The sequence below is a fragment of the Monodon monoceros genome, unplaced genomic scaffold, assembly GCF_005190385.1.
Source record: "Monodon monoceros isolate NGI ecotype Baffin Bay Population unplaced genomic scaffold, NGI_Narwhal_1 Super_Scaffold_21, whole genome shotgun sequence".
In the NCBI taxonomy this organism is placed as follows: domain Eukaryota; kingdom Metazoa; phylum Chordata; class Mammalia; order Artiodactyla; family Monodontidae; genus Monodon; species Monodon monoceros.
The window spans coordinates 172,922,437-172,989,871 of NW_021703778.1; the positions used below are offsets into that span (position 1 = coordinate 172,922,437).

Sequence of the window (67,435 nt, forward strand, 5' to 3'; positions counted from 1 at the left end):
TTTTCCAGCCGCCCTCTGCTCTGGCTCCGCTCCTTCTCGCCCCCCTCCCCCGGCGCGCCTCTTCGCCCCGGACGTGTGGCGCGAGGCCTCTTCCGAGCCTCGCGGCGGCGGGTGCGCGGAGGCCAGCAGGGGGCGCTCGCGTCGCGAGAAACCGGGTGGCCGCGCCCGCGGAGCCCGACCCTGGATTTCTGGCTGACCCAGAGCCGGACCCGGATCCGCCTGCCGCCTCGGATAGCGAAGACACTTAGGGCTGAGCTGGAGCGGGAGCAACTGGTCGCCGGAGAAGGGGGGCGACCTCCCAGCCGGAGACTAACAGGCAATTAATTCCGGAGCTAAGTTCCCATCTGCCCGGCCGGCTGACAACAGGTCCCGCGCACACCCCCAGGGCCACCTCCTCCCTCTTCCCGGGCGCACGGCGCGCACACCGGCCTTCTTGCACACGCGCGGCTGCAAAGACTCGCGTGCCGTTTGCAGACACGCCTAGGCACAGATAGACTGGCATGGGCGCAGCACGTTCCGAGGCGCAGAGCCCGGCGATGCTCACCCATGCGTGACAGTTAGACCCAAAGTGTGGACACCGACACGCGGAGTGCGCTGGATTTTCAGGAAAAAGCGATCGGGAGCCTGGGGGCCGGGGTTCCCTTCCACTTTGTTGTGTGACCTTGGGCAAGGCCTTCCCCTCCGCGGCCTCAGTTTTCTCGCCTGTAAAGTGACGAGTGGGTTGGGGCCTCCCAGGAGACCCCAGTGTTCCAGGAGAGATGCAGGAAGGCGCATACGCGCGCGTGTACGGGGTATCTCACCGCGGCCCCCAGCGCCCCTCCCTCGGGCTGGGACTCGCCTAACAGGTTGGGGGCCTCGGAGTGGGTGCGGCCGCGCGGCGCTGCGGGACCCCCTCCCCCACACACTGCAGAGCGAGGGCTTGGGCGGGGCGGGACAGCTCTCCCGGAGCCCCGCCCCTCCCCGCCCCCGGAGTCCCCGGCCCCGCCCTCGTTTCCGAGCGCGCTCGCCGCCACAGCCATCGCGCTCTCCGCCACTTGCCTGCTCCGCGAACTTCGGAGCGGCCGGCCTCGCCATGGGGGCGTCCTCAGGCCGGATCACGTAGCCGCGGCGACCCCGGAGAGCCCTCGTGGCCCCGAAGCGACGGCCCAGCCCTTCCTGCGTCCCGGCCATGGGCAGCCGCGGCGCCCCCCTGTGTGCGGCGCAGCCCGCGGTACGCGCAGCGGGGCACGAGAGGGAGGCGGGCGACTGGGGGCCGGCGGATGGCCCGGGACCGAGCCCGGGACGGAGCACACTGGCAGGGTGCGCGGCGCCCCCTGGGGGCCGGGCCTGGAGCGGAGCGCGGGTGGCGACGGCCTCCCGCTGTGGTGGGGGGGGCCGGGCAGTGAAGCTCTCCCGGGATGGAAGAACACGTTGCGCTGCAGGTTCGTGCCCAGCGCTCGTAACTTTGTCGAGTGAGTCACTCGGCCTGGGTCGTTCTGAGGTCTGGAGTCTCCGGTGCTGGGTACCGGGGTGGCGCCGCCCAGCGGCCCAAGCTCACTGTCCCCTTCTGCCCCCCCCCCCCACCAGGTGACAGAGGGCGGCCCGGGCCGCGAGACGTTGCAGCTGCTGGAGGTGCCCCCCCGCAAGAGGCTGACCGCCGGGCCCGAGCAGGATCCATGCGGCAGCCGCCCTGCGCCCGAGGGCGCCGGGGCGGGCGCGGAGCAGGGCCACTCGGCTGGTGGAGGCGGCTGGTGCCGCCACTGCCACACGAAGCTCGCCGAGCTCAAGCGACAGGCGTGGAAGCTGGTCGGCGGGCCCGGGACACCCCTACGGGTAAGTGACCCTTCCTCAGGCCGTCCCCTGGGACGGGTCCTATGCTGGAACTTGGGAGTCTTCGGGGCCCGGAGGGAGGCAAGGTTCCACCGTGGATTTTGGGCCAGTCCCTTCTCTTCTCTGGGCCTCGGTTTCCCGTCTGTTAACACCTTGTGTGTGAGTTGGGGCATTTCATCCTAAGAGGGTCCCACTGTCTGATGGGAGGGGCTGGGTGGGCGTTTCTGCTGCAGATGTCCCACAGCTGGAAGCCTAGTGTGTGTTTGGGAGAGGGAGAAGAGGGGGAGATGGCGGGGCCTCCACCCCGGGCGGGACAGCTCCTGCCTTGCCAGCGGCAAGAGGTTATTTGGTGCGTTGTCGCCCTTGGAGCACCTGGGCCCCCAGCCAAGTGTCTGGAAACTGCACACCTGGGGCAGGAGGGCTTGGAGGGCCAGAGGGTGGGCCAGCTGCTGTGAGGGGGGGCCCCCTCCCTGTCCCCTCCCAGGGCCATGGCTAAGAGTTGCGTGTGGCCCACAACCTGGGGCTCTGCCACTTTAGGCAGTGGCCACCCATCTGGCCCCCCAGGCTCCAGACCCAGCTGCCAAGGTGTTGGCCAGGGGATGGCGCTCTGCCGAATTCTGTCGCCAGCGGGCTTGCCCTGGTCTTGGAAGGAGCAGGGACCATTGTTCCAGGAACAATGCGCTCTGGAAGTTTGCACAGCCTGGGAAGCTGGGGGCTGGGGGCGGGGGGGGGGGTTCTCCAGAGGAAGCCCTTCCCGCCTGACCTGCAGCCTTTCTGAAAGCTGTCCTGGGAAGTAAGCCTGCATAATCCCCATTGAATCTAAATATAGTTCTCCGAGGAGGCCCTGTTGTCTGGGCGAGACCCTGGCCTCCTGGGGTCCAGCGGTGTTCCCCATGGCATTGGGAGTGGGGATGTGAGTCTGGTTTGTGTCCTGGGCACCCTCGCTCTGCGGTCAGGGGAGGGGGCCTGTGGCCCGTCCTGGGGTGGAGCTGCACGCTCCCGCATCTGCTGCCCTGAGCAGGGTGCAGCCTTGCCACGCTCTGTGCCCCGCATGGCCTGAATCTGGTTGAAAAGACGTGAGAAGACCTTCACGGCCCCAGGAGAGGGTGTTCTGGGCTAGACTCCTGGGGGCCTGACAGGGCCACAGGGCCATCTTACTACCCCGTTAGGGGAAATTGAGACCAGAGAGAGGAGAGGCTTTAGTGACTGAACTGGGCTTTGCCTGGTGGTGCTGGACATGTGGCCAGTGGGTCGCAGGTGGGCAGGGGATCCTGGTGGAGAGAGCTGCAGGTCACACCAGTCACTGGTGGATTCGGGGTCCCTCATCTGGAGGGCTCAGTGGTCGTTTCCTGCAGACAGCTCATCAGGGAAGGCCCTGGACCACCCACAGTGCTCACCTTCCACCTCCCCTGGCCTCCCCGAGTTTGGCGTTTGACACTGGGTACCCTTCAGTGCCAGGTGAGGGCTTACCCCCTTCCCTAGCTGTCCCTGGCACCCAGCGGCCTGTTCACGCAGCAGACCAGGGTCTCTGGCTTTGTTGATCTCTTTGGCCCCTTCCCCCGCTGCATTTCCTCCTTTGTCAGATGGGGGTAGCCTCCAGGGGCCCTTCTGGGGCGCTGTCCAACCTGTAGGGTGCTGTGCCTGAGGAAGGGAGGGCCCCGTCATCCACTGTTTCTCCAGAGAGGGTGGGAATGGGCCCAAGGGGGCTTCAGGCCCTTGGGCTGAGCCACCTGGGCCGTGGGACATGGGACAAGGTGGCTGGGGCCTTGGCGGGTGTCATTGTCCTGTGTGACCCAGGCTGATTCGCGCACAGCCTGCAGCCTCACCCGGCCTGCCCCAGAGCTTCCTGCAGGGCAGGCTGGGGAGATGGTGCCCGGGATGGGCTTGTGCAGCTGCTTCTGCTTTTAGTTTGCGAAGGAGGCTGGGGCAGCCGGGGGGACCCGCGTGTGCCTGGCTCTGGGTGAGCCCCAGGGGGTCCTCCCAGGAGTCTGGCCCGATGGTCCAGGGGCACTGGGCTCTGCTCTGAGGCTGACAAGGCACTGGAATGTAGAGTTTGTGGTCTAGAATTTTCCCTAGGGGGCCCTTTCTCGTTTCTCATCGTGAGGAGATGAGCTTTGTGAGAACGGCACTTCACGGTTTACAGAGAAATTTGCTGGCTGTCATCTCACTTAGTCCCATGCTTGGGGCATCTGGGGAGGCCCCTGTCCGGAGGTGGCTTGCTGGGCTCCCATGGCCTGGGATGAGGGTGGAGCTGGGACCCCAGCCTGGCTGAGAGGCCCTTGCCCCTGGGGTCCCTGCCTGGTCTCAGGTGGGAGGGAGCCTTGCAAGGGTCGAGGGACGTGGTCTTTCACGGCCACACCATACGCTACCTGAGGCATCTCTGCCGGGGCTCGACTCCCCGCTGGCTTCTTGCCCACCCTCCTGCCAGGTGACAGCTCCGGGCTGTGGGGCCCTGGGCAGGTTCGCCGAGGGCTCGTGGCCTCGGTTTCCCTCTCTGTACCTGGGACCGCCTTCGCACCCCTTTCACAGGTGTGTTGGGCCACGTCTGGCACAGGCTGGCCCGTATGCCTCAGCCCTTGTTGCTTTTGCTGGGATGTAGGCTCGGGGGTCATGCTGTGCCCAGGTCTTTGGTGCCCATGGGAGGTGGGCGGGTGGCCTGGGTGGAGGGCCCGCCTCCCCCTTGCTGCCTCTGCTCCCTTCTCCCTGCGCTTGCCTCAGTTTCCGCACCTGGGCAGTGAGGATGACCGTGGTTCCCGCCCAGGGACCTCATCCATGGGGAGCAGATAGGACTGTGCCCCCTGCTTTTGAGCCCCAATGTCCCTGGGGGCCGTGGGGGAGGGAACATGCTCTGCCTGCCCAGCTTGGAGCCCAGAGACCGTCCTGCCTGAACTGAGAGGGGCGGTGGGCCTGGTTGTGGAGGGGATGCCAGGCTGGGGCCTCTGGGCCCCCGTGGAGCCACCTCTGCTCTCACCAGGGTCCAAGGCCTTGTCTCTGAGTGACCCCTTCGGGCCCCTGCGTGGCCTGGAGCACGCCCTTCGGACTGTCCTGTGGCCTCCATGGGCCGCTCCTCCCGTGGGCCCCGCTGCAGACGCCCTGCTTCTCCCCAGACCCCCTCCCCCTGCCCCAGCCTCCCCAGGTGGTCCTGCCAGTTCCCTGCTCTGCTCTCCCTGCCCCTGCCTCTGAGAGGTCTCTGCTGGGAGCTCCCAGAACCCCCCACCCAGGGACCAAAGCCAGGCCTTCCTCTCCTCCACGACTGAGCGCCCTCCAGCTTAGTACTGGCCACTCTATCCCCCGAGTCAGAAGCTGAGGCCCCAGCCTTCCCTGGCAAACTGGTCACCAAGTTCCTGCAGGCCCCTGTCATTGTCCCCCGGCCCAGCCCACCCACAGCTGCCCACCCTCAGGGCAGCCAGAGGGGACTCTCTGAACTGTGGAGCCCTCAGGAGGGTCCGTGGCCAGTCCTGGGTCCTGCTGTCCACCTGGGCCCTGCCAGACTGAGGCCAGACCAAGGCCCCCCAAAAGGCACAGCCCCTGGGCACGGGGCCCCTTCTTCATTGCATGGTGGTCTGCCACAGCGCCCCTTTGGCAGACTCCCCCCCCCCCGTGCCCCTTTGGCAGACTCCCCCCCGTGCCCCTTTGGCAGACTCCCCCCACCCGTGCCCCTTTGACAGACTTACCCCCCCACCTCCACCCCATACTCATTTGGTGGAACCGTACAGCCTGAGTTGCCCTGAGCCCTGCTTGGGCAGCTGACGGTGGTGGGGGACTCGGACCTCACTGAGTGCCCTCACTTTGAGCTCCTGGCACAGAGCCTGGTGGCCCTCCATGTGCAGTGAACCTCTCCTCCCCTCCCCCGAGCTTTCCCTCCCCCACATCTCCACCGTCCTCCCAGAGGCTACCCCTGCTGCCACCTGGCCCCGCCTTTGCTCAGCCCTTCCCACACTCCACGGCCACTGTGTGGTCTCTGTGGCCAGTGTGCTACCCCCAGGCCAGGAGCTCTGTCAGGGCAGGCATGGGGTCTGGGTCACCCAGAAACGTTTGTTGAACGACTGAGTGACCAGATCTTGCCTCCCACACCCTGCTGTGTTCACCCTGAGGGCTGCTGGACTGGATCTTGGCTCTCCCTGCCACCCCATATGAGGCCCTTGTGGAGGATGGCGGTCCCCAGCCCCTTGCAGCTGTGGGGGGCAGGGATCCTACTTGGGGATCTGCTCCAGCTGCCGCCCAGACGCATCGCGTGGAGGTGGTGACTCTTCTGGAACCCGTGACGTCCACGTGTCAACACGGCACTGAATTGATTAGTGCTCAGATGGGGGAAGTGATCAGTTCTCCTTTCGATCTTGGGAATCTCTCGCTCACCTAGACAGGGGGGTCTCGTCCTCCCCCACCCTGCGAATTCCAGAACCACTGCCCACCCATGCAGCCCCAGCACTGGTTCGTGTTTTTCGCCAAGCTGGACAGCGAGTCTGAAGGCTGCCGGGAGGCCGTGGGCTCACCCTGGGCACAGCTTGGGGTGAGTGACCAGGCTTCTAAGGCTAGAGGCCTGGAGACCCTCTCATCTCTCTCTGGGGCCTGGCTCAGGAGTGGTGGGCCTCTGTCACCACCCCCAGGAAGCCTGCGTGGTCTGTCCCCACCGCCCCCAGCTCTGACTGCACTGGTATGCCATGGTGGGGTCCCGGGGCGGCAGGGGCTTGGCCCAGCTGGTGCTGGACATTTGCCACCTGGGGTCACAGTCCCTGGGCCCGTGTCCCCCATGCTGTTTGGAGCCTGGCCTGAGCTCCACCAGCTTCTGGGGGGGCTCCCCGGGGCGGGGCGCCTGGTGTCAGCAGCATTCTCCAGCTGAGCCAGGTGTCGGCAGGCCCCAGAGGCAGCTGGGAGGTGTGGGAGGGGCCGGTGCTCCCTGGCTGGCTGCTGGGCACTCTCCCAGCTGGTAGGGGACTGACGGCTCAGCCGGGGGGGGATCAGGCCGCGGGGACCAAGCCTGGGCGGGAGGAGGGAGAAGGCCGGTCAGGCCTGGCCTTGCCACCTGGCCTCTGCAAGACCTCGGCCGGCCCCTCCACACCCTGCCCTGGCCCCCTCCTCCCTAGGTGGGCGGTGGTCTAGCTGGTGTCCCCTGCTGTCCCTGAGAACTTCCTTTGGTCCCATCCGTGTGCCCGTCTTGGGTCCTTGCTGGTCTGGGGTTTCGGGGAGTGAGGGTGGGCAGTGGGGGCGGGACTGAGCTTCGGGTCCTGAACACCTGTCCTCTGAATGTCAGCCAGAGGCAGAGATGGGGCTTTGGGGGCCGGCTGGGGTCTGGGGTAGGGAGCTTCTTGAGGGGAGTCCAGTTGCAGTCAGCACTGGGGCTGAGCAGGGGAATGAGTTGTGGTGACTTTCCTCACTGCCTCTCTGCTGAAAGGGGGAGGGTCAGGGTGTCACCCCTGTACCTCGGGCTGCTCAGTGCCTTTCCGGGGGCTTGTCTTGGTCTGGCATGGCTTAAGGGAGGGGGTCTGGGGCCTTCTCAAGGCTCCCTCGAGTGTCCTGAAGGGATCTTTTACTTGGCAGTTGGAAGAGCTGGTTGTCGTCTTGAATGGCAAGGAAAGTCTAGTTTCCTTTTTCCTTTGCCTGCCAGGAAGCTCACAGCAAATGCAGTCTTCAGCTTCCGCCAACCACATGGGCCCTTTCTCACACATCTGTGGGAACTGATCGTTCCTAGCTGCTCTAACATGACTGTCTCTAGCCACGTGGTTTTACTTCCAATTTATGCCAAGTAATTCCTGGAAGCCACCGCAGTTTTTGTGCAAGAAGGTGCGGGGTATGAATAAATAAACAGGATGGAAGTGGATCGAGTGTCCCTCAGTGCGTCTGGCCTCCGTCCACTCGTCTGCTTCCTGGGGACGGGGAACCCGTGTGGTGGGGGGTGGCATTCAGGGCCAGGCTGTCCCCTGTCAGGTTTCTGGAAGCAGCCAGTCTGGGCTGTCTGGGACCCTCTGGGAGCTGCTCTCTGGTCATGCACCCCTGAGCCCTGACCTCTGAGCCCCGTGATCTTCATTCCCGCTGGGTGGACGTGTGGTGGACAAGCCTCTCTCCCCAGCTCCTGTGGCCCCAGTTCCCGTGGCCCTAGCTCCTGTGGCCCCAGCTCCTGTGGTGTGGTCGCTTCTTGGCAGGGCCTCAGCTGCCCTGTCTGGGAACAGCGTCCTTGGGCTGAGTAGACACTCTGGCCCCCTCTGGGTGAAGGGGCGCTTTCGCTTCTGGTGCTACGTTTTGTGGTCGAGGGACCAACGTGGACTGCAGGGCTCCTGGGAGGGCTCCCCGGACTCATCTGGTCTGGTCCCTGCCCCCCTGGGCAGCATGCCAGGGTTCGGCTGTGGGCGCTGGGCTGGGGCAGGGGTGGGTGGACTCAGCTGGGTGCCTGGGGCTGGTGGATTTACGGTCCTACATGGCCCAGTGACAGGCTGCTGTGTCCGCCTTGGGTGGATGTCCTTACACCGCCGTGTGCGTTCACCTCTGATCCCGTGTGATGGATGCTGGCCTGCACAACTGCCTCTGTTTCCGGGTGGAGCGTGCCGGGCGCTGGCCCTGCCCCGTGCCCTGCTCGGGGGTGTGGGCTGCAGAGTCGGCTCCTTCCGAATTGCCCCGTCCTAGGCTCCCCGTCACCATCCTCCCCCACACAGCCTTGGTGCGAGGCCACAGCCCAGTTTTCTTCCTGGAATCCCCGCCAGCCCCACATACTTGGCCTGTTCAAAACCCGTCACCAGTGAGCAGGCCTCTGGGAATTATGTGCTTAGCTCCACCACCCCACGTGCCAGGGGAGGAAGTAGTGGACACACGGGTGTGAGTGACTTGCCCGAGGCCACGCACCCTGGCTTCTCCACCTCTGAAGTCTGTGCTCTTAACCAAAGTGCCCTGGGAGGGAGGGCTCTGGAAAGGGGCACCCAGGAGGACCTCCTGGAGGAGGTGGTATTTGATCTGGGCTGGAATTAGCCCAGAGGTGGGGTGAGGGTCTCCAGGGGCGGAGCATCAAGAGCTCGAGGATGGGGTTGCCCGGAGCACATGCGGAGACTGTGTCTTGGTTGCCCTGTAGGGTGACAAGGGGAAAGCAGGATGAGGTCGAAGGTCGGGAGGTGGGGTGGAGTGCAGTTGCGCTCCAGCCCTGGAGTAGAAGTGGGGCCTGGGGGGTCCTGGGAAGCCCTCTGATAAAGGGCCGTAGTTCCGAGCTCTTCTGGCAGCCTTGTTGGAGGGGCTGGTGGCCGGGGGTGGCCCTGTGTGCAGAAGAACACGGTATCTGGGGCCACCTGGGGGCAGGGGCCCCATTCGGCTTCTGCACCTGCCCCTTTTGCCGGGACTCAGAGCCTCCCAAGTGGCATTGGGGGCCCTGGCCGTGGCTGGGCTTGCGGGGCGCGATCTGCCACGGCCCGTTGTCCAGATGAGGAAACTGAGGTCCACAGGCTGTGCTTGCATCCAGAGGTGGACAGTCACACTGAAGGTTGTGTCTGGCTGGGTACCAGGCACCCCCTCCCACCCTGCGGCGGGTGTCCTGATGGAGCTGCTTCTCCACCACCCTCACCCGCTGAGGCCGTCCTGCCTGTCTGGCCTTTAGCCCCCCGGGCCCCCGCCACCCTTGTGTGGCCTCGTGTGGAGGATAGAGAGGCCGTTGAGGGGAGGAGGTCTCAATGAGCTAGTGTGTGCCCCGAGCTGCCCAGCTGGCCGGTGCCTGGCACAGGGCCTTGGGGATGGGTGCTGGGCAGCGCTGGGTGGGCCAGGCTGCGGCCCCCCTCCCCTCCCCCCGTGTCAGCTTGGGGCCTCAGAGCTGCAGGCCTGCAGGCCGGGGTGGTCTCTGGCGGCCTGGCTGGCAGAGGGAGGGTTGGGTTTGGGTCTCCAGGCATCCCACTGGACCCAGCAGGTGGTGGGGCCTGGGGCTGGGGACCGGGCCCCTGGTGAGGCCCTGGCTGGGTGGGAGGGAGGGAGGGAGGGCCTGGGATGGCTGCGGTGTGGCTGGAAACCGAGCCCGCTGCACGCGACCTGGGAATGTCCTCGACAGCAGAGCCCGGGAGGGCAGCGCCCGGCCCGGCAGCCAGGGGTCCCTTCCTGGACCTGTTGTCAACTCCGGAAAAGGGGGCCGCGCAGGGTCACGGCCCAGCTGCTTTGTTTGTGGAGAGAAGGGAGGATGGGGCGGAGGGAGCTGTGGCTGGTGGGACCTTGCTCAGCGCCTGCTTGTCGAGCCTGACCGTGTGGCTGGCCTCTGGGCCCATGTGCTCTCCTAGCCGCCCTGCCAGTGGGTGCCCAGGCCCCCTTTTAAAAGACGGGGTGATGGGGGCTCAGAGAGGGTCGCCTCATAGCCCTGCGGCCTGGGGGCTTTTCTGAATTGGGGAATAGAGCCCCTTCCCACCCCCTCCCAGGGGGGCATCCGTGGCGGTGGGGTGGGGGGCTTCTGGTCAGCTCCCCTCCTGCCCTGCGGGGGGGCCTGGCCGGCCGGGCTGGGGAGGCCTCTCCTGGTGGTGATGGTGGGGCAGCGTGGCCCCCTCCGGGACTCCCTCACCGGAGCAAATGGAAGGATTACTTAAAGCAACTTGGAGACCCAGAAACAAAGCGAAGAATGAGAAGTCATCATTTTTAAGTGCGGGGAGGCTCCCTGAAAGCCAGAAAGCGTGCAGGGTAGGTGGTGCGCAGTGCTAAGTTGAATCAAATTAAGAAAAACGGTTTCCAAATGCAAGTGAAATATCTGTTTGATTAGACCGCAGAGGGGAAACTAAAAGTAATATTTTGCAGCAGGAAAACTACTGTCTTTCTGAAGGTGCTGGGCTCTGGAGGGGAAGGGTGGGTGCCAGGCTGCACGGTGGCCGGGGCTTTCAGGGGTTAAAATTCTGGAACTTGGGCCTGTGGACCCTGGAGCTGCCAGGAGCTGCTCCAGGGCTGGGAGAGGAGACCAGGCCCGGGGGAGGGAGGGCTGCTCCTCCCAGGCGTCCCCCAGCTCCCCGCCCTGTGCTGGGGTCTGAGGATTGTGGGCTGCACTGGGGGGAAGGGGTGGCTGAGGAGTGGGGAGGGGCCTTTGTCTCCCTGAGGGCTGCCCAGGGGTCGGCAGGTGGTGTGGAAGGTGCCGTCACCCCTCACCTTCTGGGGTCCAGGGTGCCCTTCCTGGGAGTGGCCCGTGCCAGCTCCCAGGAGAAGCCCCCTCCCTGGAGCCCCGAGCGCTGGGCCAGGGTGCTGGGGGCGGGGATCCTGGCTCTAGGCCTGTCCTGCCCAAAGCTTGCGGTCCCCAGGCTGGTCCCTCCAGCGAGGGCTGTGGTTCTGAGTGACCAGCGTGCAGTGACTGTCCCAGGCTGCTCAGTGGCCCAGCTGCTGTCTGAGCAGCCGCTTTGGCCCCTGTGCTGGCCCAGCCGCTGCTGCCTGGCCTGTCTGAGGGGCTCAGGGTCCGCTGGGCTCTCCGTGCGGTCACCCCAGGTGGGTCCCTCCTCCTGTTGGCCTTTGCCATCTCACGTGTGTGACAGGAGACGGGTTGGAGAGACGGGCCTGCCCCACGCCGGGAGCCCCTCGAGGCCCGGGGGATCAGCCAGCCTTCGGCAGTGATGATGTGAGGGTCCCCCAAGGGGTGGGCTCGGCTGCCATTGCTGCAAGGGGGTACTTGGCCCCTTGGCCATGGGGTGGGCCCGGGTGTGTTGGGCCTGGCCCTCCTGGGAACTTGTGAGGCAGGACTCGGGAGACGGTGGCCTGGGGGGGCCACGAGCGCAGAAACTCCCTCAGTTGGCTCACCGAGCAGGTGACCGGGCAGCCCTGGGCTTGTCTCCCTGTGCAGGGGTGTGCTTGAGCTAGCGGGGGCTCTCTCCCCCCAGAGCAGACCCCTGTGGTTCCCACGTAGGGCTTTGATGCTCAGAGCCTGAGGCCTGGGGCCGCTGGGGCCTCCCTGGCGCCCCACCTGAATTCCTCGGGACCGGCTGGGGGCGGGGCTCGGGCGGGGGGCTGCCGTGGCCGCGCGGTGGGGGTCTGGTGCGGGCCCAGGGCTGTTAGCAGCCCCCTATGCCCTGCGTTTCCCACTTTCCTTCCGCCTCCTCCTGTGCAGGCCGTGGAGGGGATGCCAGGGCTCCCCGGAAGCAGAGCCCCTAGAACAATGGGCAGCTGGGCCTGGGCCGGGCGGGGTCTGGGCCGCCTTTCAAGTTGGTTAATGGCTCTAGCGGGCCGCCCTCCCTCGCCCTCTCACCAGCCCACCATTAGCTGCCTCCCGCTGAGTGGAAAAACCAGAGTCATCAGGGCCGGGCCTGGAAAACTGGCGGGGTTGGGGGTGGGGGATGGAGTGACAGCCGGCCCGTGGGAGCCAGGCGTGGCTGGGCCGCTGTCTGGATTCCATCTGTGGCCCACAGGCAACACGAGTGGGGTCCCCGCGGCGTTTCCGGGCCTCCCCGGGGCCCCACGGGGGAGCAGCAGGCGGGGGTGGTGTCGCTGATTGGGACCCGACACGCTGGGCGCTTCCGAGACTCTGGGGCCCGCCAGCCCCTGCTGGAGAAAAGCCAGGCCTTCCGGAGCTGCCCGTAAATCAGGTAGCTGGCAAGGCCTGGCCTGGCTGGGGTCACGCTGTCATTCGACCAGGCCTGCCCGGGGGCACGTGAGGGGGCAGCTCTATGGCCGAGCCTGCTGGGAGGGTGGGACGGCGCAGGCACACCCGATTGGACGTGCTTTGCTTTGCTGCGCTTCACAGGTGCGGTGTTTTCTGCGAGCCGAGGCCTTGTGGCAACCCCGTGTCCAGCGAGTCTGTCAGCGCCGTTTTTCTGACAGCGTCATTTTTTAATCCGCGCTGTTTTTTAACGTTAAATTGTTTTTTTAGACACAATGCTATTGCATGCTGAACAGATTACAGTGTGTTGTAAACATAGATCTTATAATTGGGAAACCAAAACCTCATGTGACTGGCTTTATTTCAATAAAGCCTCTACTGCGGTGATCTGGACCGAAGCTGAAATATCTCCGAGGTCTGCGTGTCCTGGGGACACAGAAGCAGAGCGATGCCCTGCTGATGCTGGAGCAGTAGAGTGTACTTTCATGGCAAGGCCACCCTGTCCCAGCTGTCACCCTCTGGAGCCCTCCCAGGCGTCTGTGGACACTGGTCAGGCTGGCCACAGCTCAGGCTTGGGGAACCCTGCTGGGATGAATGAGGCACCCCCTTCTGCACGGTGCTTACGGCTTCTGCATCTGAGGGTTTGGGGAGGTCGTAGTCCTTTTTTGGCCGAGAGGGCCGCTGGACTGGAGCCAGGCCTTGCCTAGAGCCTTTTGGGAGAAGTGTGGCCAGGGAGGGGAAGGCCCCGGCTCTGCAGGTTTGCAGCGGGCCCAGGCTGTGGTGATGGGGAGGGATGGGGCTGGCTGAGTCTACCAACTGGCCGAATTGGAGACCCGGGCCCGCATTTGGGGTTTGCTCTGTCAGGTGGCACTGGGGAAGTCCTGGGTGGTCACAGCCACGGCTGGGCTGGGCTCATGCTCTGCTGAGAGGATGTTCCAGCCAGGCACCTGTGGTTGGGGCTTGCCCCTCGGGGAAGGGGCAAGGATGCTGAGGGGCTGGTCCCAGCATAGACCCAGAGCCCTGCAGGGCTGCCCCGGGGAGAGGCTGAGGCAGAGCCTGGTGGGGGGTCGAGGTGCAGGGGCTGGGCCCCGGGAATGGGACTCTTAATAGCTTCCCTCCAGTGAGTTTCCTTCTGAGGATTGGCTCCCTCCTCTTCTTTCTTCCAGAGATGTCACCTCCTCCAGGAAGCCCTCCCTGACCTCCAGGCTAGGCGAGGACCTCTTCTGGGCTCCCCTGGCTCCTGTTCTTAGCCCTCTCTGGTTACTAGGCTTGCAGTTAGACCCGTGTGTCCCCCTCAGTGCAGGCCAGGGGGTGGGCTGCAGGGACCAAGTCCATGCCCGGGATGGAGCGTGGAGGCCATCGAGCCTTGCCTCCTGTCTCTGCTGGCCGCGCTCGGCCTCTGTCTTCCCGTGGACTTGGAATCGCCAGCTCGGCCCTGTGGAGCAGGGCTAGAGATGCCGCAAAGGCAGGGGGAGGGTCTCCAGCCCCCCAGCCCCACCTCCACTGGCTCTGGAATAGACGTTGCTTCCAGCCGGGGCCCTGGTGCTGGCCGCCCCCAGCCCGCCGTGGATGCTTTGTTCTGCCGGCCCCCTGGCTGCTCCTCGGCCGGGCGGCCTTGGCCTTGGCTGCTGGCTGCACGTCGGGGAGCGTGCGAATGCCTCCTTAGCCGTGAGCGAGCGTGGTGATGACGGCAGGAGGAGCTGGGCAGTTGTCAAGGGCGCCGCGAGCCTCACTCTCAAGCCCCGATGATTATTTCCTGCTGGGTGTGTGCAGTTCGGGGCTTATTAGTCAGCTATGGATGGTGCAGTGGCCGCCACGCACGCTGGCCTGGCGCCTAGGACGTGAGGACCAGGCGGTGAGTCCTGGCACCCAGGCACTGATCCCTTTGTCCCTTTGTCCCCTGTTCCCCCAGGACCCGTGCCTCTCCGCTCTGCTTCTTGACGAACTGCCTGCGTGTCGCCCGGAGGCTGAGCGCCGCTGTGACGTCTGTACCACGCACCTGACCCAGCTCACACGGGAGGCTCTGCGGCTGCTTCAGGCGCCCGCCAGCCGCGAGGACCCTGACGCCCCCCATGGAGGCCCCGGACTCATGCCCCCCAGCCCCGGTGCCGCCACCGGCCCGAGGGATGGACCGGCGCTGGTGGGCCCGGTGGGGCGGCAGCTGGGCCGAGTGGGGCCAGACAGGAGGAAGGGGCTGGGCTGGCCATCCGGGCCCAGCGTCCAGGTGTCGGTGGCACCTGCTGGCCTGGGCGGGGCACTGAGCACGGTCACCATCCAGGCCCAGCAGTGCCTAGAGGGCATGTGGAGCGTCTCGAGGGTCAACAGCTTCCTGCCACCGACGTGCCTGGTGAGTGCCCGGGGCGTAGTGGGCTCTGGGCCCCCTGGGACACCAGGCAGGACGCTTACAGCCGGTCAGGGCTGGGCGCTCTCCGGGGCTGAGTGCCCAGCTCAGTGGGTGCCCTGCAGCACGGCTCCCCCTAGAGCAGGGGGGCTGTGCCTTTTGGAGGAGGCCCCAGACATTCCCAAGGCCCTCGTCAAGTCAGCCTACGAGGTCACTGGGGGGCAGGGTCCTCTTGTGTACCGTGGAGCATCGCTTCCACCTGGCACAGGCCTGTGGTTGGGGACGGTTTGGCCACTCTGAGAGCATGCGTGGCGCCGTGGGCTGATGGAAGGGCCCTGTGGGCTGCTGGGGCAAGATGAGAACGTCATCCAACATCTCCTCCTGGAGACTCCCTGTCCAGGCCTCTGCCTGGAGTGCAGCAGCCCTGGGTGACACAGCCCTGCCCCCTGGACAGGTGACAGAGCCTGGAGGGTAGCGGGGGGCCTGCAGGTGGTGGGGACCCCGTTCCCGCTTACACAGGGCCTGGCCTCTCGGGAGCCGCCTCTTTTTGGGTGACTGAGGGATACCCCCTCCCTGCTCCGGGGCTCCCCTCCTCAGGCCCACCAGATTGTCACCCACAGCGGTGGCATAGCTTCCGTGGAACCAGCTCTGGGCACCAGGGGTGCCGGGGGTGCCCCAGACCTGGGCTGGGTGTGCCCAGGGAGGGCCCCGCGGCCTGAGATGACCCCAGCTCCGGAGGGCGGAGCTGGGGGCCCGGCCCTGCCTTGGTCACAGGGCTTCTCTGGTGGGAGTTTCTCCCAAGTGTCCTCTGTGTCCCCCCAGTCTTCCTTCTAAGAGAAGGCGTACCGGGGTAGGGGGGTCGGGAGAGGGTGGGTTATTGGATCAGGGGTCTCCTGGGACGCTGGAGCGAGTTGCTTTGGGTTTGGTGGTACATGGGACTAGGTGTGCTGGGCGCCGGGAGGGCCTTTCCCCAGGAGGCCCAAGCCCTGCACGACATGGGGGGGGTGGGGTGCCTTCTCCTGGGGGCCCAGCCGTGCCTGGAATAGGGGCTCACCAGGCGACAAAGTAGAAGGGACCCTGTAAGCAGAGGGACTGGTCTGTGTGCACGGAGGTGGGGAGGCCTTACTGGGAGACAGAGCTGGGGGTGGGGTCGCGGCCGCGGGGGAGCAGGTGGCGGTGCGGCACAAGTGTGGCTGTATCGTCTGCCCCCCGTGGAGTCCCAGGGGCAGGGGGATGGGTGCGTGGCTGAGAAAGCCTTTCCAGTCGCCACAGCGCCAGCCGCACCAACTCGCCCAACAAGTGTCTCTGAAATAGAGCACGAGGCAGACGTCTCCTGGGGTCTCCATGCCCCCTGGGGCTGTGGGACATGGAGGCACGAGGAGGGCCCCCAGCTCTTGGAGCAAAGTCCGTACAGCCCCTGGGCAGGACTGACCCCTGCCCTGCCCCCGTCTCTGGGCTTGCTGGCCCCTCTGACGGCACTGAGATGTGCTGGCTGGACGTTGCTGCCTCCAGGGTGGCCCTTGGCGAGACCCTGCCCTTGCTGGGAGCTGGCCCCCTGTGACTCGCTGCTCTAGCTGGTCCGCCCGAGGCTGCCCTGTCCTTGGGGCCTCCCTGGCCATCAGTAGCCTGGGGTGCACAGGGGGCTCCCAGGAAGAACTTCTGGGTCTGAACTAGCCTCCAGTTGGTGTGACTACGCCCCCTGGGTGTGGCCTCACTGTTTCCGACTCCTGCATTTGTTAAGTCCTGAGTGAGGTCAAGAAGAGGGAGACCAGCCTCTGCCATGCCAGTCCCATGGTGCCTCCTGGCCCGAGAGCTGGGCTGCCCGGGAGGAATGTGCCGAGGGGCTCGAGAGAGCCGGGCGGCTTCCTGGAGGAGGTGGCATTGAGCTGGGCCTGGAGGGAAGTGTCAGAGATGATGGGCCCAGCGAGAAGTATATGGGGCCAGAGGAGGCTGCTGGGAATAGCCAGGGGGCTCCTTACCTGGGAGGGAGCTGAGCGCAGTCTTGCAGGTGGAGAGAGGGGTTGGCTGCGGCTCTGAGGGCTCCAGGAGGCGGAGGAGTGGGGTGAGCGGAGGTGGGAGAGGGCGGGATGGCGCAGCGCCTCGGTGCAGCCTCCCTGCGCTGTGGTGGGGTCACTGGCCTCTAGCTGGGCAGCCCCGCCGGTGGCCTGCACACCGTAAAACGTGAACATTTAAGGCTCCCTGTTGGTTTTATGTGTGCACTGATTGCGTTCAGGGTGGGTGGGAGTGGATTTTTAATTAGACAACAGTCCTGGCAATCAATAGAGAGATTATTAGAACCATAAATAGAACTTTTGGACTCAGATGAGGTAATTTCCCCTGAACCGCGGCATTGATCATTAGAGGCGGCCGTGGAATGTTAAAATATTGCATGTTAGGCTCTAGAATTAAATACCTCTGGAGAGACGTGCTGTGAATCTCCACCACAGCCCATCAGCGGCCCTGGGTGCCACAGTCTCTAGGCAGACTTGGATCTGGGCGGGCGAGGTGGGTGGAGGGCCTGGTATGTTCTAGGCGCTGTGGCTGGGAGCCTGCCCCATGGGCTGCCGGGGGTCATTCTGTGCGCATGGCTCTCTGCTGTCCGGATGGAGCAGCCCTCAGCCAACCACGCTGTTGTCGAGACTGCAGCCCGCTTCCCCGGCCAGAGCACAGAGCTCGGCCCTTTCCGGGTCATTCACCTCCCGAGTGTCCAGTGATGATTCCCGGCAGTGGGAGCCGCCCAGCGGGACAGTCGGGCAGTTGCTTTCCAGACTGTGTCAGGCAGAGGCATTTCTGCCACCGTGGGGGATGGAGGTGCCCGTGGGCCACCCCAGGTGCTCTGCCCTGGCCTGCTTCACGGGGACACGGCTGTGAACCGTGATGTCTCCCCCATGTTGGCAGGGCCCCGTCAGATGTTCACAGGACATCTGCACTCATTTTACAGCCGATGCCAAGAGATTGAGGCTTTGGCCTCCTGACCCCACGGTAGGCTAAAGGTAGCACCGCCTGGGGCGGCTGAGGGTGGGACTGAGTAACTGGGTGAAGGGTGCAGCTACCTTGGGTCCAGGCTAGCAGAGCCTGTGCGAACCTTCCCTAGTCTTGTAGACACAGGCCGGGCCCTACCCAGGGCCCCACAGTTCGTGGAGGAGGACCTGGAGCAGAGGGTTCCCAGCCCGCCACAGGGGCTGGGGCAGCGGAGGCTCGGCCTGGACAGGGAGGATGGAGGGCTTCCTGGAGGAGGTGCTGCATGCTGCTTTGAGTGGGAGGTGAGGTCATTTTTGGTGGAGCCAGGATTTCCCTCTGTCCATGGAGGCTGGGTGGCCCTGGCTTGGGGACCTGGCTCCTGCTGCCTGTGTGCCAGCCTGCTTGCCTCCCCCCACTTCCCATGAACCCTGGCGGGGGTCCCTGGTGGGTGCTCACCTGTCCTCAGGGACAAGCCCGAAACAGCGTGGGATGGAGGGAGCTTTCTCCCTCTGACCTGGCTAACCCGTTGCTGGTACCCCCTCTGGGCCTCAGTTTACCCGCCTGTGGAGTGGAAGTTGGACAGATGGGCCCCCACTTCCATGTGAGGTGCTTCTGTGACACGGGGGTGGGACAAGGCACCTGCAGAGGCTAGGACCGTCCCAGCCCGGGGCCCTCTGGGTGACTGGGCAGAGCTTTGAGGGGGCCTGGCACATGCCCAGTGGACGATGCCACCCGTGCCCCCTGCAGGGCAAGATTCAGCTCTGGCCGCCCCTTAGCCACCTCCTCCTCTGCCTCCCCACCTTTCCTCTGGGCACGAAGTGGCCCCCGGAGAGGTATTTGTCCTGAGGAGCTGGGAAACGCTGTGCTTCCCGGGCCACAGCCTTGCAGATGCGGAATGCAGGCCCAGAGGGTTCCTAAGGAATGGGTTAGCTTGGTGTTTCCCAAGCCGTGCTCCTTGGCACCCTGGCGCCCCGTCGTGGGCACCCTGCAGAGAGATCTGGAGCCTCCTGCAGGGGCCTCCCGGGACGGTGGGCCCTCCTTACGCTCTCCTCTCTTGGAGCCTCCTGCAGGGGCCTCCTGGGACGGCGGGCCCTCCTTACGCTCCTCTCTTCATGCTTTTCTTTCCTTGCTGCTGTGGCGCCTCCGTCACGTTTTCTGTTTGGCCGCCCGCCCCCCCTGCCCCCCCCCATCTGCTGTCCCCGTGTTGTGTCGTGTCGTGCGTGGTCTTCCCTCCCGCCGCCCTCCCCCGCCCCCTTGGCTTCTTTTGGCGCGTCTGGGGTCTGCTTCCGGCAGGAATCGGCAGCGGCCTCCCGGTGGCCGGAGCCGGGTCTCGGCAGCTCGTGGGCCGGCGGAGCCGAGGCGCGTGCGGGACCCCCGACAGGTCAGTGTGGGGCTCGGCCGGCCGTAGGCAGGCTGGGTGGCCTGCACTGTTGCTGGTGGGGCCGGATGTTCTGGCTGAAGGCAGAGATGCCGGCGCGGGAGGTGGGATGCTTGGGCCCCGCGGGAGTGGGTGGAGGGCCGTGTGGGGCCGTGACCTCACAGCCCTGTCCCCTGCCATCCAGGCGGCCTTGCTGGCCAGCGTAGCCGGGCCAGCCTGGGCCGCTGGACGTGGGCCCCGCCTCGGGCCAGTTGGGGCAGCGGGTACCAGGGGCGTTGCGGGGGTGAGCCCTTCCCTGGTCCCCGGGAGCCCCCGGCCGTGTGCTGCTCAGGAGGTTGCTCAGCCAGACCCAGGCCAGGCCCTGTGGGTGACGCAGCTTTTAACATCAGTCCTGTCCTCCACCGCTCTGCTCGACAAAGGAGTTTAGATCTCTCATGGGGAGCACGTATGTTAAGTGACAGAAAGGGGACTGACGTTTGAGGTGAGGGAACGTCGCACGTCACGTGCGTGTAAGGCCGCAGGGGAAGTGGGCAGCGTCTAGGCTGTCGGGGACCTTGGCTGCCCCACGTCACTCACATTTGCCTTGAGCTCCACAGCTGCCTGGAGGAGAAGCAGCGTCCGGTTCCCGTTACCCAGGTCCAGGCCTGGCTGACCGCCCCCCCCTTGTGGAATGTTCCCTGTGAGCGGGTGCCCCTCTGCTCCTGCAGCCCCCCCCCTTGCCCTGGGGCACAGGGCCCACCTCCTGGCCGTGAGCTCCGCGTGTCCCTGCCACGTCTTGTGCTCCTGGAGGACAGATTTATTGAACACCTACTATGTGCCAGGCAAGGTGCCATGGATGTGGAGGAGACCGGGCAAGTGTAGAGGCTCCCTCCGGGGCCTCCTGATTCCTGGCATGTACTAGGTGCTCATGCAAGCTTGGGGGGTCGGAGAATATGGTGCTGGGTAGTTGAGCCTGGCCTTGTTTCTCTGTGACTTGGCAGCACTACGTAGACTGGGGGAAGCTGGGGGAGGTGTGAGGGCTGGTGGAGGCCAGGGAAGGCACAGGGAGTGGCCTGGAGAAGGAGAGGGCTGGCCGGACTGGGTTCTGAGGGATGCATAGGAGTTCCTGCCCTATAGGCAGATGCGAGGCCGGTGGCAGGGTGTGGTGCGCTAGCACAGTGCCTGGCGAGGGCCTGGACTATTCCAGGTTGGCCCTTCTCTCCCACTGACCTGTCCTTGCAGCCTTGGGGGTGCTGCAGGGGGGCCAGGTGGGGGTGCTTGGCGTCCATCCAGCTTAAGGTTTGGGGCTCCCTTTGAACTTCCTTTGCAGACGTGTTTTTGCTGTGTCCCTAGGGGGGTTTTGGGAGCTGGTGCTGACCACGGGCTGGGTGGGGTGAGGCCCTCTGCCATGGTGAGGAGGGATGCTGCTGTGAGGTGGTGGGACCTCCTGCCAGAACATTCCTCCTGGGGCCCATGATGGCTTATTCTGCTGAAGTGCCACCTGACATGGCTTGTGGCCGTGTCACTTGGGAGACCCCGAGGACGCTAGGCCCTCTAGAGTGTGGCTGCCCCCTGGGTTCCTCACAGGCAGGGTCACCAGACAGTCCCCTGTCCTTTCATCCAGGTACAGAGGACTCCCTGGACAGGGCTCAGGGCCAAGTGAAGCCAGAAGCCCCAGGGACCGGGCTGTGGTGCCTGGGGAGCCTTGGGGAAGGGGATGGGGCTGGGGTGGCTGACGTCCATCCCCCTCCAGAGCCAGGTCTGGCCTGGGGGTCCAGGGCCCGACACGTGCGCATAAATGTAATATACAGTGGCCGGATCTCAAGTCTGCCAGCGCTGTCCTGGGGCGCGTTTAATTATCTTTGTGCTTCGTTACGAGGCTGTCTCCCTTTCCGGAATTTATTTTAGCTAATGAGTTGGAAATGCCAGAGTAGTATTTCAGGTGATGGGAAGACAATGTATTATCATACATGGGGCAATTAGCGCTCATGACAAACGTTTGTTGTGCTTTCTTCTCAGTCGTGCCTCTGGGTGCTCCCAGACAGATGGCCCAGGGGTGAGGGGGTGGTCCCTGTCCATCGGTCCTGACCACTGTGGTCACTCTGTTTCTGGAACTGGAAGGGGGAGGGGCTGGAAAGTCCAGTCCCTGGGCGGGCGTCTGTGCCCACCTCTGCTCCAGCCACTCCCCGAGCTGGCTGGTCCCGTGCGTGCAGGGCCCAGGGAACTTGCTGGGCTCTGGGGTGCACAGGCCTGCTTCCCCGGCTCCCCGGTGAGGGATGGGTGCCTGTCCCTCATGCGGGCTCCCTGCTTCCCTCCAGGCTGAAGCAGCGGTGGCCGCGGTGGCGGTGGCAGACACGGTCCGGGACGGCCCCCTGTCCGTGGGCCCTGATGGCGCGTCGAAGACGTGGAGCCGCGGTGGGGCCTGCACCACGGCCCTGGTCACCCCAGCCCCAGGCATCCCAGCGGGAGCCTCCACGGGCCCGTCAGCCGCAACCTCCTTCTTCCTCAGGTACGTCCTCCTGAGGCAGGGCCGGGGCCTGGCTTGGGGGCAGCTTGGGCGCGGACAGTGTGAGGGGGCCTGGGGACCTCAGCCCCTGGCCTGGCAGCCTGCGGGCCTTCCCGGAGAGATCTGTGGCCTTGCGCTGCCGGCAGTCGAGCAGAAGGGGAGCTCGCAGCCGTCCTTCCGTCCGTCCGGCCTCTCAGGGAGCCACATCGACGGCAGTGTGAGTGGAGGCCTCTCGCCCTGGGGGTGGGGTACAGCCAAGGACAGGGTTCGAACTCTGCCGCTCCGAGCTGTGCAACCCTGGGCAAGTCACGTAACCTCTCTGTGCCTCAGTTTCCTCAGAGGTGCAGCGAGCTGATGTCTGTGAGGCCCTGAGAGGACGCTGGCCCAGCGGGAGGACGCTCAGCCGTGGGTGGTGGATGTCCTCGGGCGGCCCTGAGCCAGGGCCGGCAGGAGGGGGAGGGTGGCCGTGGACGGGAGGCAGATGAGGCAGGTCTCAGGGCAGCTGTCCCTGCAGTCGGGGAGCACAGGGGTGGAACGGGCCCGGGGGAGCATCCCTGGGTGACCGAGGAGGTTGGGGTGAGCTGGGAGGCTGTCCTGGGGGCTGGCTGTACCCACACCCCACCTACCGAGCTCCCCCTCCTGGGGGGCTGCTGGCACATCCCCTCATGGCTCTGCTGTCAGATCTGGCTCCACTGTCAGCAGGAACCAAGTGGGTCCCCATCCCAGGCCCGAGCACCAGTGCGCGGGGCCGACCGGGGCCCGGTGTTTGCTCCGTCCGCGTCCTTGGGATGCCTTGCGTGGCCCCGCAGACACCAGGTCCTGGGCCGTCGGTTGTCGTGGACGAGGCCTGGCAGGCCGGGGCGCTGTGTCAGCAAGGTGCGGGGTGCGGGGGAGTGGTGTGTGGGAGCAGGGGGTCCCTTCTCCCACCTGCGCGCCCCCCGGCGATGCCCTTGGGTTCCGAGCTTCCCCCTGCGGTGTGGGGAATGCAGGATGTGCCGTTGGTAATGAGCGGTGATGGCTGGCCCGGCACGGGTCACTGTCCCATTAGCAGCCCCTGCGGGCGCTAATCTGGTCCCCTGATCCCAGGAGAGTGCGCCGCGTCAGCTTGGCCCAGTGGCGGGCACACGGTGGGGTGTTGGGGGCCACCGGGCTGGTGAGCACAGCATCGTGGCCCTGTGCGGGCTCACCGCCCCAGTTAGGTGCAGAGAGCCTGGCTGGGACTCTGGCTACGGAGCAGGTGGGGCCTGCCTGGAGGGCCCGGGAGCCCTGTGGAGGGGACGAGAGGGGCAAAGCGGGCCTCGGGAGGTGTCCTGGCCTGGGTAGTCTCTGCCCCTGGACTTTGGGCAGCGGCCACGCTCCATCAGGCCGTGCTTGCTGGGGGATTTCAAGCCTGAGACCCTCTGAGGACGAAGACCAGCTCCGGGGTCTGGGGGCCACACTGGCTCATTAGCAGCCCAGGGCCCGCAGGAGGGGTGCGCCTTTTGTCTCCAGCCGAGCTAGGCTGCCTCCACTGACCTTGGGAAGTTACCATAGAAACAAGCGCTCAGGCTGGGGGCTGGGGGCTGCTTTACAAGGCATGGGGCGGGGGGTGGGGGGTGGACACTGCCGGCTGCCATTACTTCCAGCCTGTTGGATGCCCCCAGTCACTGCGGCTTCCGGAGGGTCATGGGCCATGTTGTGGGGTGGGTGTTCCTGATGGGAACACCGTCTCCAGCTCGTGCCTGATTTGGGCCCGAGACCCTCTGCTTTTTGGGGCTGTGGCACCCTTCACTGTTGGGGTGAGGTGGGGTGCTCTCAGCTGTATGTGCCCTTCTTTGCTTTGTGGGGCTGTGGCTCAGAGGGGAAAGGGGCTTGTCCAGAGTCCCCAAAGACCAGGAGCTGCTGGACCCCGGGGGGCCTCGGGCACGAGCTGAGCACATGTTCCGTGCTTCCACCTGCATCCCTCACTGGGCATCTGGGGGGCAAAGCTGACACCCAGCCTATGCCCTGCCCCTCGGAAGTTTCTGGTAGTCGGGGTGGGGTCTGTCAGCCTTTGACAGCAGCATGGAGCCTTTGAAGGAGCCGAGCCGCAGGACACAGGCTTTGAGGGTTGAGTAGGAGTCCGGTGTTTGCCAAGTGGACACGGGACAGGGTGGGGTCAGGATCTGGGTTCTCCACTGGCCCTGAGCACTCCCTGCGGGCATGCTAGCCGCGGACCTTCCCGACCACCTCCGAGCCCCTCGCCCTGCTGTGGGCAAGCCAAGGTGGGGGTGATTCTGTGGGTGCTTGGTGCCCAGGGTCTTGTTACAGGGCGTAGGGCACAGGGGTGAGGCCCGGCGCCCTGCACGCCTCAGCTGGGCTGGGTGGGTCACTCGGGCATTGCAGCCACAGCTGTGACTGAGAGCTCAGCATGCCAGCCCCCACCAGAGTCCTGAAAAGGCCGGGCCGCCAGTAATTACGTTTTCTCCGGAGGCTCTGGTGACCTTGACTCCCCCTTCCCGAGTCCTCGGGACGCTGTGTGATGTCCCCGTCCTTCCTGTCTCTGCAGCCTCTCCTCCCCCGAGATGCGTCCATTAACGCTCTCTCCTACCTGTGCTTCTGGGCCTTTCCGGGGCTCACCTCCTGGACCCCTGAATCTAGATGGCGTGGGAAGAACTGCTGGGGGTCTTCTGGGCAGGTGCAAGGCAGGGGGAGTGGTGGGTTCCTTCGGCGACAGGAGCCCCCTGCACTCGTAGGCACCCCCGCTGCCCCATTGCAGCCTCAGCGGAGCCCCCTTCCCCACGTCAGCCCGGGTGCCCAGGCCATGGAACGTCAGGTGTGGCACCTGGCAGAGGCCCAGAACCAGAGCGGGTGCTGCCCAGAGGTGCACGGGCAGGAGGGCCCCGCGGAGAGGTGTCCCTCACCGGCAGGGTGCGTGAGGCAGCTTCATAGCCTCAGCGTGAAGTTTCCAGGTGACGTGGAAAATGCAAGCAGGCCATGGCAGGGAGCAGCGGTCCAGGTCAGGGCTGCTAGGACCTTGGGCCTTGGCCTTGGAGGCGTAGGCCCCCTTAGCAGGCAGCTCTGAGGGGGGGATGCAGGCGTGGGGCGTAGCATGTGGCATGTGGCTTGGTCCGCCGGCCTCCAGGCGGCCCAGGCAGGAAGCCCTGGGTTGGCCGTAACTGACCCCCCCACACATCCAAACAGGCCCGTGTGTCTCCTCAGGGTGATTAAGGACCTCACCATCAAGGCCAACTGCCTGTGAAATTATCTTCTTGTTTGGAAGAGGAAATTTTTCTTTGTAAAAAGGCAAATATTTTCTTTTCTGTTTATGTGAATTAATATATGACCCGGGCCAGTGAGCCTGGGGAAAGGCCTCTGGGATTAGGTGAGAGGGCTGGGGGCTCAGAGGGAGGTTGGAGGAGCTCGGTCCCTCCCTCATTCATTAGTTCACTCCCTCCCTCCTTCCCTCCCTCAGGGCCTCATCCTGAGCTTCCCTGTGTTCTAGGCCTGGGCTTGGCAAACCCCTGCCCTCCAGAGCCCCCACCTGATGGGACACAGCCGTGTGAACCTGTGGCTCAGGGCGTGGAATGGTTCCTGTGGTAGCAGCAGGCACAGGGTTTGGGGAAGCCCAGTGTGGGGGCATCAGGGCAGGCTTCCCGGGGGAGGTGTCCTCTGAGGACGAGGAGAGCTGTGCGTGCAGGTGAAGTCCTGCTTTTCCAAGTCTCCTCTCTAGAGCCAAACCACTCAGACGTGCCTACCCGCCCCCTGCAGGTTCTGCCTTGAGCACCCCGCACCCCAACCCTGCTCCCCAACAATGCAGTGGGTGTTCGGGGTCCTGAGTGTGGTGCCTGTGTGTTCTCTTAGCCTCTGTGAAGCCTGGCATCACTTCCTCCCCCACCCTCACTGCCTGGAAACCAGGTCTGTGCACCCAGAAGGCTGGGACCCTCCCGAGACCACCCCCAGACCGTGTGAGCTGAGGTGCAGTTGCTCAGTGGCTGACGGGCTTGTCCCGGTTTTGAAGGGAGCTGGATTTCATCACAGGAGACAGTGCTGTCCCGAGGCCTCTGAGTCATGCCCGGTGAGGCAAGCCTGTAAGAACAGAGACCTGGAGGGCTGGGCAGGCTGGGCACAGCTTCTCAGCTCCCAGCTCTGCGGGGGCTGACCCAGGGCCAGGGAGGGAGGAGGGGGTGCCCCGAGTTAGGTCAGACCACGGGGCAGAGACGCCCAGCCAGTACCGTTCCAGCCTTGTGGGGCTGGCGGGACTTCAGATGGCTCCTGGCCCAGCCTCTGTCCAGGCGAGACCTGGGCGTGACCAGCAGGGAAGGACACCTCCCTGTGCTCCGCTGCTGGGACCTGAGGGTGACGGAGGGGGCTGAGGTCTGTGCCGGACACCCTGGTTCCTGAGAGGGTCGCAGAGGGTGCAGAGCCGTCTGTGGCCTTGAGCAGCAGGCAAAGCACTGCCTTCTGGTGTGGCCTCTGCAGCCCGATGTCCTGTCTCCCCCAGCGCCTTACCCATCCTCCTGGCCTTCACGTACCCTTGAGCCTTGGGGGGTTCAGGGTGGCCCCACCCCAGCCTTGGGGACCCTGGGTGGCCCTGCCCGACCTAGGGAGGAGCAGGGAGCCAGCTGTGACGGGAGCGGGGGCACACCTCGGCCGTGGTGGTCTGCTGACCTGTCCAGTCTCCTTGAGGGCCCAGCCGGTGCCTCCCAGGACAGGCTGGTGCCGGGCAGTCCCTGTGCTGCTCTTCCCCCACGTCTTGGGGACTTCTGTTCAGGCGGTTTTGGGTTTAGGGCACATGGGCTCAGGCAGGAATCGGGGCCGCGTCTCTGGCTGAGGGCCCCGGCCCGGGTTGTCCGGGCAGCTCGTGGGTTCCGCTCACAGGCCCCCGCCCCTGCCAGGCGTGCACCAGCCGCCCCACTGAGTTAGGAGGGCTCCGCCCCGCACCGTAGATTACTTTTATTTTCCTTGATGACACCTCGCTAGGAGGAAAGCCGTCCCTGGGGTCTCTTAAAAGACAGCTCCTGTGAAAGATGAGAGGAGTTAAGCAAAACGCCGGTAGCTGCTCTGAGTGGGAGGCGGGCTGGGGGCCGTGTGCCCAGAGGGTACAGGCCCTCCTGTCGGGCCCCTTTGAGGGGCACAGGTGAGAATCAGGGGCCTGGGGGCTTTGGGAGAAGGAGGGCGGGCGCAGCAGGACCGGGAGAGGGGCAGCTGGGCGGGGCGGCGGGGAGCTGCCTGCAGGCCTGGTGGGCAGCTTCTTCCAGCCCTGAGTTGGCCCTACTCTGACCTCCAGCCCCTTTCGCCGGGAAGGCGGGCAGGGTGGGGGGGCTGACGGAGGCCTGGGCCATCTGGAACCAGGGCCACCTGGACCCAGGCCCATCTGTGTCACCTGTGCTGGGTGCCTTGAATGCATTCGCTCCTCAGGGCTATACACGAGGGCCTCTGGTGGTCATGTCATCCCATGTTTAGAGATGGGGAAATCGAGGCACAGAGAGGCTAAGTCACCACGTGTGGGTCATACAGCCTGTGAGTGGCTGAGCCCAGCGTGTGCTGTCCCGTCCAGCTGCTGAGCTGGGGACTTGGGGAGGCAGAGGGTGGGGGGAAGGGGATGCCCTCAGTGTGGGGTGTGGAGAGGGGCCGGGGTCCTGTGTCTGCCTGGGGCCCCTGTCGCCTGGCCTGTACTGGCAGAGCTGCCAGGGGCTGGACATGGTGGCCCCAGCCCCGGGGACCCCTGCTTGGCTGGGGGGGAATGACCTGTGGCCGTGTAGCTGCATTTAGGGCGGGGCGGGTGGCAGGACAGCTCTGAGGACCCGCACCCGCCTCTCCTCCCTTCCCCTCCCCTCCCCACGCCTCCCGCCCCTGCCCTCTCCACCCCTCCCCTCCCCAGGGCTGCCCAGAAGCTCAGCCTGGCCTCCAAGCGCAAGAAGCCCCACCCGCCGCCGGCCCCCGCCACCCGAGGAGCCTCCACCTACCCCACGGACTTCAGTGGGGTCCTGCAGCTGTGGCCGCCCCCTGTGCCCCCCTGCCTGCTCAGGGCCTCCTCCAAGGCCAAGGACAACCCCAGCAGTGTCGGAAAGGTAGGCCCTGCCCTGACTTGGGGGTGACTCTGGGGGGGTGGCACGAGCCTGGGGTGTCTGGGCAGCTGCGGGATGGGGTGCGGGAGATGGAGGGGATGCTTCCTTCTCCTGGGCTGGACCAGGCTGGTGAGTGTACAGATGGGGCGACGGAGGCCCAGGCCCACCTTGACGGCTCCACGTGGTGGCAGGGAGCCTGGCAGACTGTGGTGGGCCTACAGGGAGTGGGTGGGAGGGTCCCAGGGGCACGGGCTGGTCTCAGTGTGGGGCGGGACGGCCAGGGCTTCCCGGGACTCAGGGGTGGGGTCTGGCCCCAAGAGCCCCCTTGCCTCGTCTTTGTTGGTGTGCTGCCCTCAGGGGGTCCGGGGGGGCAGGGTGGGATCCCCTAGCTATCCAGAGTCCTGGCAAAGCCCAGCCGCAGCCTGACCTGAGAAGTGGGGGAGCAGTTGAGTCAGGACGCTACCGGTTTCAGGTGGGGACGCAGGCCCAGAGTGGAGAAGGCCTCGCCCAGTCACAGGCTGGCTGCCTCCTGGCTCCTGTGGCCTTTGGCTGAGACCGGTTTCTGTCCTGGTCCCATCTGGGTTGCCTGTGACTGCCCCCCAAGTCTGGGTTGGGGCCTGCCTGTGCGGCTCTGTGTGCGTGCATTAGTGGGGGGATTCTGTGCCTCTGGAGGCACAGCGGGGTTGGGCCTGTCACCAGGGCCACACGGCTCTGGGGTGAGGACAGGACCCCAACCCTGAGCGTGCACCCCATCGCGTTTCCCTGGCCTTCTGCCCGCTCTGCCCCTCCCTGAGAGTGGCGGCTGCCCACCGGGCACTGGGTCTGGCCTTTCCAGTGCCCAGAGGCCCAACCCCTGCAGAGCTGGGGGGGGGGGTTCCACGCACCCCTGGACTCAGTCTGTCCTGCCGCCTAGGACACGCCCCAGGGGGCTTCTGCTCCTAGTGACGGGTCTGCAGAGGGGTCTGATGCATCTGCAGGGGTCACCCTGCCCGGGCCCGAGCTGCTCCCCAGGCCCCTACCCCACCCTCCCCCTGGCCCTCCTGCTGTATCCTCTGTGCTCGGCCTCCCGGAGGTCAGTCCCCGTGTCCAGACGTCCAGGAAGCCTTCCCTCACCCCATCACCACCACGCCCTGAGACGGAGGTAGATGTGTCCCCCGGGAGCTTGCTGAAGTGGGGAATCTGGGCCCTGCTTGGGCGGTGGGAGTGCCGGGGCCAGAGGGAGGACACCGCGAGCTGGCCGTGGGGAAGGGGCTCTAAGCAGCTCTGGGCCTGGTCACTCGGCCCGTCTGGGGTGGGGGCTGGGTGGCTGGAGGGTTGGGGAGGCTCGTGGTGCGGACGCTGCTTTCTTACCGCCGCCGTGTTACTTGGGGCTCCAGCAGGCCTCCCCGTCTCCCTGGGGCCAGGCCCCCCACCCAAGTATTCCAGGGCGGGGGCTCCTCCCCTCTCTCCGGCAGACCACCGCTGTGCCCTGGTCCCCTGTGGCAGGGAGCCCGTGGCCGCCCGTCCTGGTCCTCTCACCGTGCCCCCCAGAGCCCCCTCCCCAGCTCCCTGGATGTTATTTGCACGAGGAGCACACAGTTAGAAATGCCTCCTGAAAGGCATTTAACATTGTCAGAGGAAAGAAAGTTAGATTACACTCGATTCCTGACATTAATGTACCACTTAAGGTAATTCATCATTTTGCGGTATTAAAGAAGGCACCCCTCCCCCCACGACTGCCTGGGCCGTCTCAAGCCCCTTTTTATGCAAAATGTGTTTTTTCCCTACCTGGCAGCTATTCAGCGGGGCTTTGCAATATCTGAACATTTACGGGGGAGACGTGCTTGTGTGGCGCAAAGACCCTGTCATTTCCCTGCGGTAATGAAAGGATTCTCGCAGACAGTGACCCAGGCATTTAGCTGGGACGGTGGCGCGTGGCGTGGGGCTGGCGCACGCGATGTCCCCTCCCCGCCGGGAACGCTGTCCAATCCGCAGAACCCATTTGGCTCCTGAAGCGGCCAGGAGTTCACGCTGAAAAAAAATTGCCCAAAATTCCTGGGAAATGCACATTTTCATCTGCTTGGCAGTGGCGTTTGGAAATGAAATAGTTTTGTTCATGTCGTCGGGGAATAAGAGAATCGATTCTCGGCTAATGGAGCCCAGGTTCGGAGGAGCTCAATAGAAAAGTATGTCTTTCCGCGTCTCCCCGGAGGACCCCCCTCTCCTTACGCGGCGCGAGTTTGCATGTCAATTTGCCACATGCCAAAGGGACGGAGATGGTGCCTCGTGCGAACTACCCACAGTAAACCAATTTCGCCGGAGTTATGTATCTGTCAGTTACAATTAAACCCGTGAAAAATATTGGCTCTGAGATGAGGCTGGTAATTTGATTTACACTGTACTGGAGAAATCGGAGATTTCACCGGAGAGCGGAGGGTGGTGTCCTCCAGCGGAAACCGGAGTCTGGTGCCTTCTCCTGGGAGGGGCCCCCCCAGGGTGGCTTGCCCTGTCAGCACTTGGCCCCCCTTGGCCACACACAAGATGCGCGGCCCAGGGTGTTTGTTCTCCACGCGGGTTTGGGGGTGTTTGCAGTGTCGCTTGTTCTGGGCTCCTACATCTTGGTTCCTGGCTTCCCTCCCCTCTGAGCTTTCTGTTCCCTTGAGGGCCTTGGGGCTGGTAGTCCAGCCCCAGGAGCTGGCATGAACGTGGGCAGGGAGCACGGGCAAGCCTTGCATCTGCTTTTGTGTTTGGGGGACTCACAGTGGCAGAGGCTGCCTGGTGGCCTGTTGGGCCCTGAGCTGAGCCGAGCCCTGTCCAGCTCTGCTCTGTCCCCACCCCGGGCCCCCACCCCAGGCTTCGTCGCTCCACCATCTCCCCTGGCCTGGGGATTCAGGATGCCCGTCTCCTCTGGGATCATCCCGCCCTCTTCCTTCCGGGTTCTGTGCCAGTGGGATTGCCTCTGGCGTCCTGCTGACCCGGAGTCCTGCCACAGGTGTCCGAGGGGTTTGAGTCTCCCCAGGTGTCCTTGGGGTTCCGAGCGGCTCTGGGGGTCAGAAGCACCAGATCCCGTTTCTCCCTGAGGGCACCGCAGGCGTCAGGCCCGTCCCCCTCCGCGTCTTTGTCCTTCCTTCACTCCACACACTCCTGCCCGCCCACCGCCTGAGGTGCAGACACGGGAGGATGTGCCCAGGGCTCTGAAGGCCTCTGGCTTGGGGCTGGGAGCTGGGAGAAAGGGCTCCCTGGAGGAGGTGAGGCTGGACAGACACGTGGGGGGCCGGGGTGTGGGGCACTTGTCCCTCCCCTCAGCGGCCTGCCTGGCCGCGGCGCACGGGTGTCGGGAGCTGGGGGTGTGGGGAGGCCCCGGCTGTGAGCGGCCCCTGTCCTCCGCATCAGGGGTGGAGGACACACCTTCGGAGGAGCGTGCGTGGGGCTCTGAGGGGACCCTGTGGGCGGGCCGGGGCCTGTGCCTTCCTGTCTGGTTGGGCCGGGTCTTGCTGCCCCGATCTGCTTGCCCCTCTCTCTCCGCCCTCAGATTTGGGGTTTGGGATTTCAGGAGACCCACTGGCAGGCTGTGTGACACGGGTGAGACACTCGACCTCTCTGAGTGTGTTCCCTCCCCCTTCTGAAGCCTGTGCGGGCTTGGGGGGTGGGTCGCCATGGCGGCTGGTCCAGCGGGGAGCTGGCGGGCCCGGGGCGTGCCTGTGTGGGGTGATCCTGCTCTCAGAGACCTGTCTTTGGGTTCAGCTCCCTTGGTGCTGGCTCTGCCTCAGAGTCAGCGAGAGGGTGCGGAGGAGCCCCAGATCGAGGTGGGGTGCGCTCTGGGTCCCGTCCTCGTCCTTCTGTCTCTCTGCTCACTGGGGCAGCTGGAGTGTGCTCCCTCTGTCCTGCCCTCCCTCTGCGCTGTGCCCCCCGCGCTGTGCTGACGCGCTCTGTTCCCGGCCAGCCTCTCCTCTCGCTGGCCCTCGTTTTCTCCCTGCATGGCTGACCTCATGTGGGAGGCGCTCTGGCCTGGAGCTGGGGTGCCGGTGCCGCGTTCCTGCGGCGGGGGCCCCACGCCGGGGCCTGGCCCACTCTCCTGAGTTGCGTGAAGCCCTTCCTGCCGTGCACTTAGCAGCTGCTCAGATGCCCGCCCTGCCCACCTCCCCAGGTGAAGGTCGTGCTGCGGATCTGGCCTGCTCAGGGGGCCCAGCGCTTGGCCGAGTCCACGTCCTTCCTGAAGGTGGACCCGAGGAAGAAGCAGGTGACCCTCTATGACCCGGCCACGGGGCCCCCAGGCTGCACGGGTCCCCGACACGCCACCACGGCTGCCGTTCCCAAGATGTTTGCCTTCGATGCCGTCTTCCCCCAGGACTCGGAGCAGGTGAGGGTGACAGTGGCGGCCTCGGGTGGGGGCGGGGCCTTCTCGTGCAGAGCCGGGGCTGGGGTGGGGTGGGGGGGGGGGGGGGGGGGTGGGGTCCCCCCCTCCCGGGGGGGCGGGGGGGGGGGGGGGGGGGGGGGGGGGGAGGCCGGTTGTGTTTCCCCTTCCTCGCTGGCCTCCCCAGCCCTCGTGGTGTCTCCACCCAGCTCCTGGCCTGGTTCTCAGGCCAAGTTTTTCAGAGCCCATGCCCCATGGAAGCTTTCCGAGTGGTGCTTTGTTTCCCAGAGATGCTCCTCCACGCGTCCCGTGTGTGCCGTGCGTGCGTGCAGCATGGTGTGTGCCCGGCGTGGCCGCGAGGGCACTGTGACTTCTGTGTGTGCGTGCACACTGCGTGTGCCTGTCAGCTGTGTCTGGCTGGTTCATGCTGTGTGTGTGTGTCCATGTCTGGTCCGTGTGTGTCGTGTGTCCACGTGGAGATTTTTGTGTCCTTGGTCTTGGGCGCCCTCCCGGCCACCTCGTGGACTCACCGTCTGTACGTGATGAGACAGAAGTGGCGGGAGGCCGGTGGCTGCCTGACTCTGTGCCTTTCCCCCAGGCCGAGGTCTGCTCGGGGACAGTGGCCGACGTGCTTCAGTCGGTGGTCAGTGGGGCCGATGGCTGCATTTTCTCCTTTGGCCACGTGAGCCTTGGTAAATGCCCCTTACCATCCCCTCTCTGCAGTCGCTGGGCGCCGTTTCTGGGTGGGGTGGGGGGTGGGCATATCCCATATGGGCAGCAGGTGGGCACCTGGGGCGGGGGGCTTGTGGAGAGGAAGCTGAAACCCTGTAGGCCTAGAGCGTAGAGCCACGGAGTGGGTCAGAAGAGGCCCCCAGGGTCTCAGCGGCCCCAGGTTGGCCCTGAGGGCCCCGGGCAGGGCCAGGGAAGCAGCTGCCGGGTCTGGCTGGGCTCTGAGGGCTCATCACGCTGGCCCCCAGGCAAGTCCTACACCATGATCGGGAAGGACAGCTCGCCCCAGAGCCTGGGCATCGTGCCCTGCGCCATCTCCTGGCTCTTCAGGCTCATTGACGAGCGCAAGGAGAGGGTGGGCGCCCGCTTCTCCGTCCGCGTCTCGGCCGTGGAGGTGTGCGGCCGGGACCAGAGCCTGCGGGACCTGCTGGCCGAGGTGGCCTCCAGCAGCCTGCAGGACACCCAGTCCCCGGGGGTGTACCTGCGGGAGGACCCCGTCTGCGGGGCGCAGGTACGCCGAGGCCGCTGTGCGGGGAGCAGGGCCGCGGGCTTGGGGGCCGCGTGGGGGTGGCGGCTCGGCCCCGAGCCACTCAGGCGCCATCCCCGCTGTCCGTCTGTCTGCAGCTCCAGAGCCAGAGCGAGCTGCGGGCGCCCACGGCTGAGAAGGCGGCCTTCTACCTGGACGCGGCACTGGCTGCGCGCAGCGCCCGCCAGGCCGGCGGTGGCGAGGACGCCCTGGGCAGCTCGCACATGCTCTTCACGCTGCACGTGTACCAGTACCGTGTGGAGAAGTGCGGCAGGGGCGGAAGTAGGTGGCCGTGGCGCCTGCGTGGTGTGGGTCCGGCCGCCCTCCCTCTCGGCGGGACTGTCCCGGGTGTGGGTGCCCTGCGGCCGAGCCTTCACCCTCCTGCCCTGTGGTTTCAGTGTCTGGAGGCCGCAGCCGCCTGCACCTCATTGACTTCGGCAGCTGTGAGGGGGCACCTGGCAGGGGTGGGGAGGCCCCCGGGGGCCCGCCATATCTGTCCTTGTCGGCTTTGGGCAGCGTCATCTTGGCCCTGGTCAGCGGAGCCAAGCACGTGCCCTACAGGTGAGTGGTGGGCTCCTGGCCGGGGCCCTGGGGACCCAGCCCAGCCCAGCCCACGTCAGGCGTGTCCAGCGTGTCTGTGGTCCCTGAGCCCCTCAGTTCTTTGCTCCTCCATCACCTGACGGGCCTTGCTGCCCGAGGGCTGGGGGCGGGGGGGGGGTCCTGGCGCCCAGGGTGTGGGGAACAGAGGTGGGGGTCAGCCCTGACCCCGAGGCTCCAGGCCTGACCCTGGTCCAGCGAGAGGCCCTGCGGCAGCCCACACGCCCAGCCTCCCACCCGGCATCCCTCCTGGGCCCTCAGCCCCTGACCCCCACCCCTCCCCGGCCCCCAGGGAGCACAGGCTCACCATGCTGCTGCGGGAGACCCTGGCCACCGCCAACTGCCGCACCACCATGATTGCCCACGTCTCCGATGCGCCCGCCCGCCACGCCGAGACGCTCAGCACCGTGCAGCTGGCCGCCCACCTCCACCGCCTGCGTAGGAAGAAGGTCAAGGTTGGCTCCGCCTCCCACCTGCCCCTCCCTCTCCCCGAGGGCCCCTGCCTGCATGGTGGGGGTGCTGGGGCCCCGCGTCCTGGGGTCACAGGGCTGTGCCCACATGGCCTTGCCCAGAGGCGGCGGGGCCCAGGCTCGAGGTCGCCCCAAGCAGAACCGGACCTGCTCGCACTGGGGGCTGTGGTTGTCTGGCCTCTATCTGCCTGGCCCAGGGGTAGGTGTGTGCTCAGGGCAGCCTGGTGGGATGCCCGTGGCCTGTACCCCTCCCAGGCCTGGTCCAGCAGGGCATGACCCAGGCAGCCCTCCGTCGGGCCAGAGCGTGGAGTTAGGGGCACCCTGGGGTGCCCTGGGTCTGAATCCTGGGTTTGCACTTATGCGCCATGTGCTGAGGGCACGTGTTCTCACCTCCCTGTGACTCGGCTTAGTGCTTCCTTGGAAGTTGCTGAGGAGGTCCGGTTATGTTCGCGGCCTGAGACCTTTTGTGCCGGTCCAGTGCTTGATGGGACACGGTTGGTGGCTGCGCTGTCACTTCCTTCACTGGAGCGTGGTGTGTGCGGCTGGGGTGCAGGGGAAGGGGGGGCAGGTGGGGAGGCCGCTCAGGTGGGCCTGCTCTGTCCCCAGTACGCGTCCAGCTCCTCGGGTGGGGACAGCTCCTGCGAGGAAGGCCGTGCCCGCCGCCCCTCGCACCTGCGACCCTTCCACCCGCGCTCTGCAGCCCCAGACCCTGACCGCCTGGCCCCCAGCTCGCCCGGTGACCCCGACTACTCATCCAGCAGCGAGCAGTCCTGCGACACCGTCATCTACGTGGGGCCAGGGGGGGCGGCGCTGTCGGACCGCGAGCTCACGGACAGCGAGGGCCCCCCCGACTTTGTGCCCATCATCCCCTCACTGAGCCGCCGCCACCCCTCCCGGGGCCTGCATGACGCTGACCACTTCCGCTGCAGCACCTTCGCGGAGCTGCAGGAGCGGCTGGAGTGCGTCCACGGCAGCGAGGGCCCCCCAGGAGGCCTGGGTGGCACCAGCGGAGCCCAGGCTAGCCCGGCGCGCGGGGGCAGGAAGCCCTCGCTGTCCGAGGCTGCGGCCCCCAGGAAAGCCGTGGGCTCCCCACTGGCCGCCAGCACGCCTCGCGGCAGCCCCGGCCCAGATACCCACCGGGGTGCCCCAGAGCCCTCCAAGGCTGGTGGTGACCAGAGAGAGGACAGCAGTGCCAGGCCCGAGCTGCCTGTGCTGGATAAGGCCACGGGGGGCAGAGGCAGGAGGCCGCTGCCCAGCCCGGCCCCCCCACTGCCTCGGCAGCTGGAAGCTGGCGGGGCCCCGGAGGAGCCTGGGGGAGCCGACAGTGTGGGTGTGGTACGGACGCCCCCCGTGGGCATGAGCGGGCAGGAGGGCTGCCCCCGCCCCTCTGCACGCGGCCAGTGTCTGGAGCGGGGCCTGCTGACCGCCACGGTGACCTTGCAGCAGCCCGTGGAGCTCAACGGCGAGGACGAGCTGGTGTTCACACTGGTGGAGGAGCTGTCCCTGGGGGGGCTGGCCGGCCCTGGGCGCCCCTGCAGCCTGGCCAGCCTCGGCAGCGACTGCTCCCCGCAGGCCCCGGCCTCGGGCTCGAGGCCCGTCAGCATCGTCAGCAGCATTAACGACGAGTTCGACGCGTACACCTCGCAGGCGCCCGGTGGGGCCCCGGACGGCAGCCGCGGCTCCTGCGCCAGCTCGTGGCTCAGCGAGCTCAGCGTGCGCACGGCCGACAGCCTCGGCCCCGCCCCGCGGCCTCCCTCGCGGGCCAGCCCAGACCCCTTCAGCCCTGGCTCGCCAGCGGGGCCTGACCCTCTGGGCTCCCCGATCCTGGATGGCTCCTTGGAGGGAAGCAGCTTTCAGTTCTCAGAGCAGGACAGACCGGACAGTCCCGGCCCCGCCCACAGTCCTTGTCCCACGGAGGAGGCCACGGCAGCTGCCAGCCGACCTGGCCGGGAGCCCCATGCTGCGTCTCCACGGGGGGCCACCCCAGCACCAACCATCCACTCCAGCCTTCCCCGCAAACCGAGGACTACCTCAGCGGCCGGTCGTGTGGGCTGCCCCCGCCTGGCCCTGGGCCCGCCTGGCCCTGGAGGCCTCTTCGAGGACCCTTGGCTTCTCCGGGCGGACGAATGTGGCCTGCTGCCCCTGGCCTCTGCCAGCAGGGCCCCCGGCCTGGCCCCGATGCTGGCTTGTGCCCGGAGGGTGGTGGACGGCTGTGAGGTGGGCAGGGCAGCCCACAGGCCAGAGGCCGTGGCTCAGATCCCACCGCTGCGGAGGGGAGCCACCACGCTGGGTGTGACCACGCCCTCCACATCCTTCGGGGACGCCTCGGCCGAGGCAGCGGCCTGCCTGGGCAGCCCAAAGGCCACCTCCAGCAGCAAGAAGAGTGTGGCCTCCAAAGGGGACCTCTGCCCGCGGCCTGGCGGGGGGGCGGCCCCCCCGGCCCCGCCGGTGCGCAAGTCCAGCCTGGAGCACAAGAACAGCCCGGCCCCGGCCCCTCCCCAGGCCGGGAGCCTGGCTTGGGCCGGGGCTGCCACCTTCCTCCGAGGGGAGGGGGAGGCCAGGCCTGGCGGCCGGGCCGACCACTCCATCCCCAGGGCTACGTCCAGCCTGAAGGCCCGGGCTGGCAAGGCAGAGGCAGGGTGCCGTCCTGCCACTCACGGGTCTCTGGAGCGGTGCGAGGAGGGCCTGGCGCACGGCAGCAGCAAGGCCAGGGAAGGCCCCGGGAGGCCGGCCCGGGCCGTGCCCAGGTTGGGTGTGCCGCCTGCCAGCCCCACGCCTGGGCCCGCTCCTGCCTGTAGGAGCAGCCCGGCCAAGGGCGTGGGGGCCCCCAAGCCCCCCACCAGCGGGGGCAAGGGCCGCAGCCCAGCGGCAGGCGGATCCAGGGCTCTGGGTGCTTCAGTGAAGCCGCTGGCCCCTGTGGCGGGCAGGACCCCTGGGGGCCCAGTGACGGGCCCCAGGGTCGCCCCGCGAGTGGTGCCTTGCGTTGGGGCCAAGGCCAGCCGAGGCACCATCATGGGCACCAAGCAGGCGCTCCGGGCCGCCCACAGCCGTGTCAACGAGCTGGCGGCCGGCGGAGGCCACGGCCGAAGTGGCCCCTTGTGGGGCTCGGCCGACTCGGACAGCGGCAACGACAGCGGCGTGAACGTGTCCGAAGAGCGGCCGCCCGCGGGCCCGGTGCTGCCCTCTCCATACAGCAAGGTGACGGCCCCGCGGCGGCCGCAGCGCTACAGCAGCGGCCACGGCAGCGACAACAGCAGCGTGCTGAGCGGGGAGCTGCCGCCCGCCATGGGCCGCACGGCCCTTTTCTACCACAGCGGCGGTAGCAGCGGCTACGAGAGCATGATGCGCGACAGCGAGGCCACCGGCAGCGCCTCCTCGGCCCCTGACTCAATGAGCGACAGTGGGGCCGCATCCCCGGGCGCCCGCTCCCGCAGCCTCAAGTCCCCCAAGAAGAGGGCCACAGGTGGGTGCGGCCCAGCCCCTGCAGGGCCCGGGCCCGGCCGCACTTGACAGCCGGGCACCACCTTCGAGGATCCCAGTGTAGGCGGCCCTCCACGGTTTCATAGACGTGCCTGGGGCTGTTCAGGCTGTAGGTGTGTGCAGCCTCTACTGTCTGTAGACGCACCCAGCGTGTGCCCTTCTCTGGTCCCTGCGCTGCCTCTGAGGCTGGTCCCCGTGCCCTCAGAGCGGGCTGGCGGGGGTGGGCCCACACGGGGCACCCTGCTGAGGCATGGGGAGCCGGGAGAGGACTTGGGTCTGGGGCTCCAAGCCTGGTGTTCCCCCCCCGGGGCTGGTGCCCAGCTGCCTGGGAGCCCCCTGCTGTGCTGTTCCTGCCTCCAGCCCCCGGACCTTCTGTCTCTGGGGGCCTGGGTAGTGTGGGCCTGTTTCTCATGCTGTGTGTGGCTGGGGGGATTTGGCCACTGGCTGCTGTCCTCCGGGAGGGCGGGGGAGGCACGCCCTGGCTGAAGGTGGGCTGGGAAAGCAGGAGGCCGGCGTGGGGAGCAGGGAGGGGTGTGCTGGGAGATGTGGCTGGTGCCACGAGCATGGGCCTGGCTTGGGAGCCTGTCCGGAGGCGGTGCGGTAGAGACGGTTGCGATTAGGAAGCAGCGTGGCCCCTTAGGCTGTCGGAGGGCTGCCTCCAGGGCTGGCGGGTGTGACCCTGAGGCTGCTGTCCAGTAGGGAGGGTGTGGCCGTCCCCGGCCGGCTGGGGGAGGGGCTGGGGGACAGGAGCCCATCTGTTCCACCGGGCGGGCAGGGTTAGCCGGGTTTCCGGCCGGCGCTAGGCTGAGCATTTCAGGATTGGGAGGGCCCCCGTGGGCTCTGCCTGTCAGAACCGCAGCCAGGCGCCCGTCTTGGTCCTGGGCTGAGGGCTGGGGCCCGGCCTCTGCTCACCCAGCGCCCGGCTCTCTGTTGCAGGTCTGCAGCGGCGACGGCTGATCCCGGCCCCGCTGCCCGATGCTGCTGCCCTGGGCCGCAAGCCCAGCCTCCCCGGCCAGTGGGTGGACCTGCCACTGCCCCTGGCTGGCTCGCTGAAGGAACCCTTTGAGATCAAGGTGTACGAGATTGATGACGTGGAGCGCCTGCAGCGGCACTGCCTGCCCCCGAGGGAGGACCCGGCCGAGGTCGGGGCTGGGGCAGTCCGGGGGCAGGTGGTCCTGGGAGGGCAGGGTGGGCCCCTGGGGTGTGGCAGGGCAGCCCACTGACCTCATCTTGCCCTCTTGTCCACAGCCCTCCCAGAATGCAGAGAAGGTAGGAAAGGCCCCGCTCAGCCCTGAACCCCTGGCATCTCCCGATGGCCCTTGTGGGCCGAGTGGGGGGCTGGAGGGGTCCTGAGGCCACCGCTCTCGTGCCCTGGAGTTACGCCGGGGTGTGGGCGTGCTTCCCACCGCCATGCCCACTCGTCCTGGGCCCGGGTTCCAGACAGGCACGGGTTGCTTTGGGAGCACGTGGCGTGAGCTCCCTCGGGCAGGAGGGGCCCAGGTCCTACCCCCTGCCCGCCTTTGAGGCCCTGCTGTTTGCCTGCTCGGGCCCGGGGGGTGGAGCGAGGCTCACGGAGCCCCTGGGAGCAGGCCGTCCTCCGTGCCTGAGCCCACCCGTCGCCGTCCCCGCCGCCCAGGGCCCGGTGTGCGTCAGTGCGAAGTTGCGGCTGGCCGAGCGTAGGCAGCAGCGGCTGCAGGAGGTGTGGGCCAAGCGTGAGGCGCTCCGCGAGGAGCTGGCTGAGACCCAGGGCCGGCTGATGGTGGAGCCCGGCCGCTGGCTGGAGCAGTGTGAGTCTCCCCGCTCATCCCCCCACACCCCGGGAGGCGCAGGTGCAGGACCCCAGGCTCTGCGCCCCACCTGCGCCCCCAGTCCAGCCACTTCACCCTGTCCCAGGTGGGGACCCAGAGGCTGGGAGGGAGAGAAGCATTTCCTGGGCCTTGCGGGGACCCCGGCCTGACCAGCGGTCTGCCGTCCATCCCTAGTCGAGGTGGACCCGGAGCTGGAGCCCGAGTCGGCCGAGTACCTGGCGGCCCTGGAGCGCGCCACGGCCGCCCTGGAGCAGTGCGTGAACCTGTGCAAGGCCCGCGTCATGATGGTCACCTGCTTCGACATCAGCGTCGCCGCCGCCACCGCTGCCCCGGGGCCGCAGGAGGTGGACGTCTGAGGCTGGGCACTGGGACACGAGGGAGGGGGTGGGGGTGTCGGGGGCTCGAGGACGGGACGTGGGATGGAGCGAGGATGTGGCGGGGGTTGGAGGGACGAGGATGTGGAGGGTCCAGTGGGGACCCGCGGGTCTTGGAGGCGATGGAGCGTGAGGCAGGGGAGGGGCCGGCCGAGCACGTGGACGGAGGAGCGAGTGAGCAGGACACGGGAAGACTATCGCCCCCAGACAGCAACGCAAGTGCCTTTAACCTTGGACTGGATTTCTCTCCTTTTCGCGTTTGGTGCTAAGGACTCAAGACACCAGCAGACGGTGCGCTGGGGCCGCCGGCCCGACTGTTTGATCCGATCGCGCCTTCTTTACAGCCAAGCAGTTCCATGTAGCAAGACAGCCCCGGGCTCACCGGGCTCTGGTTTAGGATTCAGGGTTGCTTTTCTTTCATAGCTGTTTCCTCTCAGCAGAGCCCGCCTTGGTGGTCTCCAGACCCTCGGCCTGCACGTGTTCTCTGCGCAGATTGAGCCGGTGGGGTCTTCCAGGCGGGGATGGCCGACCCTCCTCTCCCCAGGACCTGCTCTGTTCTGAGGTCACCGGGAGGGCGGCGCCCAAGGGTTGAGCTGAAGGCACCTGGCGCCTTCTTCCACGGCAGGAATTCTTACCAAAACCACAAGCAAAAAACAAACCAACACACAAAAATGGGAGGGGGAGGGGGAGGGTTTTGTAAAGGTTCTGTTAGGTTCGTATTTTTATATCGTTTTGCCTATAAATGAGGTATTTGCAGTTGGAATCTGAAGACAAATGATCTATGTTTTTATGGTTTTCTATGGAAGGTGTCACTCCGGCCGGACTCTTTCTGGGGGGTCCCCAAGCAGGGCGAGGGTCCTCGGAGGCACTTCTTGCCAAATGTAGACCAGGGGTGAGCCTGCTGACGAGCGGGACATTCCCGTCACTACGGGTTCTGTTTTCTGATCGTCATGTGTTTTCTAGGGTTGTCCAAACCTTTGTACAAATGTGTAGATAATATCTTGCTACAGCTTTTATTTGTGAATAAAAGATGCACCCCTTGTTCACGCGGCTCCTGAGTTCACTGGGCGTGTAGTCCTCTGAGGGTCCTGGGGCGAGGGGGCTGCAGGGGACCCTCCCTCTGCCCACAAACCCTACAGCGTCCCCATGCAGGGACCAGCGTTGTAGGCGAGAAGGCACTGGCCGGGAGGAGGTCCTCCTGCAGGCTGGGATGCAAGCCCCCATCTCCTCTCTGTCCCCCTCCCCAGCCACTCCCATCTCGAGTTGCCTGGCTCTCGGGGTCCTGAGGCAGGGAGCCAGGGGCAGGGACTGGGCTGATGGGAAGCAGCATTTTCTGGTGGGCTCCTGGCCCCCTTCCCAGAGCTTATGTTAGCTGGGGAAATCCTGGCAGCGGCCATGGTGACCCCGCGGGAGACCCCCACCTGCCTTTCCAGGAGGTAGACGAGCAGACGCTCCATGGGCACGTCAAGGTTCAGGACCCCCTGAGCTGGAGGGGGTCCCCACCCAGCACAGCCACCCTCCCCACTCCGCCCCTCTCTGCTGTGCTCAGGCCGCCCTACCCGATGGCCCTGTCTGCTCCCTGGCTGCCGCCCCCGCCCCATCTGGGTGTCCCCACCGCAGGCAGCCACGCGGGCACCTCGAGGCCCCTCCCAGCCAGCCGGGCCTCTCGCAAACCCCTATGTACGCCTGGGACTTCTCCTCCGGGCGGCGAGTGTCGGGGCCCCTGCTTGGTGGCCTGGCTGCCCGGGGCTGCATCCACCCGGCACGTCACACCCTGTTTGGTCTCAGCCCGTCTCCTGGCCTCGATGGGGCCCCTCGGGGGCGTGGTGGGGTCTGAGTCATGGCCGCACCCCCTCATCGGGCACAGGGCTGAACCCCAGTGGGGCCCCGGGGGCACATGCTGGATGAATGAACGAGCGAACAAGTGAACGAGGCCTCGCCTCAAGGAGTGTCCCTCTGGGATAGAGCAGGTCCAAGACCGAGAGCACTTAACAGTTTGCAAGCTGCTTCCCTGAACCCTCCCCGGGCCCGGTCCTTTGTGTGGCCGTGTGGCCCCCGTGGTCCAGCCCCAGGGTCGCCCATACCGAGCCCCCGCCCCGGACTGCCTCCTTGCTCTCTGCTGTCGATGGCATTTGGGGCCCCTGGGATCGGGGTTGCACGTCAGCCGAGGGGCACCGGGACCCTGGACCCCACGCCCCACCCTGCAGGCTCTCCCTCTCTCTTCTGAGGCCAGCCTGATGCCTCCCAAGCCTTCTTCTCTGTCACTGAATTTGGGGGGTTCTGGGGGTTGGGACAGGTGTGGTGGGACTTGGGGTGGGATGGGGAGATATATCCTTTCAGGACCTGTTGTCTGAAGGGAGGGGCTGAGAAGACCCCCTGGTCTGTGGATCCGGTGATCCAGGGTCTGACCTTCCTGTGTGGAGGTGCTGGCCCGGTGGCCCTTCCATCCTGAGGGACCAGGGCGCGGCTGGGGTCTGGGTGGGTCGGGGCTCCATGCTTAGGGACCAGGGCTGGCCTGTGAGCCCGGGATCCATTCTGAGGGCTGTGCTCTTGCTCCCAGCATGCCCTGCAGCATCTCACCTGGGCTGTGTGGGGGATGGGATGGTGCGTGGGGCACGCTGGGTGGGTCCCTTTCTTCCGCGCAGAAACCCCTGCTCCCCTACCTGACCCCCAGTCACTGAGGGGCCCAGAGCCTGCTTCTCACCGAGGAGGCCCCTCCTGCCCTTGATCCTCCTGGGCCCCGCCCCGGCACCTGTCCTGGGTGGGGGGGTCTCTGCGGAGCGGGCCCAGCCTGGGGCAGTTGACCTTTGGGGCCAGCGGAGCCCTCTTCCCACAGGCCAGGGTAGGCTCAGGAGGGCAGCGCCTGCTCTGTTGGACGGGAGCCCCTGTCCTGGGGCTAGCCTGGGGGCCTGGGCGGCCTTTCATCCGGACCATCAAAGCCCTCGGCCCTGTCATTACAGGCTGGGAAGCCAGCAGGGGAGCAGCTGTGAGGACGAGAATGCCCATTTTACGGATGGGAAAGCTGCAGCGGCGCGGGACCCAGCTCCTTGAGCAAAGCCTGGGCCGCCCCCTGTCATGCTGCGGGCAGGGGTCTGTGGGCATCCTTCTCATTCAACATCTGTGGAAGCCAACACCCAGAGTGGGCAGGTCCCTCCTCCTGGGAGGGGAGGAGGAGGGGCGCTCCCGGTGGAGCCCCCGGGGGTCAGCCGGGTCTGGGGTGGAAGCAGAGGGCGAGGGCGGGGCTGCCTGGGCTGCTGGGGACAGGGGTGTGAGCCCACCCAGGCGAGGTCCTTTGCGGCCTCCGAGGTGCCCGCCTGACTCTCAATCTGTGAGTTCAGAGCTCAGGCCTGCTCCGCCCGCCCCCGCCCCAGCCCCGGGCACCAGGAGGCCACGAGGGGAGGGGGGGCGGGGGGGGGGGTCGGGCTGGGCTGGGTGGCCAGGGGCGGGGGGCTTACCAGGCCCAGCGGTGGCTGGGAACAGGCCTGAGCCAGGGAGGGTGGGCGGGCTGTCGGGGCGGGAACTGAGCACCTGGCCCGCGGCCCCCGGGGGAGACTTGCCCGCTCCTTCCTGGGCCCTCATCTGGACCAAGGGGCATGCTGACCCCCGCCCAGGGCTTCAGGTGCCAGGAGAAGAGTCTGGATCTTCAAGAGCGAGCGTTCGGTCCTCTGAGCCTCCTCCTGTGGTCACCCAAGCCGTGGCCCTGGGGAGGGTGACAGCAGTGGGGACGGTGGCGGGAGGGATCAGAGCAGTGGCACCAGAGGTGTGGGAGCCTGGCAGACTGCCCAAGGCCTTCTGGAGCCCGGGCTGCAGCAGGCTTCTTGCCTGCCTCGGGCCCTTCTCTGCCCGTGAGGCCATCTGTCTCCGGAGCTCTGGCCCCAGTGACGCCAGGTGTGCGGCCTTGTCCCCTCCTGACCTGTGTCCTCCCTGGGAAATGGGGGTGAGGTCACGTCAGCCGCCCCCGTGGGGCTCCCACTGGGCCTGAGCCCTGTGGCCTGGCAGGGGTGGAGTGACGGGTCCTAAATAAACAGCAGTGACCCGCCGCCCGCCCTCCCCTCGGGGGGGACCTGGCGCTCTCCTGGGTCTAGGGCAGGGGCAGCCGAGGGTAGCGGCCTCGGTTCCCGCCTCTGTTTATGCCACTGTTTGGGTGCTCATGGATGGGCGTCTGTCCCACCCCTGGGTCTCCCCCCAGGGCCCAAACCCCTGGCCGGCCTCCTGGTGCATGGTGCCATCCAGGGGTGCATGCACCACCTGTCTTGGGGTGCATGACACTCGCTTGGGATCCCTGGCCCCATGATCCTGGGGGAGTTCGAGGCCCACAGTGGATCTCCCTGCAGCCCTGGGTGGGGGAGGGTTTGTCTCACGGGTGGAGACCCCGCTACTTGCCCCAGCAGGGTGCCCGGAGCCCCCGGGGGCCGGGGCTTGGCCCTGGAGTCTGCGCCCAGCAAACAGGAAGCTCGGAGGGTGACTTCTCCCCGATGATATTGTGTTTACCAAGGCGGGATCCAGGGTCCGTTTCCACACAGGAAGCCCAGGAGGCTGGGAGGGGGCCGGGAAGGAATTCCCTGGGCTGGCCAAGAAGCCCGGCTTCCTGTGGGTCAGGTCTGTAGAGTGGGGGTGTGGGGGTGGGGATGGAGCCGCCAAGAGCTCAGGGAGGCCCCTCCCTACTCGGAACTCAGGGCTGGGGACCCTGGAAGGCCTGTGCCCCCCAGCCCCTTGAGGTTGGGGACAGGAAGGCCCAGGCCCAGGGCCTATCTCCCTACCAGACGGGCAAAGGGCCAAGGGGCATTGCGTCTCCCCCTCCCGAGTCCGGCGTGGCCTGGCACAGGGGCAGGTGGGCTCACAGGGACGTTGGAGGTCTCGGGGAGGGGTCTTCTGGGAGGGGGTGGGAGCTGGGGCGGGGCCTCCGCAGGCGCTGTACCTGGAGCCTGCCCTGTGGGCCCTCCCTCTGTGCCCGCCGCCCTGCCCGGGGGCCACCCGCCTCCGCGCCCCACTCCAGCCTTGGGCAGCCAGAGGGTCCTCCTCAAACTTCCTCTGACCAGGTTACTTCATCCCAGATTAAAAACCACCAGTGCTCTGCTCAGGCTTCCAAACAAAGGCGGGCCTGGTAGCCAGGCCTGGAGGCCTTCATGAACGTGTGTCTTCCTCCCTCCCCTCCCCTGCCCTCCCCTGCCCTCCCCCTCCCCCCCTTTTCCTGGAGAAACAACCCCCACAGAGACAAGCACAGCGTTTCATTATGCACCCGCCACCCAGCTGCACCAAACTAGCCTCCTGCTACCCTGTATTTGCTTCAGAATCACCTTTCGAAAGTAAACTTTATCTTAGATTTATAGAAAAATTCAGAAGCTAGCGCAGAGAGTTCCCTTATACCCCACACCCAGGTTCCTCTAATATTAACATCTTACGTTGGTGCGGTGGTGTACATTTGTTATAATGACAATTATTATTAACTGAAGTCCATTCTCCGTTCAGATTTTCCCTAATGTCCTTTCTCTGGTCCCGGGTCCCGCCCAGGGTAGCCGCGTGGCAGGGCGGTGGCGCCTGCGCAGACGGTTTGGAATCGCCCTGCCCAAGCGAGCTGCTAATGACACTGTCGCTTGCATCTACTGGTGTGGACTTGCGGGCATTTATTTTACACTTGGGGTTATAACCCAATACTACTTAATTTTGTTACTCAAATCCCTCCAGCTTTGGCCACTGGGAGCCCTTGCATTTGGCCGGAGTCATTTTTAAAGTCCTCGATGGTTGCATGGAGGCCCTTGTGCCCTCCCCGGGTGGCCCGGTCTGGAATGGGCAGCCCACCAGCCATCCAGTGGCAAATTCGGGGCCCCCTCCCCTCCCCGGCCCGCCCGGCCTGGCCTTTCTGCTGACTCTGTGTCGGTGGCCACAGCGTCCTCACCAGCCTCCCACTGGACATTCTGTGCCCATGGGCCTGGGTCTCCAGCACTGGGAGGCCCCGAGCCCCTGAGATGACAGCTGTGAGGGCTGAGGCCTTGGGGGCGCTGCAGTCTCTGAGTGCCCAGGTTGGGGGAGCAGTCAGCCTAGGTCCCCTCCTGGGGCTCCCTGAGCGGAGGGGAGCTCCGGGGGACAGGGACTGTGCCGGGGAGGCACCCAGGCCCCACCTCTGAGCAACCCTGGCGATCTGGGAGCGGTGATGGCGTCCTTGGGGGTTGCCCGAGGCTGGGCCCGTCTCCTCCAAGGCCGGGTGCCAGGCTCTGGGCCTCACAGTGCACTCAGTGGCTGACCCAGGAGGCGGCCTGCTGGCTGGAGGGCTTAGGGCTGTAGCCTCAGTGCCGACGATGCTGGTCTAATAGCTGGTGTGACCTGGCCACCCGGCCCGGCCCCGGGGCCGGAGAAGGGGCAGTGACGTCCCCGAGAACCCATAGGGCAGCTCCAGGGTGAGGTCACCCTATACCCGCCTTCACGCTCTCATCACTTGGGGAATGTGAGGTCAGCTGGGATGTGCCGCCCACCCCCTGGGCAGCCAGGCCTCCTGCCATTGGTCATCTGGTCTGCCCACCGCCTCCAGCCATCTCCAGGGACAGCCATTTGCCCACACCCCCAATCTGGAGAAAGGCAGCCTCTCCCCCACTGGCTCCTGCTTTTCTCAGGATTTGGGAAAACATGGTCCAGGTTAATAAATGGTTTCAAATGTCCTCTGAAGACGACCTAGATGCTCCACTGAGAGAAAACTCCCAACCTGGGGGCAGCTGGTGACCCGAGCACCCCCAGAATGGACCCCTGGGTATGGGGCCTGAGACAGACGTGGCACTGTGGGTCCCAGGCAGGTCCCCCTCTTGTGCCTTGATTTCTCCTCCAGTGGAAGGAGCCACTGCCGGGCTGTGTCTGAGACGCCCAGACGGCGGACACAGACCTCTTTGGTTTGGAATAAATCTCTCCCGTTGCTCCAGCAGCTGAGACATGGGGCCGTATTTCTTGCAGCCTCGGTGGCCACCTGGGGAGGCTGATCTGCCTGGCAGAGGGGTGAAGCTCTAAATCCAGTGCCCGGTGCTGATTTGTGGGCCTGTCTGTGCTGGCCCAGGGCTCGCTGGCATCTTTACGAGGCAGGATGAGCCTCGGCTGAGAACTCGGGACCGGATGGGGATGATCTACAGCTGAGCCGGCCCTGCCTGCCCATCCACCAGCCACACTGTGTCCCCTGAGCCGGGCCCGGATCAGCCACCATCTGGGCCCCAGACTGAGGTCGAGAAGAGACTGGTGCTTGCTCCACGTCCTTGCAATTTGGCTTCAGGAAGGAATTCTTGTGGGACACAGTCCGTGGTGGAGACTTCCCAAGCCCTGTGTGCCCAGCCCTGGGCTGGGCTGAGCCAAGGGGGACAGAAGATGGAGACCCAGGTCCTGCGGCAGGGAACTGGGGCTTTCTGGGCACGGGGGCAGGAGGGATCTGGGGGTGGTGGCCTGGAGCCTGGAGACGTGAGGAGGCCGTCCTGCACTGTGCTTCCCAAGGCTGCCGGCAGAGCGTCAAGGTTACAGGTGGGCTCTGGCACCAAGCCTGGGTGCGAATCCCAGCTCTGCACCTGGGGTTTCACCATCTCCCAAACAGGGCAACAAGGCCATAGTGAGGGTCACGGGGGCTCCATGTGCACAATTCTTCGCCTGTGTCAGCAAGCGCCCGCCTCTGTTGTTCTAACATCAGTGCAGGGCTGACTCACGGTCCCGCCCCCATCCACCCAGGGTGCGCAGCACGCCCCGAAAGCCAGACGCCCCCAGGGGGTTCCCGTGTCGCTCCAGCCCGCGGGGAGCCTGCTGCCTCCTTCCCAGGAGCAGAGGTCCCGGCTCCATTTCTCGCCACTCATCTTCGGGTGATTTCATTTGCCCAGAAGTGGACACAGTTCTAACGACGTGCCGAGCTCTGGGGCTCCTACGGGATGAGTGGAGGCGAGGGGGAGGGGCAGCCCATGGAGGGAGGGGGCCGCTCCAGAAGCAGGGTGGTGGGTCCAGCGTAAGGGTCAGCCTCTGATGAGGGCCCTGCGGATCTCCCGAGGGGGTGTGCGGTGGCAGCCCTGGGATGGGAAACTGACCCGCCTGGGGGCCCGCTTAGCTGTGAATGTCACCTGCCGGTCCCTGCTGGTCACCACGCATCAGTGACTGTCCTAGCAGGACACGTTTGGAATCCCCTGAGTCTCCATACCTGTCTCACCAACCCCTCCTTGAGCTCCCACCAAGCCCCCAGCCTCCAACCCCGACAAGAACCTCAGCCCCTCTGGGTACCTGGGTGGCCGTTGCCTGGATGGGCTGCAGGGAAGATCGCTGACCGGGGCCCACTGTGCTCCCAGGCCTGCTGGCCACTCCTGACTTCAAGACCACCCGCTGCCTACATGTGTGGCCCATTTCTGGGGTCCTGGTCCCTAAACCGCCCAGCAGACAGGGGGACACTGCTCTTGCCTCTGTAAGTGATAGTCCGCCGGTGGTTCTCTCTGGCTGAGCCTGAGACTTTCCTCGGCGGGGATCCAGGCTCAGCCAACACGCTCACCAGCTGGGCCGGTCACAAAAGGCTGCTCTCATGCGCATGCCGGCGGGCGTCCCTCCCACAGCCAGGAAGCGCAGCGTTGCCCCAGCTCCGTTTCCGGAGCAGGACAGAGCCAGGCCTGTGGCCTGGTTCCTGCACTTCCTGCTGTGTGATGCTGGGCCGGGGAGTGACCTCACCTCTCTGAGCCTCAGTCTCGCCACTGGGAAAGTGAAGAGGATAAGCAGACAGTCCCTCAGGGTGGCAGTGTGGGGGACCGAGGGAGCATTCAGTGACCCAGAGCCTATCCTTCGAGGTCAGGCGCCTCCCGGCCCTGCCTGGGCTTCAGGGCCACACTCAGGCAGCTGTGGGCTGGCATCTCTGCTCCCTGCAACCGCTTCCAGGCTCGGGTTTCTGGGGCCTTCTGGGGGTTTCCCGGCTTTTCTGGAGGCCGGGCAGGACCAACCCTTTCAGGGATGTGAGCCTAGATGTTCGCATGTCTCTCAAGCCTCCGGACCCTGCACTGGTCCACTCAGAGGGGTGCAGCGGGCAGTGGGAGGCCTGGGATCTCCCAAGGATGGACTGTTCTGGGCTGTGTCGCGCCAGGGGGATGCCGAGGTGCCCCCAGGGCCTGGTGAGCTCCAGCTGGGGACTCCCGTTCTCGAGCCCTTGGGGCCTGGAACCCCAGCCTGACGGAGGCCCCGAAATCACGCCTCCTGGTCCCCAGGTCTGGGGTGGGGTTGTCTCAGAGCAGCAAAGCAGTTGGCTGTGAGCTGGGCGGCCCGGCAGGTGACCCCTCCTCCGAGACCCAGGCACCGGGGCGGGGGGGGGGGGGTGCATCTCACGGTCCCATCTCCCTGCTGGCCCCCTGCCGTGCTTTTCTCTCTCTCCTTGGAGAGAAAAGCATCTTCTCCTCCATCAGCCAGAAGGACATCGGGAATCCGGGAAGCAGTGGCAGCGGGACAAGCGGGCTTGTGTCCCTGCCTGGCCTGGGAGGGCAAGGCTGGCCTCATGCTCCAACCCTGTGTGAGCCGAGGGTGGGCCCTTCTACCCACAGTTCACTGTTTCCCTATAAACACCACGGTGACCCCGAGGGCCTGCCCTGAAGACCCCCGGTTAGCTTCACACAGGGGTCGGGGTGGGGGGCAGTTTCCCAGGGCTGGCAGATGTGTGAGGGGAACCAGGAGGTCCTGGGCACAGTCCCGGGGACCCCAGGCCCCTCCATGGGCCACGACAGGCAGTGAGGGCTGGGAATCTGGCACGGCTCTGAGCCCTCGGGGGAAGGTCCAGACTCAGCCAGTCCTGGGCAGGGCCCAGGGCTGGGGCGGGTGGGTGGCAGGCGGGGAGGTGGTCGCTGGCCGAGCGCGGCTGGAGCATCGCGGTGCTCACTTATTTCACATTACGCTGATCGGACGGGGAGATTCAGTCCCGGGGGACGCGTGTCAGGCCATGCGATTTGTTAATAAGCTGAGGAGGAAAATGAGCTTGGTGGGAAGCACGCCTCCTCCGGAAGGACAGATTTATTACTTGGCGCGCACAGGCACACATACACGCACGCACACTCATGCAGGTGCGCACACACACGTGGGAGTTTGGCCCCAATGCTCTGTGCTTGTCATGTCAAAGTTCTTGGAATCCCGATGTTGGGGGAGTCTTTCCCACCAGGAGCCCTTCTCTCGGCCTCTTTCCCCGCCTCCCGCGGTCCTGGAGGGATAGCCAGCCGGCCGGCCAGCTCAGGGGCTCAGTGGCAGGAGTGGTGACCTTCCAAGCAGTGAGCATGTGACACTTGAGCAGAGGATGGGCGGGCTGGGTGTCCCAAACTTGGCACTGCTGGATGCCTGGGGCTGTTGGGATGAAGAGTCCAGATTCTGGACCAACAGGGCAGCAGGAGGGCCCCTGAGCTGCTGCCGGGCTGGGCAGGTGCCCTTGGCTGACGCTGGGGTTGAGAGAGCAGGGCCCAGTGGGCACCTTGGTCTGTGGAGGCCAGTGGACCAGCTGCCCCCTCACCAGCCTCCCAGCTGGGTTGCATAGGGGTCTTTAAGTGTCATTTAAGAACCCCACCCAGTTAGCCACGCTGGCTGACAGCAGCTGAGCTGGTCCTGGGCCAGGTGGGATGAGAAGCCCTCCCTCCGTCTCCCGTGGGGGCAGGCCGGGGTCCAGGCTCCTGGTAGTCAAAGCTGAGGTGACGAAGCTCTGTAGGGGAACCCCTCCTTTTTGGAGCCCCCCAGGGGCCGGGGCCGCGGGGCTGGGAGGAGCGGGGGTCCAGGAGGCTGCAGGAGATGGGTGTGGGTGGTGGTGCCTGGGCCCCAGGACCGTCCAGGGTGAGGGCAGCCATCTGGCGGGCCGGGTGGATGCCGTTTGTGGGGCACGCACCTTTATAAAATGATTATTTCCTCATCCTTTCTCTGGTTTTGTTTCTCCAGAAATGTTCATCTCCAGATCCCCTCCAGATCCTCCAGGCTCCACGACAGAGAGGGGCCTGGCTCCAGAGAGGGCTGCCCCCCAGTTCCTGTAGTTCCTGCTCTTTTCCCGGGGTCTGGTGGAGGCGGGGGGCCAGCTGTCAGCTCCGAACGGCAGAGTCTGGACAGCCTCGTTCAGCAAGGGGAGGGCAACTGAGGCGAGGGGCGCGGGCTCGTGCCAAGGTCTCCCGGGCAGTTAGAGGGGCCAGGACTGGGCCCAGGCCGAAGGTCTCCATCAGCTCCCTTTCCTGTCCTGTCTGTCCCCCTGACCTTGTCGGCTTCCTCTTGCCCTCCCTCTGTCCCTCATGATGGGCTCTGTCCCCGGCCCGTTTAGTGTCCTCACAAGCCATGGTCACCGGCCCCAGTCCTCCCTGGCTGGCCCTCCCTGGGTGCCATGAGCCAGGACCCATGCGTCTGGCTTCCAGGCCTGGTCCTGGCACTTAGATCACAAGGTGGCTTCTCCCCAGGAGGCCCCCTTTCTGTCCCCAGGCACCAGGAATGGGGCAGTGGGAGGAGGGGGTGGGTCTGGGGGCTGCTGGCTCAGGCTGCCTCCCCCGCACCTCAGAGCCAGCCTCCACCTGCCATGCTCTCTGGGAGACTCTGGCCTCCATGCCTCCCTCTCAGCCCCCATCAGCACCCCCTCCTGAAACGGGGCCTCGGGCAGCAGGGCAGTGTCTCCTGCCCCCCAACTGGCAGGCGCCCTGTGTCCCCTCGCCCAGTGCTGGGATCAGGACAGCCTGCCTTGCAGGGAGGAAGGTGTAGGTGAGACCTGAGTGAGGCACAGGTGAGGGCCGTCCCTTTGGGTGGCTGATGGAAACTTCCTGAAGTTTTTCATCTACTCCAGGCCTTCACCGTGAGCTCTGCTCAAACCGTCAACTCCAGTTCCATTTGCTCCTCAGTGGCGCCTAGGGTAGTGAGACCTTCCTGCCTCTGGCCGTGGGGGCAATCTGTGCCTGTGACGGTCTGGGGTCTGGGGTCTGAGGGTCTCAGGGCCCGCAGGTATGGGGGACTGGGGGCCTGGGGGCTTGGGGGCCTGGGGGTCTGGGGGTCTGAGGGTCTCAGGGTCTCAGGGCCCGCAGGTATGGGGCCTGGGGGCCTGGGGGTCTGGGGGTCTTGGGTCTTGGGTCTGAGGGTCTCAGGGCCTGCAGGTATGGAGGCCTGGGGGCCTGGGGGCCTGAGGGTCTGGGGGTCTGGGGTCTGAGGGTCTGGGGGTCTGAGGGTCTGAGGGTCTCAGGGCCTGCAGGTATGGGGCCTAGGGGCCTCAGGGTCTGGGGCTCTGGGGCAATGAGGCTCTAGGTGTCTCAGGGTCTGTGATCTGAGGGTGGGACGATTTAGGAATCTGAGGGTCTGGGGATCTGAGGGTCTAGCTCAGGTCTTTGGGCTGCTTTGGAGTTTCCCTTGAAGGAAGCTGGAGTTTGGTACAAGGATTTTCTGTTTGAAGCTTCTGTTGGCCCCAGCTGGCCATGCAAGGGGCAGGTGGGCCTCCAGGGGCCCCTGGCCTCCCAGTCTAGAGTCCTGGGCAGACTGGCCCAGACCCCAAGGGCATCCCCAAAGGCGGTGGGCCAGGGGTCCCCATGGAGGCAGCAGGTGTGGGGCTCGGAAGGGGGCAGTGAGGGAGGGGCTGGGAAGCTTCTAGGGCTGGAGTCAGGATGGAGCGGGCAGGATGGAGGGGAGGGGGCAGGGCTGAGACCTATGCAGTCGCAGAGCCACTCTCGGGGTCCCCACTGTGCTCATGTCCAGCTGTGGCCACCTTGAAGTTCTCAATTCCTAGCCCTGGGGGAGTGAGGCCCCACCTGCTCCCCGCTCTGCGGGGGCGCCGTGACGGGGAAGGGGGGAGGCAGGGTGGAGGGTGGCCCCAATGTGAGCTGCAGGAGGTGGGGAAGCAGAGTGGGGAGAGAGCCCTGTCCTTGCGTGTTCCCAGCCCCCTCCTCCAGGAAGGCCCCTGGGCCCCAGCCTGGCCTAGGCTCTCTCCCCACACCTTCCTGCCTGCCCCTTGGGGGCTCTCCCTCCTGGCTCCTGTGCTGTAAGCCGGGTGAGGAGGGGCCGCCATACTTGTGAGCTTAGAGACACAGCTCACTCAGGCAGGCATCTCTCCGGTGCCAATATATGGGGTGTGAAAGGCAGAGCGGAGCGGGGCGATTAGACTTGCAAATGGACCCACAGCCCAGGAGCGGGGCCTAGGGTGAGACCCAGCCCTGCTAGCGGACGTCACCCCAGGGCAAGGCAGGAGGGGGAGACTGAGGAGGGGTTGGGGCCCCTTGCTCAGGGCCGGCCAGCCTCCGCTTCCCCACACCGAGGTCCCAGACAGGCTGCAGGGGAAGGCGCCACATGGTGTCACTCCTGGCATCTGGGCCCCTCCCCTCCGTGCTTTGCCTCCTCCCGGGATGTTCCTCAGCCGCCCTACCCTGTGGGTGTCCTTGCTCTGTCCTTTTGGTGGCCCTTCTCCCTCTCCCCTCTCCCCCAGGACCACCTTGTTCCGCCCTGTGGCTTCATGTCCCCAGATCTGTGACTCTGTCGCCCCTACCCCCCACCCCTGGCCTCTGCCCTGTGCCCCTTGGACTCCCCAGACCTGCGGGATCCAAACCAGTGCTTTCTCTTCCTTCAAACCCACCCCTCACCCTGCCCTCCGCCCCACTGTGGGAACTCCATCCTCCTCCCAGAACCTGGGGTGACCTGGGCTCCCCACTGCCCCCTGAGGCCTCCAACCCAACCCCATGGCCACACCAGTCCTGACCCTCGGCTCTCAGGCATGACCGGGAGAGACCCAGGTGTCTCCATCCTGGGGAGGGAGGAAGGGCGGGGGGTCTCCTGGTGACAGGCCAGAAGGTACTCTGTACTCGCAACTCAGCATCTCACTCAAAAGGACAACGTATCTCCCGTGAAATCTGGTCTGCTCTTTCTAGTCTGCTTTTGCTCATTGCTTTGTTTGCCGAGTTGCTTCCCGGCGTGGTCGAGCCGAGCAATCCCTCAGTGGATTTCGCCGTCCGTCTGATGTGCTCCTCATGGACGCACCTGAGGGTCTCCTGCTCTTTCTCGAAACAAATATTTGCATGGAGTCCTCTGTTGCTCAGCTCAGCCCCAGCGAGCTCTGTGGCCGAGGGGGACGCCATACCCTGTACGGTGAGCGGTCAAGGTCGGGCTAAAGCTAGGGTGGTGGGGGCACCTTCCACAGAGACCCAGCTTCCGCCCCACAAACCCAATCAACACGGGAGTGATGCTGTGCCTTTGGGGAGAGGTGCCTGTCCCACTGCGCTCAGGCTGAGCTCCCGTAGGTCCTAGAAGCAGGACATACGGTCCAGCAAGTGACCTGCGGTCTGGGAGGCGATCTAGGCCAGGAGAGAAGTCAGAGAACGTATGTGGGGGGGCTCAGACGAAGGGATGTCCTGGGGCAGGGGTAGTCAGGGAAGGCTTCCTGGAAGAGGAGACACTAAGTGAGATCCTGGAAGGCAGAGAGGACTAGACAGGCAGGGGTGAGTGTCCTCCTGGCAGAAAGGATGCTAGGTGTAATTGCAGAGAATGTGCATGGCGAGGCGGGCAGTTCAGTTCCACTGCTGTCTTGGCTGCCGGGGGAGGGGAGGCCCATCCGGGGTGGCCAGGCTGAGATGGGGCCTCGGGAGGAAAGCAAAGTGCTGTCCACCTCCCTTGCGGTCCACTGAGCACCCGAGACCTCGTTCAGCCCTCGCAGCATCCCTGCCCTGCAGCTCAAGGTCTCTCTGTAGACCCTCCACCAGTGGATGGGGAGCTGGACCCAGCACCCTGCTGGTGTTTGGTGTGCTGGGCCTCTGGCCACGGCCTCACCCGCAGTCCTTCTGGTTTAGGAGGCTGGTGAGGTGGGAGCCCCGGGACTACAGGATTGCCAACATTGCTTTGGGAACCTGTTTAGTCTGAAATGTTTTAGACAGTCCAGGGAGCCCACAGGCAGCTCCAGAAGGAAGCTTTGGGCTGAGACACAGAATTCGTCCGTTCATTCATTCATGTCAGGCAGGCATGGAGGCAGGGACCATGCTGGGAGCCGGCTCCTCTTGGCCAGTGAGAGCTGCCAGGTTTTCAGGACTTTCACGAGCCATTTGTGAAGCATATATGTCGTCATGCTGGGCCGTGGTGCCGGGTCTGTCTCACCCTGTCCCCGCTGCAGAGCCCTGCGCGAGGCCAGTCCCTAGAAGTGGTCAGATGGTCTGAAGAGGGAGGGCTCTGCCATCCGGGTGTGGCAAGCCCCTGGCAAGTCCCTTGACCCCCCTGAGCTTCAGTTTTCTCCTCTATAAACTGGGGACAGCAATCCAGGACCTCTGCGCACACCGGCCCGGGCTCCCTGGAGCTGACCGCATGGGTGTGTGTGGTGGGGGCGACACAGAAGGGCCACTGGGGGCTTGGGGGCTCCAGAGCCAAGAGGCAGGAAGCCCTGGGGTCTGTGGCTCAGGGAACCGCTCCTGCGGGCCTCGGAACTCTCTGCCACTCCCTGGACCTGCAGGGCTGAAGCCAGAGGCTTCCTGCAGAGGGTGTGGGCCGTGTGTGCGTCGACACACGCGCCTGTGGACAGGCATGGGGCAGGCGTCTGGGTTGAACACGTCAGATCAGGAACCTCTTTTCAGTGCGGGGGGAAGTAGCATCAGGAACAATCATTTGTGCAGACCCAGGGATGCCCGTTTCTGCTTTCCAGGAGAGGGCACTGAGGTTCCCAGCGGAGGTGACGCCCTTGGGGTTCCCGCAGGTGGCAGGTGGCGGAGCCTCTGGCCTGTGCCTCTCATGGCCGGCACGAGGGTCCCCCTGAGCTGCCCTCCAGGACGGGTTGGCCTAGTGCAGGGGTGCAGGGCGCTCGGGCGGTCGTGGCCCAGACGCAGGCTGAGCCTGGCCTGGCCCTGGCTGAGGGCATCATGATGACCGAGGCGGGGCACCGAGGAAAAGCGCTGAAACTTCACGCCATCCATCTCTGGGTGATTTGCTGTGAAGCCAGCGAGGAGCTGCGTCCTGAATCATGTCGGGGGGTGTTACACACGTATCGTGAACAGACTGGTTCCTAAATTGTCTTTTATGAGCGCCCGCGAATCTGCAGGCAGCGGGCGTCTGGACCCAAAGCCCGCTGTTATTTGTGGCGCAGACGAGGAGGTGTTAATTACTGATGCGCCGGCCCACCTCCTCGCCACCTCCAGTGAAAATTCATGGTCCGGCCACGGGCAAATATTGATTCTGACCCTTAACATTATTATAATGAGGGATAAAAATCAAATTGCCTTCCCTGAAACTCAATCGTTCTTCCGTGCCATTCCTCATTGATCTTTCTTTCCCCAGGTTTTGCCATAAATTATTCTATTCAATTAAGTAAACTCACACATAATGGCATTTTGCAAACTGAATAATTTATTGACTGTGTTTGGTAAAAGTCTGGTTTGGGGTGGGTCAGGGAACGGAGGGGATTTGGTCCCCAGCTTGTGGAAGCCGGTCTGGGCTGGGGGCTCCAGGGGTTACCTTCTCCTCCCCGAGGGGCTCTGGGGCTGTGGGGTGGGCGGGACACAGGGCAGTGAGAGTGAGGTCCTTGGGGAGGCTCTGAGGAGGAGCGCTGGACCTGGGTGGCTTTCAGGAGGTGAGGGAAGGGAGGGGACAGTTCAGGCTCAGGGCCTGGGGCTGGGGTCCCGGTGGCCCTGGAGAGGGGCTGAGAGCGGTCACCCGTCTGCCCTCTGCCCCGCCTCGGCCTCGGCTTTGTGTCTCAGTATAAAACATCTGTGTTCGCCTTCTCAGGGCCGCCGGAACCAAGTACCCAGCCCGGGCGACTTGGATAACAGACATTTATCCTCTCGCAGTCCTGGAGGCTGGAAGTCTGAGATCAAGGTGTCGGCAGGGCTGGCTTCTCCCGAGGCCTCTCTCTGTGGCTTGCAGATGGCTGTCTTCCTGCTTTGTCCTCACGTCCCGTGCGCCTGCGAACCCCTGGCGTTTCCCTGTGCGTCCAAATCTCCTCTTATAACCAGTTAGACTGGTTTAGGACCTGCCCTAAGGGCCTCGTTTTCACCTAATCCCCCTTTCAAGGCCCTGTCTCCAAATGCCGTCACATTCTGAGGTGCCGGGGGTTGGCTTTGCATGGGAACTTGGGGGACACAGTTCAGCTCATGCCAGTATCCTTGTGGCCAGCTTGGTCCTCTGACCAGCCTTGGTGTCTGGGTCCAGCTGGCTTCTCCCAGCCTCCAGCCTCGTCTGCTGCTTCTGCACAGGAGACGGAGGGGACGGTCCCACCCCGTCCCCAGGGGCCTGGCTGCCCACCCCACCACTCACTCAGCCTGTGCCCCACCCCAGTGTCTCCTGCGTCCCTGCCCTCGGCCCGCAGTCTGAGGGGAAGCAGGACACGTGGGGGCATCTCCGCACACCCCTGGGCACTCTGCGGACAGCCCAGGCGGGCGGGCCCTGGGCTTCCTGGGAAGCAGCTTCCGCAGCTCCGTACGGCCAGCCCCGGACTGTCCCCTCGGCTGTCCCTGCTGCTGCCCTCACCCACCTGTGCGGCCCCACACAGCGCCGTGGCCCGCCGTGGCCGGGACAGCCTCAGCCGTGCCCTCCGTCCACACCTCCACCTCCAGCTGGTCCTGCTGTTTAAACTTCAGATCCGGTGTCCAGCTGCCCTTTGCCTGTGTCCCCTGGACACCCCTCTGTTTCGACACACCCCAAAGAAGACCATTGCTCCCCCCGGCCTGCCCCACCCTTTCCTGGGATCCCGGTGCCAGCGGAGTGGTCACCGTTTACCCGTGGTCCAGGCCGGGAAGCCGGGGTCACCGGGCACCTCTCTTCTTGACCCCCCTCCACCCCCATGGCCCCCGAGCGATGCCAGGGCAGCAGAAGCTCTCGCTTTGGGTCGGGGCAGGGTGATAGTCAGAGACCCACCTCTAGGTCAGCCCTGGCAGGGCCTGATGCCACCTTGGCCAGGGCTTGGCTTCCAGCTCCACCCCACCCTGGAGCTGCCCCTCAACCTCAGATTCTCCTTGAGAGGCGAACAGGTACCCCTCCTTCCAGGTAGTGCAAGGTCAGGGAGGGCGTGGAAGGACCCTGAGACACAGGAAGCGCTGGTGGGCGTGGGGCAGGAGCCCGCACCGTGTAGTCTGTGGGTGGGGTCTGGGTGGAGCCGGTAGGGGGGTGTGCGAAGGGCGGAGGGGGGAGCTAGCCTGAGCCTTCTGGAAGCTGGCTCCCTCCCCCCTGTCACCCCCACAGACCGGCTGGGCTGCCGAGGGAGCCAGGCTGCGGACCAGGCCCCTGCTGCCGCCTGGGGGACGTCACGCAGCCCAGCCTCGACTTCTCCTTCATGGACCTGGGGGCGGGCTGGGGGCGCGGGGACCGGGGATAATTACAGTTAATTGCTCCTGGATCTGGCCCTGCAGAGGCTGTCTGGGAAAGCTGTTAGCACTCATCAAATCGATAATGAGCTGCAGTTGGCAGAGCTCTTAGGCTGCGGGCTTTCCTGGGGAGCCCTCCTCTGCACCCTCCCGCACAGGCAGGGGCCCTCGCTGGAGAAAGCCTGATGAGCGGGCCCTCGGTGGGCGGAGCCGAGGGGAGGCTTGGGCTCACCCTGCCCCAGAACCCTCATGGGGAGGGGCGTCCTTGGGGTGGGTCCCTGTTGCTGCTGTGGGGTGAGCGAGTGGAGAGTGATGCTGGCCTGAACTGTGGGGAAGATCCACGGAGTCCTGGGGCAGAGGAAGCGCCCACACTTCTCCAGTCTCTGAATTTTGCCCGGGACACGTCAAGCGCAGGGGCACCGAGAACTCTGGACCCTGAACTCACGGTGAAAGCCAGGGGTCTGGGACACTCGGGCTGTGGAAGCTGCTGGATGGTGGAGGAAAGGGCCACTCCTCCTGGAGGGCGGGCGGGGAGCTCAGGCCTCTGTGGGGCCGGGGGGCCGGGTGGGCGTCCTGGGGGTCCCGTGAGCGGCACGCCATAAGCCACCCAGGCTGAGAACTGTGTGTGAAACGCTAAGTATATAAACACTGGGCCCGACAGAGCCACGCTTTTCCAGATCAGCAACCGCGGGGCGGGGGCTGGAGTGGAGCCCCGAGGCAGGGAGTGTGGGCTCCTGGCTGTCTGCGCCCCACGGCAGATGCCGGTGGCTCGGACCAGCTTCATTCCTGGGCAGAGTCAGCTCCGGGTGGGGACACGCTGGCCACCAGTGGCGCCGACCCGAGGGGAGGTGTGCAGGGGGCTTTGGGGATGTGCTGCGACGGGACATGGGCGTGGCCTTCCTCCACCTCTGCCTCAGCCCCCGCCGCGTGAGGCCCTGGTCTGGTGGCCTGGTGTGGTGGGGACACAGAGGGGTCCCCCACTGCCCTCTGTGTCGCCGGCCTCAGCACTGGGCGAGCGGCCTCTGTGGCCTCTGGCTTCGGGACTGGCGGTGTGCGGACCCAGGGCAGGGTCACCCCGCGAAGTCAGCCCGGGACAGAGCCGGGCCCGGCCCTCCACCCGCACGGCGGCTGTAGGGAACTCGTGTCCTGTCCGTGTTTAAGGTGCCCTGGCAAGTACCCTGTAGGAGTTGTTCATAGACAGAACAGTGACAGAAGGGGACAGGAGAAGGTGCCAGGAGAGGGGGCTCTGGCTGCCCCAAACTCTGAGTCCCAGGGGAGCAAAGACCGCGGGGGCCGGCTGGGGGGGGTGACGCTGGGCAATAGACCTGGAGATTTATCCTGGGACAGCGCATCTGGCCTTTTCTGTGTTGTTCGGATTTTCTACGATGACCTTGAGCTGTTTTGAAACAGATGAAAAAAATGTAAGAAAGTGAAGGGATTGAACCTGAAAATGTGATTTGAAGAATAAGGTTTCCTTTCTCATGCCCAGTAACATTTTCACTTATCCCGGGCCTGAGCAGAAGCCGGACCGGCTCAGCCCTCAGACCCCCAGTTTAAGTCCAGTTCCGGCAAACCCCTGACGCAGCAGGTGGGCACACGGTGCGGGGGAGGGGCACTGCTAGGGGCAGGTGTGGTGACCGGGTTGGGGGGACAGCTGGCAGGAGCCTGGCACATCCGCTCATCAGGGCATCCCAGGCCCCCGAATGCTGAAGGTCACTGCAAGGACATTGCACAAAAGGTGTGTCCCTGGCTGTGTTTAAACGGTGGGCACACAGAGTCCTTATTTGCAACCAAGAGCCTTGAAACCCTACAGCGAAGCCCTGGCACCTAACTGGAACATTTGCATTTGGAGCGCATCTGTGCGAGGTTGCCAGAGGGAGGGGAGGGGGTGTGTGCTCCACAACTCCAGCTTTCCTCCATTGATTTAATCACTCAGCAAACAGCCCACGTGGGTTGGGGTTCAGCATGTGCCCGCCTTGTCCTAAGGGTGAAAATGTCCTGTCTCCCCCCATGAAGGGAGGTGGCAGGAGGACAGGGCTCAGGCTGCCCAGTGATGGCCTGGGATTGGGGAGGGGGGAACCCTCCAGTGGTCCCACCCTCTGCCTCCGTCTGTTGTTGGGTGGGGGAAAAATACCGGTACTTGAGGAAGAGTTCATTTTAGGTGTGCAAAGGCCACCTGGGCTCGGAAGCTTCCTGCCTCCCGGGCCGCCCAGAGGGGCTCAGCTGGCCCTGCCCCTCTGGCTGTGGGCAGGGGGAGGGCCTTCTGGGGAGTGGCCAGTTGCTCCCAGGGGATGGCCTTGGGCTACATATCTGAGCAGAACCCGAACCCCACGGGCCTGCGCGGTGGGTATGTGGGGGGCAGGCAGACCGGGGGGCCGTCCCCCAGCCCTCTGTCTGTTCTGCTCCTTCAGAACGAGCTCCCCAAGGCACGGCTCTGATCGTGGGCTGCGCGGCTCACACACCTTCCGTGGCTCCCTACCGCTTCGGCCACCCAGCCTGCTCTCCCACCATTCCCCGCCCGTCCCCGACCTTGGAGTTTGCTTAGCTGCTGCACGGCACACAGCACCATGGCCTGGGGGGCTTAAACAGCAGGTATTTATTGTCTCAGCCTGAGCCGTTGTGGGGGGCTGGGGGTAGACTAGGTGAAGCAGCCCCTGAGAGTGTGACACATCCCCACCCCACCCGCCTTACGCTCTAACCCCTCCTTCCCAGCTCCACCTTCATCCCTTGTGGAGGTGGATGGCCCCAGGCAGCAGGCCTCTGGAGCAAGGGTCTGGGGGTCAGGACGAGGGGCGGTGGGGGTGGTGGGCCTGGGAGAGCCAGGCCGTGGGTTCCCGTGGAGCCACAACAAAGACTCCAGAACTCCCTGCCTCCTTTAGGAGGAAGGGGGCGAGGGACCAGTGGGCCGACTGCACCATCTGTCGGGTGTGACCGGCCTGCGGGGTGCCAGGGAGGTGGGCAGAGGGCCGGGCAGACAGGGCGGCCCCCATGCCAAAAGCCCCGCTCGGCGAGTGGCCAGCCTGCAGGTCAGCATGCCCAGCTGGGTCGTTCCTGGGCCTGGGGCTCGGAGGACGGTCCCCAGACGACCCCAGGATGGACTTCCAGGGTGAGGATTAACTCATTTAAGGCAATCAAGCCACAGCAAAGCCGGTAAGTGAATTTTGCTGGGGGATCCCTCCCGTGATGGCTTCCGGGCTGGCTGGTGGCCTGCCCTTTCTTCTCACCGCGCCCTCTCTTACGGGTCCTTTAGCTCTGTCTGGCTTTTGTTCTACTGGGTGTCCTGGGGGTGCAACCTGGGAGGTGATTTAGGGGAATCTCCTGGCCAGAAATAACATTAAGGAAAAATGGATCTTGGACCATCTTTTGGTTTTTCCATTAAATCCTGTTCGTTTCCATTTCACAAAATGGTTTTCTAATCCTATTTGTGACATGCCTGTAAGCCACAGATAAAAATGGGACATTTGCATCGGGGAGTGTGTGGGGCGGGCAGCCCTCTTCCCTAAAGATAACATTAGGTTCCTTAATGCACTCACGCTCCTAGGGTTTAAAACTTTTATATGGAGGTTTAAATATTCAAAACCAGGTAGGGCTTTCCCCCTTCTGCTAACTATTAGAGACAGATTACATTTAAAAGAGATTTAATTTGTCAGGTTGTCGCGAGCATTAATGGAGGATAAATTACACGTGTGGAGGGACCGTGTCGCCTTTGTCTGGCTGAGTCGGGGGCTGTCTGGGGTTGGCGAGGGGCGTGATGGATAGTGAACTACCTCACGCTCTACCCGACCCCCTCCGTCTGCACCAGGGCCATCAGTTACCTCTGGGGACACCTTACTGGGAGGAGCGCCAGCGATGCTGCCCACGAGCCCGTGGGCGCTTGGGGGTGTTTAGCCATCAGCCCCCGTCCCGTGTGGAGACCCTCGAGGGAGGGGACTCGTGCGGCTCACAAGAAGGGGTGGGGTCAGGGCTGGCCCTGAGCATCCATCCAGGGCTCTGCCCCTGGTGCTCCCTGGCAAGCAGGGCACCTGAGCCGGGAGTGCAGCCGCGTGTGCTGCGAGAGGTCCTGCGTGCTGTTGAGCTGGGTGGGTGGCCCTGCTGGGGCCTGCAGCATGGCCGCTGGTGCTGATGTTGTGAGGAGGTGGGGGGGTGTCCCCCGGGACAGTGGAGGAGGCCGGGTGCTCCAGTGGGGCAGCAGTGGATCCAAGTGGGAGAACTGAGCGGGGCCGTGGTGAGGATGGAGATTCGGGGAACGGCTCAGATCACCTTCAAGAATATTGGGCTTCCCTGGTGGCGCAGTGGTTGGGAGTCCGCCTGCCGATGCAGGGGACGCGGGTTCGTGCCCCGGTCCGGGAAGATCCCGCGTGCCGCGGAGCGGCTGGGCCCGTGAGCCATGGCCGCTGAGCCTGCGTGTCCGGAGCCTGTGCTCCAGCAACGGGAGAGGCCACAGCAGTGAGAGGCCCGCGTACCGCAAAAAAAACAAAAACAAAAACAGAAAGAATATGAACTACAGCCTCAGGAGGGAGGGCTTGGGGGTCACAGTGCGGCGTGGAGGCAGCAGGGACGCGTGGCCGGGGCCCTAGACGGAGCATGGGGCTGAGGGACAGACTGGGGACCCTTATCGAGATGGCTGGGCCCCGTGGGAAGAGGGGGTCTGGGCGTCCTGGGCTTCTGCCTGGGAAACTGAGGGCTGGGTGCCCCTTGGGGAGCTGGGGCGGGAGAAGCAGGGGGCAGGCGCCCCTCGGAGCCTGGGCTGGGGCCTCTCTTTTTGGGTGCCCCATCCTCTCCTGCTTCCCCCCAATGGAGTCTGGGACAGAGACCCTTCTGCAGTCTCGTGCAGCCTCCCCAGGGCAGGAGGGGGCCTCGGCGGACTCCCAGTGCTCAGGACGTCTGCTGAGCTGCCAACACCCACACCTGCCCTGGGGAGACAGGAGACCCATGAACCCCCCGTGGGGCCCCATAGGCTGCTGACTGCCCCCCACTCTGGAACCGAGGATGAGGCTGTCAGGGTCTGAGTGCCCAGGTGGACTTGAGGGTCCCGAGCACCCCTAGCCCGGGGCCAGGGGCCCATGCAGACCCTCCTGCTTCAGAGCAGGGGACGGGAAGCTCTGGTCCCCGACTCACACTCCCCCGTCCACCTGCGCCCGTGTGAGTGGCCCTGGAGACGGGCCGTGTTCTGGGCCTACCAATTAGAGCCTCTTAGTGGAGGCCTGGCCTGGCCCGGGCACCTGGGCACCCTCTGGGGAAAGGGACGAGGATTAGGGCGCCCAAGCCCCACCTGATCTTTGTGGGGGGATCAGCCGCGGATGCTCTGTGTCCCAGCAGCAGGGTCTGTCTGTCCTTGGAGCCTCCAATTACAGCCCCCCTTGGGAAGGCGGCAGCGGGCTGTGTGGGGTTCCTGGGCCTTTGCCCTCGGAAGAGTTCCCCAAGCTGCTTGGCTACACCTCCGGCCTGAGCCTGAGCCCAAGCCCTGCCCTGGGCAGCCACAAAACCACCACCATGCAGCATAGGCGTGGCCAGGGCTTGGGGCCTGTCCTGGTGGCCGGGGGTCCCTGAGATGCCAGGAGGCCTGGGCAGAAGCTGGGCTGGCACCTCTGCTGAGCTGGGTACTTGAGGGACCACAACCTCCAACTGGATGTGCCAGGGCTGCGGTTTCTCCCATGGCGTTTGGGAACCTGAGTGGTCCAGCGGGGGGCTGCCGAGGCTGTGGCTATAGGTGCTAAAGGCAGGAGGGGCCGTCCGGATCCTGGCCCGGCCCCCTCCCCTGCAGACCCCAGAGGCGGGTCCAGGATTGCACCCCCCCCCGCACCCCCCCCGGCCAAGCTGTGCTATGTAGACAGGCACCGAGGGCTGGGAAGCTGGGCAGGTGTGGCGGGAGGGCCCCCCTCTGGCCATGAGGCCCTGCACCCCGCTGCCCCTGAGCCACGGAGATACGTCTCAGGAGCCCCCTCCCTGTGCCTCAGCCGCTGCACCCCAAATTCACGGTATTTCTGGGAGGGCCCGGAAACACTGACCCTCTGGAGTGGGGCCGCCCTCAGAGAAGCAGGAGGCCTGAGCCCCTTCACCTGGGCGGCTGGGCGCTGTGGGCCCCCAGGACGTGAGTGTCGAGGAGGGCCGGGGGTGCGCTGTGGAGGGACGAACCGAGGGGGAGCAGGCCTGGCGCTGCTCGCCGGGCTTGGTGGTCTCCTCACCGGACACAGGTCCCCACTGGAGCGCGCCCGGCCTCAGCGCCAGCCCCGGCCGCCTTGGCCTCCAGCCCCGCTCCGCCCTGGAGGTGCCTGAGTCATTCCTACCTTCCTCCCCAGGAAGAGCCATGAGCCGGCTGTGGCTGGGGTTTGTCCTCGAAGCCGGCTTCCTCCGCTGCCCCCCACCGCCGGCGGCTGCAGGCTGATTTAGAATATTCTCCGGGAGCCCTGAGCCGCACGAGGGCTGGCAGGAGACAGCCTTCTTGGACCCTCACTTGGCGGCCTCGGCAGGACCCCTGAGGCTGAGACGTGTGCCTGCCCCGCCCGCCCGCTGCCTCGTGCCGGGCTGTTGGCACAGCTGGCTCCTTCCGGGCGGGCGGCAGGTGTGGGATTTATGGGGGGGGCCTTCCTGCTGTGCCCCGCTGGCCGGTGCCAGTGAGCCAGGTGACCGATGGCAGCTGGGGGCCCCCGCCTGACCAAGAGGGGCCTCGTTTGCGTCCACCACGGCCCAGGGCCGGCCTGGCCCTTCCTGATGCCATCCGGGGACGCTTGGTGCCCCTGCCCCAAGCGGCAGACCGCCGGGGTCTTGGCGGCTCCCGTGTCCGTCAGACCAGCCTGTTGGAGTCTTTAGGAGGTAGCTTCGAGCCTGGCTAATTCCTTGATGGGGATGCATTTGTGCCTGGAGTGTGCATGTGCGCTGAGTGAAAGCACAGATGGGCAGATGACGGTCAAACGGCGCACAGGGACACCTCCCAGTTTGGGACACACTGGCACTGTTCCCCCTGCAGACAGGCGACGGGCAAGACGTCCTACGGCTGGACCCTGGGGCGGCTGTGAGACAAGGAAGCCGGGGTGCTTGGGCTCCAGGGGTACAAGATGCAGGCACAGATGATGCTGGCAGAAGGGGAGAGTGAGGCATGATCAAGGGGTCAGAGAAAGTTCTAGAAAGGAGGGAGAGGCTACTCTTAGCTAGGAGAATCAGGGAAGGTGCTCGGAGGTGGCCGCATGCCTAGTCTCCCCTGCCCTCGGTTCCCTCACTGGCCTCCCAGTGGAGGCTGCTGGCTTCTCTCTCCCTTGGGCAGCTCCCCACGCCTCACCCCCTGGCTCCAGCTCACCAGGCCCCTGCGTCTGCCCACGGTGCTTGTTCAGCCAGCTGAGAATTCCCATTTACGCTCAGGCCGAAGCAATCAGAGGGAGCTGACGCTGCAGGAGGATCAGCTGTTTAGGGGGCCTCTGGGTCTGCGCCACCCACGGTGGGTCAGGGCGATGGCCCTGGGACATGGTACGTGGGGGGTGGCGGTTCCCCCTGGGCCCCTTTGTTCCAGCCCACGGGGCCGTGGACAGGAGGAGAGGGACACTGAAGCTGGCCTCAGAGGACAGCTTAGGAGGGCGGGGTATTGTGGGGTCCCTTTGCAGCTCTGTCTCACGGGGCCGGAGCAGCAAGAAGCCTGTGAAGACGGCTCCCGGTCACGCTGTCCCTGGGAGGGAACCCCGTGGTTAGTGTGTCCAGCTGTCCCTCCCACCTGGACATCCTTCCTTCTTTCTTTCCATCCTTCCTTCCTTCCCTCATCCATCCATCCATCCACAGCCTACCTTTCCTTCCGTGTGTCCACTGACCCATCCATTGGTCCTCCAACCAACTATTCCTCCCCACCCCCTTTCATCCATCCTTCCTCCTGCCCATTATCTCTTCCAACACAATCGTGCCCAGTTTGGCCCTAGGCTGTGGGGTCACACTGGCCATTATGGTCCAGTGCTGTGGCCCAAGGAGAGGAAAGCCAGGGGCCAGGAGGACCCAGAGACAATCCCAGCTCAGCCGAGGGCCCGGGAGGCACTTCTGGGAGGACACGGTAGTGCCTGGACCAAGTGTGTTGGGGCAGTGAACGAGGACAGACCATTGTGGGGCATCCTGGAGTGTCCCTGAGCTGGGACGTCCCCTTCGTGGGGGGCAGGCCGGCCACGTGTGCTTCCCCTTGGGGTGGGGCTGGAAGGTCTTGGGCCCCGTGACTCACCGTGGCACCCACATCCTCTCGGAGCGGGAGGTGACGGCAGGCACACCGGTCCTGTGTGTGGGGAGCTCTGCGCTCTGTGGTGAAACTTCTCGGTGGTCCGCGGAGCCCATTTTATGGGGTGATTCTGTGCATTCTACGGGTGAGGAAGCCGGCTCTGGGCACATGTCTCTTGCAGCCTCCTGGTGGTGGCAGCGGCTCTGAAACCTGCCCTGAGGCCCAGCTGGGTGACGGTTGATGTCCTGAGCTGGGTGTCACTGGAAAGCTGAAGGGGCTCTGACCTGTGTGGGGGTCAGCAAGACTGTCCCTGCAGCCCCTGGGGCCTGGGGACCCTCCTCTCCTGCTGGGACGTTTCCAGGGAGGGTCTCACAGAAGCCGGTGCCCTCCCCCCGGTTTCCCTGCTTGTCCCTCTGTCTCTCTCTGTCTCTGTCACATATTCGTCTTCAGGGGACAGATGGTGGACACCTTGCTGCTGTCCAGGAGGGCTGGAGCCCGAGGCAGGCAGAGACGGCTCCCTGCAGGTGTTGTATAAGTGCCCTGTCCATACCGACAGGAGGAGGGAGGTGCAGACGAGGACTTAGGGCTGGTGGGGTACTGCTGCCAGGCTGGGGGCGGGGGCGGGTAGAGACAGTCGCTCCCTCCCCGCCCCGGCCCTGCGCGTGCCAAGGGCTCCCGGCGTGGGGTGCGGTGTAGCTGGGACGAGAGACGGTGAGCCAGCGGGTGGGCAGGCCTGGCTCTCCACGTGGTTCCTGGGCCACTTCTCGGCTCCAGCCCCACAGCGCTGGGTCCCGTGGCCCTGCCCGGGGCAGAGCGAGGCTCTGTGGGGAGCCGCGGGCAGGCGTGGGACAACCCGAGCTCTGTGCCCTGGACTGAAGTGACAGCGAGGGCCACATTGGTGCAGTTACCAGCTCGGTTCTCGGGGGGCAGAGTCTGGGGGCGTCCGGCAAGACATCTGGTTGGGCTGGGACACTGTCTCGGGCCACAGAAAGCTGGACAGGGGTGGCTGGAAGCCAGCGCTGTCTTGTCCAGCGTGGTCCCTGCGTGGCCTGTCCCGCTGCTGCCCCTGCTGCCCGTAGCCTGTGAGGCTGGCTCTTCTCTCTGGCCTTCACTTTCCCCTTCTAAGCAATGGTGACCTTTCATTTGGCAAATACAGATGTCCTTCCGGGCCCCGGGGGAAA

At 65.4% G+C, this 67,435-nt stretch overlaps 1 protein-coding gene across 3 annotated transcripts; it reads left to right on the forward strand.

The window, feature by feature from the left end:
* Window positions 1–1,029: 1,029 nt before the first annotated feature.
* On the forward strand, window positions 1,030–39,838 carry KIF26A (kinesin family member 26A). Of its 3 annotated transcripts, XM_029238279.1 has the most exons (17): window positions 1,030–1,210; window positions 1,567–1,812; window positions 14,241–14,675; window positions 21,306–21,496; window positions 27,336–27,525; window positions 31,649–31,861; window positions 32,454–32,547; window positions 32,833–33,095; window positions 33,209–33,392; window positions 33,509–33,671; window positions 34,000–34,162; window positions 34,784–35,512; window positions 35,621–37,640; window positions 38,594–38,799; window positions 38,906–38,926; window positions 39,294–39,444; window positions 39,640–39,838. In XM_029238279.1, exons 1-17 carry the CDS (start codon window positions 1,169–1,171, stop codon window positions 39,819–39,821), a joined length of 5,493 nt encoding a protein of 1,830 aa, XP_029094112.1. In that variant the 5' UTR covers window positions 1,030–1,168; the 3' UTR covers window positions 39,822–39,838. The 3 variants fall into 3 exon arrangements, with proteins under 3 accessions (XP_029094112.1, XP_029094111.1, XP_029094113.1); XM_029238278.1 differs by having other exon boundaries at window positions 34,784–37,640; XM_029238280.1 differs by lacking the exons at window positions 1,030–1,210; window positions 1,567–1,812 and adding an exon at window positions 10,276–10,437 and having other exon boundaries at window positions 34,784–37,640.
* Window positions 39,839–67,435: the final 27,597 nt, after the last annotated feature.

Bases quoted from the DNA above. Each gene is read 5' to 3' on its own strand.
- KIF26A (XM_029238278.1), top strand. From the start codon at position 1,169: ATGGGCAGCCGCGGCGCCCCCCTGTGTGCGGCGCAGCCCGCG. The intron at 31,862-32,453 runs GTGAGGGTGACA...CCTTTCCCCCAG, and splicing joins TCCCCCAGGACTCGGAGCAG to GCCGAGGTCTGCTCGGGGAC. The intron at 33,672-33,999 runs GTGAGTGGTGGG...CCCGGCCCCCAG, and splicing joins GCCAAGCACGTGCCCTACAG to GGAGCACAGGCTCACCATGC.